The sequence below is a fragment of the Poecile atricapillus genome, chromosome W (assembly GCF_030490865.1).
Source record: "Poecile atricapillus isolate bPoeAtr1 chromosome W, bPoeAtr1.hap1, whole genome shotgun sequence".
Lineage (NCBI taxonomy): Eukaryota > Metazoa > Chordata > Aves > Passeriformes > Paridae > Poecile > Poecile atricapillus.
The window spans coordinates 31,281,460-31,353,548 of NC_081288.1; positions in this window are offsets into that span (position 1 = coordinate 31,281,460).

Below are 72,089 nucleotides of genomic sequence, written 5' to 3' on the forward strand. Positions count from 1 at the left end.
TATCTCCTTTCTTTTCAAATCAACAACCAGGAGTGCAAAATGAAGAACGAAAAACCTCAGGTGCCTGGGAAAGACAATGAAGACAGCTACACATAGCAGCTTTTCCTCATTTCCTATTCTGAGTCCATGTTTAAGAGTGGGCTCACACTGCAGTAAGCAGCATTGCAAACCAAAGGAGCAAATGCAGCAATGAACACATCTTAGAAAGAAAAATAGGAGTTAGGGAGGGAATGGGAGCTCTCCTGGAGAAAAAGTGAAAACTGCACCAACTTTATTGCTCTTTTTATGGTCTGAAAAGGGGACAATCCAGAATAGTTAGGTGGGCAATGGTAGGGTGATTCATTGCATTGGAAAAAAAATCTACTTCAGACTTCACAAAGATGATACTTTAATCCAAAAATGTTTTGCATCTAGGCTTGTGCTGCTTACACTATCTTTAGAAAACAGAAAAATCATACTATTCTTTTCATTACCTAGAAAGGAGCAGTCAAGGAAATAAAGCCCTGGCTAATATGCATGGCTTAAAAAAAAAAAAAAAGAAGAGGAAGTAATATACAGGAGAAACACGGCTAAACTTAAAAAGTATTCAGCTTCTTCTCTAACCTACAGACCAATTGTCTTTTCAGGCCATAAACTGTGAGAATGAGAACAACTAGAATCTGAGAGTGCTTTTACAATTGCTACTTTGTGGAGCAGGTGCATTTTCAAAGGTATCACCATTACATGTCAAACTCTGGTTAAAAAGATGAAACATAAGACAATCCACAGCATTATCAGATCACAGAATCATAGAATCACCAAATCACAGAATCACCAAATCATAGAACATGCTGGGTTTGAAGGACAATTAATTCAAACTCCTGATCCTGCACAGGACTCCCAAGAGTCACACCATGTGTCTGAGAGTACTGAGCAATTTCCTCTTGAACTCTGTCAGGCTTGCTGTTGTGAGACTCTTCCAGTGCTCTGAGTGAAAAATATTTTCCAGATGTCTAACCTAAACCTCCTCTGATTCAGCTTCATGGCATTTCCTCTAGACCTGTTAAAAGGGTCAAGGGATGGGTACTTTCCACTCCTATTCTGCTTTTGGGGTACCAGACAGTAAAAAAATCAGCTACTGAACTACAGCCAGCACTACACACCAGCTGCTAAAGATGTCACCTTGTTTTCTTTTGATAGTTCTCAGGGTACTTCCATATTGTTAATTCTTCTCAAATTGTGATCATGGTGTGGTATTTTTCTTCCATGGTATTAGTATGCCAGTGTATTTGCAATTCTTTAATAATTTAGGCCCCATCTGACCAATCATCTTCTGTGAAGGTCATCAATGCTTTTTTCATATTATGAATATACAAAAGATTTACCCTTGGGCTACCCTTTATTTTCTTGTACTTTTTGCTTTGTCCTAAGTTCCTACTCTATTTTTCACCCCTGCCCACTTCCCAATGATCACATGCAATGTTCCCTTATAAATATAAGGATAATACCCACATATCTCAGAGCAGTGCGCTTTCATCTAATAGCAACTTAAAGCGGGGGGAGGTAAGGGCCTGTGTATGAAAAGAAAACTGCACAATGCTGCACCTAAACATCCTGTGACCTGGTGGTATCTTCCCCTAAAGAAGGAGAATAAGAAATAAGTAGCATATTTACATCACTGTATTTCAATGCCTCCAAAGACCCTCCTGTCTTTCATCAGGCAGTGAAAATTAAATGGTTGCTAGTCTAAAACAAGTGGTGAAAGTTACCACACACTTCACATTCATCATCATCATCATCAAGAACTGAAACTTTGTTATTTCAGATATTTATATTGCTTCTGTTGCTATTTCTCTTCCTCCTTCGTATTCTTTCTCATGTTTTCAACAGGACATCAAATTTCTTCTCCCTTCCTGTACCATCCAAACCCCTAGCAGAAACATTACCTGACACATGGAGACCACTGTTTCTCATGGGTGTTGCTGAAACAACTACCAGGCATTTGGTAATCAGAATATCTCTGCAGTGTCTACTGCTTAATAAACCCCAAAGAGTAGAAAACAGATCCATAATGTACCACCTCAGCTTGTAACATTCAGCATGGGAACAGGTGGAATTCAGGTCTATTTCCTCTACGTGACTGCAAATTTGTCACTGAGCACCCATCCAGAGTGGCTGTGAGCTGCAGGACAGCACTAGCTCTGCACTAGAGACAAGGCTGGGCAGAAACTACTTGCTGCTCTCTCTCCCTAATTCAGCTTACAAATAGATGTCAATGCATACAAATAGCTGGCTTGCAGTAAATCATCCACTGTTCTTCTGAAAGCATCACTGAAAGCAAAAGTACTGTGAATGCCTTCTGTGCATTATGTAAAAGCACAGCATATTGTTAGTATTCCCCTGCAGATGGCTTGTTACAGAAAAGTGTGGAGTGAGAAGGGGGAATGAAACGCCTCCCTTTCACACCTGTAAGGCCACAGACTTCACTGCAGCTTCTTGACCCAGTCAAAGGAGCAGTCACAGCACGTTCCCTGCCATGAGGGACAAGCCTAGTGTTTGCCAGAATGACAGTATCTGTGTGATTCCCAGGCATGAGGATCTACCTTCCCTCCTTTGTCAGTACCAGCGTGGAAGGAAACAGTTCTTGTTTTCAGCGAGTGGGCAACAAAACCTCATTTCTTAGGCCTGTATTAATACTACATATAAAAGTATTCATATACAGTACATATAAAAGTCCTGCCTTCAGTGGGCAGGACTTCTGGGGTTGTGTATCAGCAAGGTTGTGAAAATATTTTTAACTTCTCTGACAAACTTCTTTCTAGAATGAGAGCTACATAGAAGTAATTTTCTAACTGTAGTGATTTCCTGGATATCTTTTATTTATGTAGTGATATACATGAAATTACTGATATTTCTATGTAGCAATAGACACAGCTCACATATTTCTAACAAATGAGACTATGTTAGTGGGAGTATACTGTGAATTGCCTGGAGATACTACCACAGGACTGTGTGTTTTATCATGCAAGTTGGAAACTAAATTGTTTTGTTCCCTTGTTGACTTCAATACAAAAGAAACTCTGTAAACTCCGAATTACAGCTGCCACACTTTTGCACATTCCCCAGTCAATTCAAAGAAATAAAATGGATTTTTGAAATCATTGTAATCTGAAGCAACTGGAAAATATGTGGGAGGAGCTGGTGTAAAGGTGAAGGAAGAAAAATGCACCAGGATACATATAACAAAAACACATCTTCCTTGAAGTTTACTGCTTTCACCCCTTTTGATGGAGAGGGATGCAGCAGCTGAGACAAATGATACAGTGTAAATCTGAATCCCGTTATGCTTGGTGTGCCATGTAGTGCCAAGGTTTCAAATCTCCGCTAAGGGCTCCTGTACATCAGTTTTGACACTAGGTGTTCAAAAGCCATGGAATCACTTGTTTCCCAGATGTCAAAACACAGACAGTCAAAATTATAAATGATAATTGCAAGGCTGTCTTAAGAAATTAAAATAAAAGGCTGAGGAGCTCAGCAAAGTAGCCAGATTTTCCAGCCAACAAGACTTTTTCCAGTCAAGAGCCTCCAGTCTCTGCCTGTGCAAGAGAAGGTATTGAACCACCTTTTGTAACAGCTACCCAAAAGCAATATAAAATGAGACCAGCATGGAGAATTTAAGGGTCAGTATTTGCAGTTATCATATTTTTCTACATTCCATTTTGAAGGGCGAATTCTTTTTTCAGACGGCTGAATATATGAAGGAAGCTTTTACAGAAACTATGGACAATATCAGCTCCAAGCATTCTAAAAACACACACAAATCCATGACCTTCAGGAGTCATAAATTCACCTTAAACATGTGAGATGAAGACTTATTCTCAGAAAAGTAGATGGGAGATTTGATTTCAGCAGAGTATGGATTCCACTCTGCCAGATTTCCTAAAAAGCTTCAGGTTGATTTTATTTGCAGGTCAGGTTTCTAAGCCTGCAAGATGCATTCAGGTTACATTTTCCTTTTTTCCTCTCTGTAGAAAAGCTAAGAAAAAATTACTTAGATTTTTTTAAGAACTGAAATTCTCATTAAAACACACAAACTAAAAAACTCTAACAAAATCCACAAACAAACAAACAAAAAAAAATCCAAAGAGACTCAGACCTGGAACTTTAACATATGCCCCATTTGAAACACAAAATGAGGCAACACTTGTGTAGTTCAGGGTATTAAAATCTACCTAGTTAATAAACTTCAGCAGGAAAGAATGCAGTAGTATTGTCAACTCTGCTGAAACTTGGTCTGGGCTTTTTGCTTTTCAATAATGGGTTCTAAAATAACCTGGTAAAATAAAAAGCTGAAGTTTAATTTTAAACATCATTTTAGGATATGGTAAATGAGCTTTGCTCCTCACCTGGTATGCACCAAGGTCTGGAGTTTTAAAAGTCAGCAACACAACCTACTATTCATCTCACCAAGACAGGATTTCACATGGGGATAAAATCTCATCTACCCAGACAGGTAATTTTTTTTGCCAGCAACCACTATGAATAAAAGTGGTGCAGTGTTAAAAATAATAAAAACACATCTATTGCATTTAAAAATTATCAAAAAACCAAATGACCATGTACCCATTGCTATATAATTTTCAAATTTAGAGACTACAGGAGTACAGGAGTACAAGCTCTAATATATTTTGTTAGGAACGTAAATTCTCTTCAGAAACACAGAAGTTAAAGTCATTACAGCCTATCAAAATGGAGGTTTTGTAGGCTATTAAGAAACAAAAAAACAGCTTGTCTTCAAAAAACTTTGGGGGAAAAAAAAGAAAAGAAAAAGAAAGGAAAATAATTTTTTTGTTCCACCCAAAACATTACTTGACTCAACAATTTAAAATGACCCACAGGACTACATGAGGGTAAACAAGGCCCCCAAAATGTGCTCACATTGGTTGTGAGATGCACGAGTAACTTGTAACCATGCTGAATTGCTTCTCTTATCTGTTTCTCAATTTCTGCTTTCCTATCTCCCAATAAATCTGATTAAATTGTGCTTGCTTAGTCAAGGGCAAAGGAAAGAGGAGATAGAAACTGGCTAGGATTGAAAAACAAGGAAATGAAAAAGGCAAGAAATAGAAGTTAGGTTATTTTTTAAACCTTCCGTGCACTATAACACTTAACACCATGCAACTGAAAACAAAAAGGATTTTGGAAAAGCTTAGAACAAATGCTATAAAACAATGGAAAAAAATCCGCTTCAGATAAAATATTTTTCTAAGCCTTGTGGCCAGATTACATTGTAATAACATAAGAAGAGGCAGGGGTTGATTTTTAAATTACCCGTTATACTCCAGTCTAAGCAGCTGTATAGCTAGCTTAAAAACTTGGAAGCTTTTTTCACTTTGAAAAGTTACAGAGTTAGACACCAGTTCTCCATACTGCTGTGTAAGCCTTTATGTCATGGCCAGTGAAAAGAATTCTTCTGAATACACTTTAGACACAGGCATGGAAACAAAATAAAGTAGGGGGGTTTTTTGTTTGTTTGTTTTAATCCCTTGAACAAGAAATCACAGCCTGAGAGGAGAGGTCAAACTCCGTTTTCAAACCCTACATTCACTCAGGGTGCAGCATTACTGTCAACTGTGTTCATGGCTGCCCTGTAATGGAATTTATGAAGGATTTTTTAAGTTTTATATTTTAAAAAGCCAACAAAGAAACAAAAACAAGGCAAAACCCAAGACATTAATAAAGAAAAATCCATGCCACTTGATCAGGTTCACCACCACACTTTTTAGACGACTACTCCATATGATCTTTTGTCTGTCTCCACTCCTCCCCGTCTGTTCAAATGGAACAGTGCCCACTCGCAAATTGGACAGTCCCTGTTGCAGAGATGGCAGATGCAGAATGAATACTTGAAAACAGGGGAAAAAAAGTAGCTTACAGACTAATGCTGCTTGCCAGCGAGACACAGCTGCATTGCAGAAAGCACATTAAAAGAAAAAGCAACCTACACAAAACCCTCCAAGAAACAACTGCGACTAACTTTTAAAGAGATGTAGCTGAATTACAGCTGCAAAGCAAGCAATTGCCTCCTGAGCCATGCGTGTGTGTGCATTGACAGGACAGCAGGTACTGGCAGCACAAAGTTATTAAGAGTTAAGATTTGCTGGATGCATTAATCAAAGAAAAACTTTTTAGCAGGTCAGATAAGAGGGTGCATTATTTCCTGTGTGCATCTCAGTGCCCGAGGAAGTCCTGGCCAAGACTGCTTTATCCCTTCTAACATTCCTCCTGCCTCTGCTCATCTGGTACTTAGGTGATAGGCTGCAAACACAACTAGATCTGGGATGCAACATTTCCTACATTTTTTACTGCACCAAAGCCACAGGAAATGTCATTTGCCCGCACATGTACTCCCTCGAATATTGAGATCAATATTTTATTCAAGTCTCTTCCATTTGCTTGTCAATAACAGCAAAATAGTATATTCTATTGTACTATAGGAAAATGATGGAAAATAACAGGGACACGAGGGGAAAATTAAGGCACTGAAAAGTGCACCCAGCAAAATGCCAAACACAGTGATGCTACCCACTAACCCCATCCAAGAGTGTGCACCTGTGAAAAAGTACATTTTCAGATTTCTTCCAGATGCTGTGAAAAAGGACTCAGGGCAATACAAAAAGCAGCCATTCAGATATATAACCAGGGTCAATTCTTGACAGCAGTTCAGGGAAAGATGTCTAGAAGAAGAGAGCAACTTTTGCTGATGGCTGAGGAGGTGGCAATGACCTATGGAACTGCTGCTCTGCCAGGATGGGAGGTGAACCCAGAGGCAGCATTTGACTGTTTTATGACCATACTGTAACTTCATGTAAGTAGCTGAGACAGACAGTGCTTAAATTTTAGGCTAGGTGGTAAAACTTTTAGGCTCAATCTAATGACTGCACAGTCTCAAACAATTTCTGTGGCCTACTGGAAAACCCAGCAGCTGTCACTGCTTCCCTTTCATTGCAGCTTCAAATCCATGCCCTTTTGCCTTAAACTGCTGTAAAAACAACTGGATAGAGAATACAGTTTTAAACACGGAAGAGTAATTAAATGCTAAATTTCTACCAGTGTAAGTCATTTAGTATTAATAACTTCAGTTCATAATTTATTTTGCATGACAATAGTAGCCAGATACCCTCATTCTGTGATAAGCAACAGGCTTCTCTGCCCTGGAGATTATAAAATCAAAACTGACAGAAGAGGAAAAAAAGAATATTATATGGAGAGATTACTTGAATGTCCAAGGTCACAGAAACCATGTGCCAAAGAGGATGGAACTGAACCTAAAGATGTGCAGCCACACTGCAGCTGTGACTATTTTAGTATTCCTGAAGCAGACAGCCCTAAGGCAGCACAACAAAAGGAAGGTGTATTACGGATTTAACTTCCATTTGAGGATAAGCCAAATCAACCATCAGAGCAGGGTCTGATTCATCTGCAATCTAGAAGGTGGTCTGTCATCCATCACAGCTCCACAGTGAAGGGTGAAAGCAGTAGCTGACATTTTTTGTGGCATCATTTAATTTGATCTTTTAAACTGACTCTGTCATTAATGCTACTGAGACAATAGAAAAGTAGATGAATGTCACAGCCATATTAACCTGGAGTGATGTTAATGTTTATTAACCTAAAAAGGTTTGGGGAGCATTAAGAAATAAAAACAGCTGTGTGTCCTGCAAAGTTTTTTTTTTCCTGCCAAAGCCTTGTCTCACTTGATTGTTTGCCACCATGATTATCCTTAAATCATTGTTTTTCTTTTTGCCACTGAATGTTTAAGCATTTTAAATATCAGTGAAACGAGGACACCTCTTTACTTACTTGGTGACAAAGAAAAGACAGGAACAGGTGTTGCTGTTTATCTGCTTTTTTATTGTTGGAGTATTAGCAGGTTATCAGTATCTCTAAAACCTATAGCAATTTGATTTTGAAATTGGTTTCATTGATGCCCTTTTCACCTCATTTCTCAGGAGATTTGGAGTCCCATTCTCCTTTGATTCTCCTCCTCTGACCCTAGGGATATTGAAGAGATACTTAGGTTCAGATGTAATGTTCACTAAAAACTCAAGAAAATCTCCAACGCTTTCTTTGTCATGGCTTTGTTTTATCAGTCTCCTGGTTTGTTTATCATCTACTCAACAAGCTACATACCTAAATGAGATTGTGATCTTTACTATATTTACAGAACCATCTAAGAGCTGATTATTAAATTATGTGCTGCAATCATCTGCTACTGAGATTCAATCACAAATGTAAATAGAAGGTGTAGACAATAAATTCAGCCATATTCTTTCTCACATATTGCAAGCAATTGTATATTATTTTTCTCTTTTATTGACTAAGTCTTTAATATATAGATACATCCAACTTTGAGCACTGTCTTTTAGATCAGAATAATACTAATTTCTTACTAATACTGATTTTCTGTGTTTCCTTTCACATTTGATCAGGCAGAACAGAAGATGACATCAGATCATCCAGACATGAAAAAATTGCCTTAGAACACAAAGATACTAAAGTGCACACTGTGTGCTCCTTCTGCAAGGGACAAGGGCTCAACCCTGCACTATTCCAAGTAGCTGTGCCTGCACAGGAAAGCTTAAAATTGATCCAGTGTTGGTAAATCAGTCAAAAATCTTGGCTGATAAATCCGGGTTACCTACAGTGCAAAGGACAATAAAATCATGCCCACCATTTAAAGCACAGTTTCTAATCACATCCCTGGTTCTGGACAGGACTTTCAACAGTTTTCTTTGCTTGTGGAGGAGTTAATAGCTTGTAGAAAATGAGTCATCAGTTTTCTGCATCCACAGGAAATCATTAATTCTGCTGAGTTCCATGTCCTTGTATTGAAGCTGAATATTTCTTTATTTTTTTTCCCCAGAAACCCATATGCAAAGGAATCTCTGTATTACTGCAGAGAAACATCACTAGAATGCATATGTTTCATTTCGTCTTCATTACTTCACTACTTATTCACATCATCTCTCACTGGATTTCTACTATTGAAACATATGTTTGACTCAAAGGAGTAGGAAAAGGTTTTTCAGCCAGAGGGTGTCTGGGCTCTGGCACAGGCTACCCAGGGAAGTGGTCACAGCACCAAGCCTGACAGAGCTCAAGAAGTGTTTGGACAATCTCTGAGGCACAGGGTGTGACTCTTGGAGTGTCCTGTGCGGGGCCAGGAGTTGGACACAATGATCTTTGTGGCCTCCTTCCAACTCAGGGTACTCTATGATTCTATGATCCTATGAAAGCTTCTGCCACTAGCATCTTCACTTAACCAGAGTCTTCTGAAACCTGCCTTCAGACAGATTCCTACAAGTTACAGCCAATCCTATACTGATATTATTTTATATCACATAATTATGAATTGTCATAGGAAAAAAACCCCAAACTAAAAAATCCATTCTTCTTCAGCCCAGACAGATATTAATGGCAGAAAACATATTGACAAGTCCATTGCACCGACATATTCTTTTTCCTTGGTAATAGATTATATTTACATCTAAATCACTCACTCACATAAATACATTAATGAATAATAAATTAGGGAAGAATCTGATATTTTTCAAATGAAAACCCCTGCTACTGTTATCACCAAGTCAGTCAGGATCAGGATAAGAATTGTCTGATTTGAAGTGAGTTTCCTTTTTTAATGATACTTTAACAAAAATTCTGCATATATATAGAAAGTTAATTTACTTCCTGAGAGATCAGTCATGTTATCATCTCAATCTAATTAGAGAAAATTGTCCTTAAAACAATATTGATTTCATACTAAAGCTTTCTGTTGTATTACCAGTAGGCAGTGTTTCCCTTATTTAACCTTGGTGACAGATAATGTCAAATTCAACAAAAATAAAACAACTGTTAAAGAGCATAGTCAAAGCATTTTTGATTCTTAAAAGAGAAAATTAATTAAACTGTGCTAATTGCTCTATCAAATAAATACAACACATTCTCTTATAAAGGGGAAAGTTGCTTCATCTTTTTTCATTCATAAAGCCATTAGAAAACATTGCTGCTGCATAGACAAGATATATGCAGTCTTTACTATACCTTCAGATTATGGTTTGGCTCCCATGCTCTTTTTCACTGCTAAATTTCATGACTGTTCTCAAAAGTAGGTGAAAACTAGTATTTACCCATCTGGTGTTATGTCCAGTTAAAAACCTATTTCCTTTTTTCCTGAAGTGTACTTTTGTCAAACAAAATGAGTTCTTCTGGAAGAGACAGGTAAAACCAGATTACCTTCCAGAAAAGAAACCCTTTAGTCAACTGGGGAACATGAAATTTGTTTGGAACATTTATATACAGAAGCTCAAGTGCCTCTCCTGCATTAGTTCGAGGCAACGAGAGAAGGTGCTTCAGTGCCACAGCAGAAGGGGCTATTCCCCCTTCCAGCTTAAAAAGTGCAGCAGACATTTGTCAGTGGAAAAGTGAAGGCTGGCACTAAGCTGAGAGCAGTTATTAACTCCAGATTTCAGCCAAAACATTGCAGGTGTCAGCAGAGATAGCTGTCCACAGTCATAAATAAGCCTGGATTTGGAGCAATAGAGGGGGAAAAACGGTCTACTGGCCCACTAGCAAATTCTGTAGCCAATGGCCCAGGCTGTGAATCCACTTTAAATCTGTGTCTTCTTTCACTAGCCCCAAGACAAGCATGAGGAAGCCACAAAAACCCCCCCAAAAGTTTCCAAAAGATTTTTGGAAAAAGACATAAACAGTAAAGAGGGAGTAATAGTTGGCTTGACTCACACTGCATTGTTTTAGCATTACTACAGAAACTAAGACAGAAGCAGTTTTCAGAAATGTTTGCAAGATGTCCAGTCTTGAGGCATTTTTGTACATTCAAACCATGTCTGCACTTTCAACTACACTCATAATAGTAGATTGTAATAGCTGCACTTTTGCTGGTAATGGGAAAATTCCAGTTATTTTGGTAATGTTGTTTTCAGTTCATCATGGTTACAATCCATATTTTCTCGCCAAAGCCTGTATGAATGATGGAGAAAGTTGACAATTTTGCATTTACTATCATTGTGGTTGTTCTTTTCTTGGCAATATAGGAATTTACTGTAATAAAAGTAGCTAATCTATATTGGATATTTTTGTTCAGTACAGTTTAGTGGACTCCTGACTCCTCAGAGAGGATCTGGAAAGCTACACCTAGCTGAACAAGTATATGTTACCTCTGCTTGCTGATACTCTATGTTTTTAATGTATTAAAAAGTATGTTATGAAGAGGATGGCTTTATATCTTCCTATCCCTGATCACAACTAGAAGTTACACAAAATGCATCTCACCTGACCAGAGCACACACTATCACAGCACAAATAGGTTCCTGACCACAGCCACATTGCTGGAATCAGCGCTCAGGACTTAGATAGGGAATGGCACTGCCAGTTCAGTGATGCTGCTACTGGGGACAGGGACAAGACTTATAACTTACAAAGATCCTCCAGTAAACCAAGGGCTGATTATAGCTAGTACTCATCCTCAGTGGTCTCACTTCCTCCTCCATAGACACATAAGGACTTGGCTGGAACAAGACAATTTTGAACACCATTTATCCTCTGAAATTTGCTTTCTCGTCCATTAAAAGAAAATTAAAAATCCAGAGGTGTATTCCTCTTAATGAGATTCTTGTCCGGAAACAGCATCAGATTTTGGCCCTGCTATTTAATTAGGATGGTTCATTATATTTATATTTCAAGTAAAAAAAATATTTACATTTAAATTTAAAAATCCTGCAAAGTCCAAACACTCTGATTCATGTTATTAACATACTATGCAACAAATGGACAAAAGTAGAAGATCCTCTAAAGGCAGACTTGTTGCCTGGACCTCCATTTGTGTGTTTACCATCAATTGCACTTACCATCCAAGTTCTCCACTCTTGCAATATTAAGTAACAACTAAAATTTAAAAAGCAAGCCCCTAAATACTAAACCTATCGTAGGCAGTAATTTTTCCCACACCCAGTATATTTTGCAGAGTTTACATAACTTGTTGTCAGCCATTGACTATGAGCAACAGGCCTAATTAATTCCTATGAGGTTTTGCTAAATGGTAGCTGAGTCATCACAAAAAATCCAGAAAAGCACAATAAATGGTCTGGATCCTCAGTGAGCTCTATTTCTGCTTATCCTTTCCAAAAGATAACCAGGCAGGCTTTAACAGGCAATCCTTTCTTGAGGAAAGGATTGTAGGAGAAAAACACCATCTGCAACATGTTCAGTCCAACTTCTGTTCTATGCCAAGAGTGACCACTGGGACCACTGACCACTGCAGCCTCCAAGTCAAATTATCTTCCACTTTCCACTGTGCAGGCAGGCTGGGCAGGGATCTCTGCTGCACAGATCAGGCTGTGACAGGGCTGATGGCTGCTCGTGCCTGTTACTTATTCTGGTGACACTAAAGGCATTTAGTTCTGGGCTGGGTCCCCATCCCCACAAGAAGGTCTGTGAGATCTCACCCATGTGAGAAACCACCCATTGGTCCTAAAAATAAAGTGCATGTGTTTGGGAAATAAACTGGCCACTGGACATGGATTGGGATATCCATGAAAAGTGATATGAGGAAACATAAATGCCAAAATAATATGAAATGCATCAGTTTACAAACAACTAAAAATATTTTTTAAAGGACCTTCAACAGACTTCAGTGCAAACAAGTGAAGAGTCACCAGTGTCTCACTGAACAACATTGAATGGAGGAAGTAACATAGATTTCTAGGTGCTATTTTTCATAGCATTTAAAGTTTGAATATACTGTTCCACTTAGTTAGAAAAACAGTCTCATAGAGCCAATAACTTTCCCTGCTGATGGACAGCAGATCAGACATAACAGGATTACATTAATTCTTTCAAGTGTCCCCCTATCTACTCAGTCCTCACTCCAATTTCTCCACTGGAAATAACTGTAAATGTTCTAGTGCCAATATAGGTACCTTAAAATTGTCAAAAGAAAAAAAAATCATGCTGAAGTTCATTTAAAAAGAGATATTTTTAAGTTCTGTGACGTCATTCCCTTAGTACTTCACTTCTTTATTTCTTGCCAAATCTTCTAAAATGTTTTGCAACAAAATATGAGAAGAATCCCTCAGGTTCTAACATTTAAGATTATTTTCAAACATGTCTGTATTTCTAAGAAGGTTGTTAACTGATTAAACATGAAAAAATAAGAAACTTTTATTTCAGTTTTAGCATCAATCTTTTCCATTTCAGTAGCTGCTGTGGTTCTTTCTACCTTAAATATACTTCTGGGTGAACTTCTGGACCAGTGGTTACTGGATACTGTTTTCAAAACGACTGAAGTACACTAAATCTCATTGACTTTCAGTTTTGCCCAACATGGCATGCCCTCTGAACAGTAAGTGACAGACTTGTCTATTGTCCACAGTAGGACTTAAAAGGCATCAGTGCTTTTTTGACAGGATTCATTTTCCTACCTAAAATGTCCTGTCAGATAGAAGTTGGCTGAATTGCTATAAAAATTCCTTCTTCTTGGATCATAGCCATTAAAACAGAGCTTCTAGAAAGGCGTCTGGAGGGCTTCTGGACCTGGTATGCTCTTCCACGTTCAAGAAAGCTGATGCATCTCGCTTGATGATGGACTCGGGAAGAATCTAAAGCTTTGAACTCTTTCCTGTGAAAAAGAGAATTAACCTACTGCTAATTGTACTGTATTTTGGACATCCAAGTCCACTCTGCTTTTGGAATTTTTTGCAGGAAATGATTAAAATTCATTCTGAAATAATGGCTGATTCTAGAAAATCTCCCATGCCTATTGCTCACATAGCAAAGGCTTTGTCCCTTTTCACCAATCAAGAGCAAAAGGAACATGGTAAGTTATTTTTAAAATTTTCTTCAGATGAAAAACAACTAGCACCATTGTACAGGCACAGCAAAACGAGGCCAAAAGAAGCAGCCAGGTGTGGTAGCTCCCCTAAATGTCCCAGGCAGAGAGCAGCAGTGGGGCTGCTGCCATTTCTGATGCTGACAGCAGAACAAAGTGTACCTCATCAAAATTCCTGGTGCTCCTGGTGCAAGAAGTAACTTGTCATCATTGCCAGCTTTATGCTCATATTGAGATCTCCTATAAGGGTGGAAATCTGCTTAGGAAGTATCTGGCCAGTTTAATGCTCCTTAGCACATAGTAATCAATCCTAAACAGTGAAATTAATGAATTTAGGTTGAAGACATAAATTTGTGCAACCATGTAATTTTACATTGCAAGCAACTTGCCTCTGTTGCAACCCTCAAATCTCGTGCACTAACCTCTGTAAAAAAGCCAGATCTCCAAGGAAAACAGTCCATCCTGTGCAAAGATTTTAACAGCTGAGGCACAAAAGAAAATAATGGTACCCGGCAACTGCTCTCTATATAAACGTCTTCTTTGAAGTTGGATCTGCTAGTAAAGCTCCCTTTTAAGTTTGATGAGCAAATGCCGATTGCACCATGGAGACAGTTTCTACAAGTAACCACAAAGTAGTGAGAAAGTAGACAAAAGTCCGTAATATTCAGGAAACGCCTCCCTCTGCTAATCAGAGAAAGCTGAAAGATCAAATGCTTGCTCAGTGGGCAGCTGTTACTGGGTTTGCTTTTTAGTTCAGTTCAATAAATTGACTTGCTCACTTGTTACTAAAGCAGATTATTGTTAATGGGCTTCTTGGTCAACAGCACCTCTTGATAACATTTTAATTAAAATGAATATGTGTCTCATTTACTTTTTGGGGTCTAATATGTGACACTTCAGAACACTGACAGTGTCAGATGTCATTTTCTTCAATTAATTGGTGTGTAATTATTCTCAAATGGCTGGAAAGCATACAGCTTTTTACTTTTTCCACATTTCCCACTTTGATACTCAGTCCACCAGTAGTGCCCATTAAAACAGTAATGCCTTCCTTCTGAAAGGAGATACCAAGTTGAATTTGCAGATCAGACTTCTGTTGCTTACAATCATTCTCAACATCAACACTTTTTCAGCTGGCTCTGCCAGGTAGTCCTGTGTGGCCCTGGCTCAAGAAGGTGAAGGGAACCAAAGAACACATCCCTACTCTTCGCTTACCCCTGGAGACTCAGAGCTCCAGCAAGGCAGAGATACTTTTGGCCAAGGTTATGCTGGCAGGTTGGGAATACCATTGCCATGCTGGTATCAACAGGATCTTGTGAGAAAGAAATTAAATAAAAATATAGTGCAAAGCAAATGCAGCCAGACTCACTAATCTTTTCTATCCTACAATGTGTAACAGGAGGTCTGTCTGCCTAGCTGGCCATCCCTGTGAGGCACTTGTATATAAACCTGAATATACTTAACTCATGCTGCTGTATTTAGGAACAGGAGTGATATCATTCTCACTCTTCTACATTTAGGAAACTAAAGCACAGGAACACACACAAAAGGCTCTCAGGGCAAAATCAGCAAAAGGACATGGGACTCCTGTGTTTCCAGCTACCACAAGAAGCTCTGCACCAAGTGTTGCAGTCAGCAACCTCAGGATCTTGTCCAGAGAAGCTGCAGGATTCTGGGGACCAGCATGGAACACCAACGAGCCGGGCTCCCGTTCATGAAACCGTTTATTCAGCATGGGAACAAACTCAGATCCAGAACAGAGAGCCCCAAACAGAGGCCGAGCAGGGGTTTTTGAGGGACAGAACTCTTGAGGGTTTCCACCTTTGAGGGTGGAGTTCAGGGTCAGGGACCACTAGAAACACAGCAAGGGAGAACCCCCCAGGGACTCAAACCCAATCAGAACACCTGGGCCGCCTTTCACAAGGGGTTTGGGGTGGAACAATGCTTATCTGAAAAGTAACTCTTTGCCTCCCCGAGGCACGTCACAACAACCAAGTTTCCTCAGCATTATGGATAAATAATCAGAATCAGAGGTTTAGATCTTGTACCATGTATCCTTCTGGTAAATATAGATCTAATTCCAATCAACGAGAGATGTTCCCCTCTGATTTCATCTTCAGAAAGGGGACTATTTTTTCCCCTTTTGTACCAGTTCCACTATGCTAAGAAATAATGATTAAAAAAACATGGACACCATCCTGCTTCTTTAGTTCTGGATCATTATAAATGTTTTCCTACACTGTTACCATTACACGAGTTCTGTAATGAACTATTTGTTCATCAGGGAGCTAACTTGTAAGCTGTAAAGATCAGAGCTTTATTTCAAAGGGAGGGAAAACATTATAGCATTTCATCTTATTCGCATTTGTCGTGGTTTAACTGCAGACAGCAACGGAACACCACACAGTCGCTCACTTGCTCCCCACCCCCTCCATAGGATAGGGAAGAGAATCCGTTTAATTAGCATTTAATAGGTAAAGGAAAAGCTGTGCATGCAGGCAAAGCAAAACAAGGAATTCATTCACCACATCTCATGGACAGGCATGTGTTCTCAGCCATCCTCAGGACAGCAGAGTTCTACCATGCACAAGGATTACTTGAGAAGAAAGTCATATTTTCAATTCCAAGCACCCCCCCTCTTCTTTCTTCTTTCCCCAGCTGTATAGGCTAAGCATGATGCCATATGGCATAGAATATCTCTTTGGTCAGTGGGGCGCTGTCCTAGCTGTGTCTTCTCCAGCCTCTTGTACACCCCCAGCCCCCTCACTGGCAGGCTGGCATGAGAAGCAGGAAAGGCCTTTATACTGTGTGAGCACTGCTCAGAAGTAATCACAGAATCATGGAATTGTTTAGGTTGGAAAAACTTCTAAGATCATCAAGCCCAACCAGATGATGCAATGCAATGCTGGAGGCCCTACACCAAAAACTTTTGGCCTTATGCCACAACTCTGACCAGCCGCAACCAGCAACAATCTCCCAAAATTTCACATTCAGCTGTCTTGTCACCATACAGTCAAACCTGTAAAGTAAACTGCACTTGCCTGTCCAGGTCTCCAATTGCTTTGGAGTAGACATGGGTGTGACTAGGTAAGAAACAATTCCAAGAGTAAAAACATCTACTAACCCTGTTTTCAGCACAAATACAAAACATCTTCACATACTACTACTACTAAGAAGGAAATCATTGCAGCCAAAACCAGGACAGCATTTAGGCGAATTTATGACATAGAGTAGAATCACAGAATAGAAACATAAAATCATTAAGGTTAGAAAATAGCTCTAAGATCATTGAGTCCAACTGTTATTCCAGCAGTGCTGTGTTCAACCCTAAATGATTTCTCTAAGTGCCACATCCACTTTTTTTTTTAAACACTTCCAGGGATGGTGACCTTCCCTGGGGGACCTGTTCCAATGCCTCACCAACCCCTTGAGAGAAGAAATATTTCCTAATATCCAATCTAAACCTCCCCTGGCACAACCTGGGGCTATTTCCTCTTGTCTTGTCATTTTTTATTTGGGAGAAGAGATTAACCCTCACCCAGCTACAGCCTTTCTACAGGTAGTTGTAGAGAGCAACTGTGCATCGTTTGTTCCAGGTCAAGCAACATCAGCCTCTCCTTACCCGACTTGGGCTCTAGACCTTTCACCAGCTTCTTTGCCCTTCTCTAGACTTGCTCTAGCACCTCAATGTCCTTCCACCTAGTGAGGTGTCCAGAAGTGGATGCAGGAATCAAGGTGGGGTTGCACCAGTACCAAGTACAGAGGGACAATCCCTGCCCTGGTCCTGCTGACCACACTGTACTGTTCCAGGCCAGGATGCCATTGGCCTTCTTGGCCAGCTGGGCACAGATGGCTTGTGTTCAGCTGCTGTTGACCAGCACTTCATGAAAGACATTACAGGAGCTTACTCACAACCAAAGGGATACAGCAGGATTTACACATTTTAGGTATTTCCAGAAAGACTTATATGTGGACTTCATTGCAGAGCACTTTATCCAATGATTAGAGAAATTAGTCGGTTTCCAGTGCCCATAAACTCTCTTCTGCTGCAACTCTCTATTTGTGCAGGTGATTTCTTTTTTCTGTGGTGGACACCTGTCCACTTGGAAATAGCTAAGCCACAAAACAGCTGTCAGATAGTAGCAAGTTCTGGTTACTCAGAACCAAGGCTGAATTCAACCCAACAGTGACTGAGAAGTGGGAGATTTGGTATGATCTTATCAATTTTCTGAGCCGTCTGGTTCAAATTTGTGCAATTTAACTGTGAAACATTGCCACAAAGAATCTAGTAGCGTTTATGAAGTGTAAGACTAGAATTAACCTCTGAAAGGATAATCCTATCAACTTCAGCATATTACATGTTTAAAATATACCTACTATTCACAGTGAAGCAAAGATACATACCTCTTAATGAGTTTGGAAGCGTGGATGTCAGCCTGGGTGGACAGCTCTTGCAGCCATTCGGAAGCTTTATTGAAGTTAATACACGTCTAGGAAAAGGAGGGCTATGATCCCTACTACTGAAATAGTACTTCAATATTATTTAAGATTTTATTTGAACTTTCAGTTAAATATTAATTCCTATCCTGGTCCTAATATAAAATTCTTTATTATGTACTGGTAGCGATTTTCAGAATCTTGCAGTTTTAAAGTAGGCCAAATGTTAGGTTTAAATATCCTGAAAATGTATTTCTAGAAGATAATAATCAGTCAAATGCAAAATTGAGCTTGAAAGGTAACATGTCGATAAGGAGCATTGCAATTTTGAAGACTAAATCATGTCTAATTAACTAGGTTGAGATAGTAGCTTTTTCCCATCTCAAATTTAATTTAATTGTTAAAAGACATGATCTATACATTAACCAGCTCTCCACCTAAAATATGAGGGAGTTCTGCTTGCAGAAGTTTCTAAAACCTAAGATATCTAAAGATACCTAAGATATCTAAAACCTAAGATATAACCTAAGATTCTAAGATATCAGGCTGTGCAATTCCTTGCAGCTAAGAAGTATGTCAAACGCTGCTCTCTGTGTATCACATCCCTGACACTGGCTTTTAAGGAAGGATTCAGCCTGAAAACCCCTTTGAAGAGTAACAGAAACTTTGAAGGCATCATCAGAACAAAATCATGTTACACTCTTCACATCTGTCTGTGCACTTGGCAGATGCCACACACCAATAATTTAAATTAAGGCATTTTTCATTTTCAGGCATTGTGATAATTTCAGGGCATTTCCTCCATCATATTTGTAACCTATTCATTATACCATTTTACTGCATAATGAAGACAAATGCCAACACTTTAGCAACAGATTTGGGAAATGACAAGATGTACAATAACGCAGAGTAATGTGATCAGGCCTGCAAGTTCTAATTGAATATTTTTCTGATCCTGCTTCCATTAATCTTTCCTCCTGTTTCATTTTTCTAGCCATTTTACATGTCGCCTGCCCCTTTTCCCCTTTTCCCCTCAAACCACTCTCTGAAAGGTTTTTTGAGAAATAGATTCTGCCTCCATTGTGGGTTCAGGCTTTCTCCTTATCAATATACACGGCTCACTTGCCGATGAACCATTGAGCTTCTGCCGGAGGAAGCAGCGTGCATCCCAGGCATGGTACTTAATTGGTATGCTGGCCCATGCAAAGCTATCTGATTGCATTCAGTAACTGGCAGGGACAGAAAGCATTTCCAAGGGAAATAAAATCTAGCTGTGAATGTGGAATATGTGTGTAAGAACTGAACAGTAAACACCAGCCTTAATTTTAATATCTCACATTATGCAAAACTTAAAAAAGATGAGTGCTCCAATATTCAAGCAGACCCCTGCGGGATAGGAACGTTATCACAAGATTATTATAGAAACCAATGCAAAATATCCAGCTGCTATGAGAGTTTAAGGGGCATCAAACGATTTTGAATCACCATTTTCCTTCCACAAATGAAAGTATTTACCTATTAACAGCAGCAAAACTATATTATTTTGCTGGGCAGTTCGACCGCAAGCAACATTGCCTTTCAGTTTAAGCTCTGATATGTTAGCACTTAATGTCCCAAACAGCCCTTAAAAGCTCCAAGGTGAAAATGTAAAACCATAATCCAGTCCTAAATGGTCATTTAAAAAATGATCATCCAAAAGCTCAAGAGTGCCTTTATCTGTTTATGAGGCATTCCAGTTAAAATAGTTAGACTAGGAATACAGGGAGGATGATACCTATTTAATTTTATGGTGTTTTTCTCTCTCTCCAATGATAAAAGGTGTCTGGGACTGCAGCAAAAGCCAAATCCTGTTTGCTTTGTTCACACAACTAGTCACACTGACTACAGCGGGGCTGTGGAAGGGATTTGGCCTCACCCCTTACTGTCTAAATTATCTTTCCTTTATAAGCCACTTTCTGTTTGTGTCCTATTCTCTATCAAAACTGTTACTCATATTCTTCCACAAGAAATGTGGGACAGATAAGAGCTAAGATATGAAAGCAGAAAAAAAACAAACATCCATTAAGATCGGTGGGTTCAGATTAAAAACAAGACCTTGACAAAACAAACTGCTGACACAATATTAGGGAGTTGGTCAAGGAAGATTTGTATAGAACTGTTTAGACAATACCTGTATTGTTCATCCTTTAGGACTTACATCTCCTTTCCCAGAAATTAAAAGGCAGGAAAGAATTTGTGATATTCAGAAGAAATTTGTGTGCAAAATTATATCATGAATATGTACAAATGTTCTCAAGCTGATTCTTCTTTTTTTTTTTTCCTAAAGTAATATATGGCATAAAGAGAATTAATGATGATCTTGCTGGGCAATCATTTAAGCCAGGGTGATAAGTAAACAACCTGGCAGCACCACACAGCCCTGTGTTTGAATCCTGCCCTATGAGCAGCCTGATGAGCTCATGCTGATGTCTTTTCACACCTCAAAGCTAAATCTCAGCAGTCTGGGTCAGTTCCTGGGTCAGACACATCCAGAAGCGTGTCAGGAGCATGGTGCTGAGAGACAGTGGCTTCCCTGGTGTTGCTAGAACTGCTTGCTGCTATCCGGAAGGACCTTTGCCACGTCAGATGTGTGTCCCCAACTTCTCAGCCTGGTTCCAGCTCTGCTTGCCAATTTCTCCAGGGTTGCTCCTGAGGAAAAAAAAAAAAAAAAAAAAAAAAAAATCTGTGCTCTGATGATGTCCCCTCTGGGTGAGGAGGAAGAATTTAGTTGCCAACTTTCCAGGCTCCCCTTGAACTCTGTGCTCTGGAGGGATAGGGAGAGGGTTGTTCTGTAAGCTATTTTTTGTTCTGCAAACTATTTTTTGTTCTGCAAGTGGCAGAAGAAACCTCAGCAACTTGGGCAGGCTAGCTCCTTGTAAAGCTCCAGCCCTGTGAGAGGAGGAGATCTTCGAATCACTGTTCTGTGGGTGTGCCTCAGGAAGCAGGAAGAAATTTCTCTGCAAGAGCCCAGATATTCATCCTGAGAGAGTGAAAAGCATGCATGGTACTGCGCCCTTTCTGCAAGCCTGGAAGAAGCACAGAAAGGCCTAGGGAAACTAGCATACCTACTGAACAGAAAAAACTTGCTCTGCTTAAAATCAGGAACTTTAATATTGCAAACACACCCCAATGAAAAAATTCCTAGGAAAACACCACTATTAATTCCAGAGCATAAATGCAGTATTTTAAACACCTGCCATTACTTATTGTTCCAGAAAAGATGTGGATCGTGTATTTGTTTGAGACCAAGTCCAAATCATCCTCAGTCCTTGCAGATCCTTTTTTTCTTGTAAAATAATAGCAAGGAAAGGTGAAAACTTAAAAAAATATTTTAGCACTGTAGATAATAGCAACAAATCTCCACAATGGCATAAACCTACAGTTTCCCATACTTAGGCATTCAGGTTCTTTCAATTAATGGACATCAGGGACAAAGATTTGATAAACCATTCATTGTGCCCTATTCTGGGTGTGAGTGTGTCCTACCCTGCAGCGATTGGAGATGTCAAGTCTAGCAGTTAAGGCAGAAAAGAACAGAGAAAAATGGTCACCCTGCCTTACAGATGTACTTACCCCAAACTAAGCACAAACACCGTGTTTAGAGTACTAACATTTTAATAGGTTGCCTCCAATGCACCTCCAAATGAAAGTTTCCATAATTAAAAAAAAAAAAGGTGACAGAATTTTTTTGTCTACTTGTATAACAGTTTTCTAAAAGACAGAATTTGGGGTAGATTGGATTCACCTCAGCAAGGCATGCTGCACAGTGAATTGTCTGATGCTTCCTCAGTACATTTTGTCAGTTTGATCACCAGTAGTAAATTGGGTGAACTTTTGGATTTCAATGCATGAGACTCCTCATGCGTCAGGATGAGACAGTTCTGTGACTTGGATGATTACTTCTGAAGGCAAAAGGCCAAGGTTTCCTCCTTGAACTTTACATATGAATTGATCAGCTCAATGCCTTTACATAGTTTTAGGTACCTCCCAGCTTTGCCTAGCCACATCAAGGGAATACAGTAGTAAAAGCCATTTTCTTTCTACTTGCAGAACACATTAGCATTTGAGAGGGAAAAATCTATAAAAGACCCTATAAAAATATTCAGAAAATGCATTAATCCTAGATATTTTGTCCATAATTCCTTGCAGTGCTATTGGAGTGTCTAGGTTATTGACCTATAATCCATTAATAGGATTTTTAAGAGTTCTTTTATGGTTACTCTTCATGAGATGAGTGAACAGATGGATAGGATGGTCACCCCCTTGTTATAACCTTTGCCAAACAAAGCTGATTAATTCAGTCTTTCTAGTTGATAAGGCATCAACTGTGGCTTTGTCTACAGATAATTAACTAAGATACAAGCCAGAGGAGTCAGAGGAGGTGAACAGCAATGTGAACTCTCTGGGCTAAATCCAAGAGATTGGGGTCTAGAAGCAGAGGTGAGGTAAATGATGCTGTAAAGTATATGTCAGTAACCACCACTGTGTCAGCCCAAGAGTTTGTGAGCAGGGGCAAGATAGAACCAAGCAGATGAGCAGGTGGTGAGTGATGTCAGAGACCATGAGTGCTTGCTGGAGCTCTGATAGGGTACCATACCTGCAGCCCAGCACCTCATTCACTGCTTATTACACTTACCTGCCCAAAACCTTGAAGCCACCTGAAGATAGTCCACCTGCATTAGGCAGGACTGGAGATGGCACAGAGCAACACCCCTGCCCTGCACAGAGACATTTCCAGAGTGGGCAGAGGCAGAGGGAACAGTGCTATAGCTGCAGATGCCCTGCAAACCCGTCGAGACATGGTTCTCTCCCTTCCTGTTTGCTTTTGTTTGGCTCTTTGGAGCGTTTCCACAAGCCTGTGCTGGACCAGAGGCTAGCAGTTCTCTGCCTTGCCTCATTAGACAGGAGCGGTAGGGGTTGCAGCCATCTACCACACTTAAGGCATTCAAAAGCACCCAGACACATAATTGACTCTTCAGCTCCTTTCAAGCCCAGAGCAAGCTAGCTACAGTCAACAATGCCGAATAAAGAAAGAATTCAGGCCTGGTAAATAACCTGAAGTAGAGCAGCTGCAATGGGAAGGGAAGCGGCCAAGTGAATTAAGCCTCCCATATTCCTTGCTTAGCCTTTCTTTTCTCTCTCTGACCTATAGCTGAATACAGCCTTTTACCACTGCTCCTTGTGGCTTGCAGCTGCAGTACTCTGAGTCTGTCAGGAGCCTTGTAACACTCCTCTGGTCAGTAGTAGGGAATTTGCAATACTAAGGCAGGTACACCATGGTGCTGCCCCTTTCACTTGTTCCTCTAAAGGCACATCTGCCTTCCTTGGCATCCTCCCAGCTCAGCTCCGAGGCCACTCCAGCACACACCACTGACTTCCTCCTTGCAAAGCAGGTGTCCTAACTGAGTGCACTAGGAGTCAGCCTCAGCCATCAATTTGCAGCAAGGAGGTTGACATAGATACAGGTTAGTTGGTCCACTGCCTCACCCTGCAGTGGGGAGTAGAAGAAGCACCCGATCTGTACCTTGTTGGGAAAGTGGTGGACAAACTGTTTTTCACATCTTCAGTTTAGAACTAACACTTTCAAATGTTGCATCTTATGAGCAGCTCTGCAGAGGTTTTAATTCTGTCTCTGAATGGAAAAAAAATTAAATTCACTCTGCCAGAGCACCAGCTTTTTTTTTCCAAGAACACAGGCTGAAATGCCATCAACTGAAATAGAAGGTTGCAAAAGCTTTGTGAAATTTTCACACTTAGACACCAAATTCTGATTTACTAACTGTTGTTCCAGTTGTGAAATAGTACCATAACTTCCCAAACATCTGTTTTGGGATTGCAGAATTTTTCACGGTGTAACTCCCAGGAATATCTGAGTGCTGCTAAGATAATTCATCCCTAACCCCATATCATGCTCATGCCTCATCAGAGGGCACAAATAGGCAGCCCTCTTCTTACAGACTAATTACCAAATTGAAGGCTCTTCTGGGGTGGTGTCATGTTGGGGCTGACTCACTGAAAACAATTAATTTTGGTTCTGTTTCTGTCCCAAGATCTATTTAATATATTTTATTCTCTTCCTATTTAAGGTAAACTACACATGCACCCAAGCAGAGGACAGAAACCAAGACCAGATTTGTTTTGAGCCATGGTCAAACTGACACTTTGCTCCCCTAAGAAGCTATGATTTACCCTCTTTATTAGCTTTCCTTTTTAGATAATTTTTTTAGAATCTGGAAGACTTAACTTTAGTGCCATGCAGACAGAGAAGAAACTGAATTCAGGTTTATCTTGTCCTAGATGACCACTTTGAGCACCTAAACAATGTATTAAAAGGTGACAGTGACACTGGTACACGCACAATGCTTTAGAGTAAGGTACAGATAGGATCGGAATTCTGTCTTAGCCAAATTTTAAAATTCTATACACCTACATCCAAACTTATGCTCAGGATTGCATATAGACCGAATTTCAATAGATAGAATTGGAAGGAACATGCACAGTTAAGCATTTTAACCAGTCATTTATGAATGTTTAATGTGCTTCTGTCTAGCACGGGTGTATTTGCTCTCTTTTCTCAAATGAGCAGTGCCACCAGAGAGGCTATTCATGTGAGCAGAACAGCATGATTTAGCTCTGTCTGATTTCTAAAACTTGTAGTAATCAGGACACAAGCTTTAAAATCAGGGCTGACTTGGATATTTATTAGCACAATTATGTCTGCAACCCCTCCAAGACTGAACACAATTTTGGTAGTAATTTTCAAATCATTAGCACACTCTTTTAGTAACATCTTATCTCAGCTATTAGACAGGCTGTACTTAAATTGAAGTCATTAGCAAACACTCCATTACTGTATTGTTTTGCAGTATGCATTCAGTATATTGGATTATTTTGTAAAGTAAATATCCTCTGCATATGAAACAAATCAACATATATCTATACAATATAATTATAAAGCTACTTATTTTTGCAATGTATAAAAAGTATTTTCAACTTTTATATGAAGTAGCTTCTAAATAATAGAATTCATGGTTCATGATTAATTATAGCAATCATCTATCTGTGCTAAAATATGACAGTTTAATCTTCTAAATCGCATCAGGAATGAAACAATTCTGAATCCAAGATATCCCTTTATAGGTTCTAAGTACAGCTCATAAATTACTGTGGCTTTTAAATCTCATCTATATTTCTGCAGCAGGGAGGCAAGAAAATACTTCATTGAAGTGTGCAGTCTTCTTCAAGTAAAATTCTTGTTCATTAAAATATCTTAGAGGTGTTTTCATAACAACAGTGCTAACACAGCTAACAGTAGTTAACTTCCTCTGGAAGAACAACTTCAAATTCAGTGTTTGCTAAGGTAGGTAATTTTTACCTTTGGGGATTTTTGAGAAAGAGTCCCTTGTGTGGCAGCTTTGCTGCATGGCACAGGTGAAATCTCTTGAGAAACCCCTGTGAGGTAAACCTCAGGTGTTTAGTTCCTTCCTTTTTTTAGTAGCATTAAAAGCTTATATAAGAATCAAGAGTCTCTTGCCTCATAAAGGGCCTGAACTGTGACATTCTCTGGTTCTCAGCTGCTTATGGCTGCTCTGATCCAAACTGGGGGAGCTCACGCTGTGACCAAGGTAACTCTACTGCTAAATTCAGACACTGTGTCAGGACATGCTCTCTAAATCACTTGCTGGCCACTTTGGTCATCAGCAGCAATAGGGGAAGCAAAACAGAGAAGACTATAGCTCAGCAAGCACAAGACAAGAGAAACAAGCATAGAAATGTGGTACTTTCATTTGGAAAGAATACCACAAATCTACCCCCACTAGAATGTAGATTCCACATCTAGTTTTAACTTAACTTTTAAGATAGTGCTGAATAATGTCCAGATTAATTTAATCTGATGGCACAAGGCAGAGCAGCATCATAATGTAGCTGAGGTGCACAGAACCAGCCATGGTTCACTGGTAATAAAGACCTGGGGTTTCTCAGTAACTCACAGGCAAAAGAAGAGACAAGAATCTGTATCATTGACTGTACTACTACTGGGCTTTTCTGTTCTGGCGGCAGGGGAGCAAATTCAGCACAAGTGGTTTTCCTGGGCGTCAACGCTGCCATCTTCATTCACAAATCTTTGCCAATGCTAACTGTTCCTGAGAAAAAGACTGGCTTAAAGGCAAGGCTAGAAAAGGTCAAGCTATGGCAAATCTGCTTTCCTTTTATTAACCTTTTCCTAGTACTTGTCTGCAATAATCACCAAAACAGCCACGCTATTCCATGGTGGTGGGAGAAGGCAGAGTTTCAGTAAAAAGTCTCAGTAAAAAAGACAAGTGAAGATCCAAACAAATAGTACAAAGAGTAAAAATTATGGACAAGTTCTAACAAAATTTACAGAAGTTTTCCAAGTGAGCCACTGGCTTTTTTTCTTGACCCTTACTATAAATATATAACACCAGTGTGAAAAAAAAAACCAAAAACACTGCACAAGCATTTGGTTATAAAAATGATCAAAAATATGTTGTCATAGCAGAAATTTTTATCAGGATGATGCAAAGGATGTGCTCAGTAAAACCTTGTTTTATAGCTTCTGGGGCCCAAAGAGCATTACTGTGTCTCATGCAGTGAGAAAAGGAATAATTCTGTAACTGCCTTTCTGCAGAACATCTTCCTACCATCACACTGATCCTTTTCCAAAATATTTTAATGCACATGTCAAGCTCAGCAAGACACTTGACTGAAAGTTGTGATTGGATGTAAATTTTCACAATAAAAATAAAATTAAGTTTCCTTTCAACTTCTAAGCTGAAATGGTGTTTAGATGTCATACATGTATTTTCGGTTCTCTTCTCCAAGGTCAGAAGGATCAATAGCTTAGTGGGTAAATTGGCCAACAAGCAAATCCTCTCCTGAGTTTTCAGTAAAAGAATTCCTCTTCTGATTATCAAACTGCCTGAAGGTGATTTGCCAGACACAAGAGGGAAAGGGGATTTTTGTTTTGTTCAAAAATGTTTTTAAAGAAATCTGATTTTGCTTCCTGAGAGGCTTTCAATGAGAATAACATATTCAAAAACAACACTTACTTTAGAGTTTTCCTTTGGCTCTGTACTTCTACTTCTTTCACCAATCTCCTCCAAGTTGTCCCTGATTTGAAAGCAAATGCAGGGGAAGAGGAGACTGTAAAATGTGGGAGAGACAAAGTGAGGCCTTAAGATGAAAAATAGCTGCAAAAAGCTTTTCTTTTCTTTTCTTTTCTTTTCTTTTCTTTTCTTTTCTTTTCTTTTCTTTTCTTTTCTTTTCTTTTCTTTTCTTTTCTTTTCTTTTCTTTTCTTTTCTTTTCTTTTCTTTTCTTTTCTTTTCTTTTCTTTTCTTTTCTTTTCTTTTCTTTTCTTTTCTTCTTTTTTTAATCCAACTGCATTGTTATTGCCTAAGAACTTCATGAGAAAATAGCATAATTCAGTAATGCAATACACTATAAAGTTATATGCCCAAAACACAAAATCCATCATTGTAGCACATATAGATATCCTCCGAGAACATGTTGGTTATTATGTGTTCCAAGTTACTTTTAAGACTTTTTTTCTCTGTATTCCAATACATCAGCTCTTCAATTAGTTTCACCTTTCATGTTGTTGTGTGCTTTGATATAAGTTCACGGCAATCCTTATTATCCCTCATTTAAATGCTTTATTTCCATTTGGCCCTGTTGAGGGCACTTTCATGAACTCTCAAGAGCAGCAGGGGAAAAACTACTAGTGAAACCACAGGGAAACATAATCTAGGTGCAGTTCATTCTCTGGACAACTTCTGCTGCTTGCTCCCATGTTGGCAGCTCCCAGCATGTTCCCAAAAGCAAGAGCTTGTACTGAAACACATTAAAAATTCTATTTTACTTCTTCACTCAGTTTTAGGAATAACCTTCTCAAAACAACTCAGTTGATTGGCTTGGTTCAGGAATTTGAACTTTGTGAATTAATACTAATACATTCCTGCCTTTTTTTTAACAGCTCTAGCCAATAGATTTGGGAAATCCCTGCAAGCAGGATCTGGAAACCTGTCACAACTTTTATCCCTTTGGGTATTTTCTGATTTTTCATTGCTGTTCCCATCTGTCATCATATTGAGAGATCAATATTGTTCTGCACATTATAATGTCTGAACACTTATGCATGGCTAGAGAGGCTTCCTTTATATATTGCCCTTAAGATAAAGTATCAGCTATCACAGCTTTTCCTAGCTTAATCAGATATACGTCTCTTTAATATATTAGATACAATAACAGCATGATAAATATCCACAATTTATATGGATATTTATATATGGATAAACCATATGACTGATTAAATCATTAATGAGCCATCACATAAAAACTTACTAAGGTTTTCTAATAACATCAGTACATTCTCAGTTTAGCACATTCTGAATATCAGTGAATGGTGACATACTCTATATTCCACATGCTGCTACTTCATGGGACTTGTTTTTTCTTGCTGCAGTTTTTGAAATATCTTCTAATGTCACAATTTCCTCTGCTGTACCTGGAATCCCTTCATCTTTGCTACATATGCTAAATATTGCTTATAATTGTGTAAAAATTCACAATTAGACATTTTAGAAGTTATGCAATATACATTGCTTTTAAGAACTGCATATTTTTTTTTTTAACCAGAGGATCTGGTACTTCTACCAAAGTGAAACCTGGGACCAGAAAATCCAGTATTATAACCTGGGAAAAAGCACATTTTCTCAAGTTGGTTGGATGCCTCTGGGCATTGTTGTCTTCTGGATGATAGGTCTAAACATAGTGAATGCAAAGAAAAATTTCTGTGCAATAGGAAGTAGATGCCCCCTCAAATGCACCTATTATCCTATCAATTTTAAGGTCAGGTTGGATTCCAGAGTAATCTAAACCATTTAAACAAGAAATTGTTACCTATAACTTGGTCTAAATAGGGTTCAATGGGAAAGGACTGAGGTGGCAAACTCACCAGCAGGATTTCTGGTGTGCATCCCTGCAGTTTCAATATCTATTGCTAATAAATGATTCCATTTTCCCTCCCTCTACTTCCATTCAAACTTTACACAGTTCACATGTGTGGAGTATGACACGGCAGAAGGTACTACTGTTGAAAAATTACTCCCCAGGAGAATTGTCTGAAGCACAGGTCGCACAGATGATCAATAGAACTGTCAGTGTTTTGGTGTTATTCAGTTTCCCATTTACATGGAGTGGAATCACCACTGAGAACCTTAATTCACACATGCTTCAAGACTTATCCCTGCTCAGTAACAACTCACCAGGAAGCCCCCAGTGATGCCCCTGTCACATCTGTGACAGTCAAGCCTGGGCAGCTCCTCTCCCAGCTGCACAGAAAAGATCTGGGGTTTCTGACATCGTGGGGCGACAAGGGGCTCCCAGCTGACTGGCATGAAGCTGGTACTCAAAACAAGGATCATAATAGCTCCAGCACACCCAAATCTTCTAACTGTGCCACCTCTTACCAGCCATTTTCACAAAGTTCTGCCCTGCAGTAATCAGAGATTTTTCAAAACAAACCCAAGAAAACAAAGAAAGAAACCATGAAAAACAATCAGCCAAAACAAAACCCCTAAAGAAATCAAAAAGTTAAAATCCCCCAACCTCTTCATTTACAAAAATGGAGGTTTTTGTAAGGCAGAAATAGTTCCAATGACATAGGGGCTGATGTTTCCACACCTGAGGATTAGATGCATATATTACTCACAGAGAACAAGTGCTTGCAAGGATTTTGTGTTCTGCATTTTCAAAAGACATCATTGAGGTACCAGTGGAAAAGATGCTATCACAGACTAAAGCAGAGGTACATATTAACATTATTGACTAACAGCACTGAGTGATCTGTTTTCTTTAATACCAGATTTATCTCCCTGGTGTTTACAGCCATAAGAACCTGAAGATTAGCAATTTACAGGAATTGTCACATGGAAAGACAGGATGAAATGATGTGGTGTGTTTTCATACAAAAATCAAATCCAAATTCAGAATCTACCAAGCAAAAAAAAAACCCCAAACCTGCCTCACAACGCAGGGTGGTTTTTGTTTTTAATTGCTAATGTTGCATATTGGCTTGATATTTGAATTGTTCTGTAGGTGCTATTCCAAAAAAGCAGCGTCCCTGGAGAATTAATAGCATACGATCACTGGAATAACTCTTCACAAGTCCCTTGAGTCTCTGTAATTAACGTGTTAAACTGCACTTAAAGGGAATAAAGTATCATTATACATAGAATAAATCATTTCAAATTACTGAATTATTTGTCTGTACAATTACCCAGATAATTATCTAAACTTTATTAATAAAAGGTTTCATTAACTACCACTTACTCTGGATAGAACTAACCCATCGAGCTTTTACTTTCAAATACATGCACAGTGTATACACTGTGTATACAACATTATAGACATTTAAATAAAAACAGAACTAAATTATATGCTGAGTTGAGCTCATTTTGAGACTGTATTTTTGTTACTTAGGGTGTTTTCCTAAACTGATCTAACTAGAGGCAGATAGTGCAATATAAAGTATAACAAAGGAACTGAATATTTACCAAAGCATAACCAGCCAAGGTGAACCGTAGGCTTAAGTTACAGGGTTGAAATTGAGGAAAATTCAAGCAAAATTTCATGCACCAGCTTGCCTATATTTAAAGGCAGAACCTTCCTTCAGCAGATTTAGAGCTTATCTAAGCTATTTGCATGGTGGTAGACAGTTTGAGTCTAATACAGGGGTAAGACAACGAAGTGAGAACTAAAATTGATGACGAAGTGACATTACTGAAAAGACTAAGACCAGTGCTTAAGCAAGGTCTTCCTAAGCAGCATGGCTGATCACACACATGCTGCTGCTCTGAGGGAAATGAAACCTGAAGGTCTTGCTCCTTCTAGAGCTGAGGCCCACCAGATGGAGATATGTGACCTAAAGGGGATGACTTTATCACTAGAGCCAGGGTTTTAACAGTCTTACACTAAATAAAACTGCAGTATGATCTCATTATCAGTAAGATGTAAAACCTTTGGGAATTTTGCTTTCTTTCATTTTAAATCAAGTCAGTAATGACTTTGTCACTGTTATAACCTGTTTCACATGCAGGATTCATGCATGCACTTGATATCATGCTGTGGCCCCAGGTTCAGCCCCACAATCCAGCCTCCACATACCAGCTGAACTCCAGTAACTGCTGCCAGCCCTGAGCAAATGCAAATTGAAATGACTGAGGTACAAAGTCATATTTCTTTTAATTTGCAGCAGACTAAAAGCATGTACATGGACAGCTATAATGCTATAAGCACCCATTCTGCAGCTACCTCAGCCATAATTCAAGCACGTGTCTAAAACCTTAACCATTGTGGTACGTGAAGAGACATGTAATGTTTTATACACAGACTCCCTTGCCATTTATAAGTTGCATAATCACATTTTTCCTCACATAAATCTCACTTTTGATTATATGGTTTTCCAGGAATTAGGCACAGAAATACCTTTATTTTCTGACTCTGGGAACCTACATATTCCTAAAATTCACATATTAACTGTTTCCTTCTGATACATCCCAACCTCAACTGCACAAGTCGTAAATGTACTCTAGAGCTGTACTCTAAACCCTTCAACTTCTAAAAACACCTCATTCCAGATGTGATACTGGTGGTGTTCATACTTATCCAGCTAATGAGTTATTAGGATGCTTAAGGCTTTACCTGAAAACTCTTGAACTCATACCGGATATCTGAGTTGGGATATCTGGAGTGCAAATTCCTCACCCTTTCCAACTAAAGTTGTTCCACTTCAGGTGAAACCCTACCTGTCTCTGTAGCCATGATGAAGGTTAGGTCCCAAGTGCCCTTTCCACTGAGTTTTCTATGCAACATGGGACCTACTATTAATATGTAACTGAAGACTTTGTCAAAATGCATGTAAAAGATTGCTTCTCCCTTCTTTTGAGACTTGTACGTGCTTACAATTCAAAACAGAGAACTAGACATCTTTTTGTTCTTTGATTTTGTGTATGTTGTTTCCTAAGTTTTTATGTCATTTCATAATTGTATCATATGAACATAGATACTATTGAGGAACTAATGCAGTAACATAGTTCATGAATAGTGTTGGAAAGCTTACATTCAGTGGATGGACTCTCACCTCAAACTATTACTGCAATTTTGAAACTTTTTTTTCCTAAAGTAGCTTGTGAATCCAAGGTTTTGGTTTGGATATTTTTGGTAATCTGTTTTATGAAGAAAACAACAGGCATAGAAAATTTCAGCCTGATCAAGGTATTTACAATTGAAAGCAACATATTATAACATAGCACTGAGCAAGTCTGATTTCAAGAATCACTACTTCAGAAGAATAAAGTTATATATAGAATTACACAGTGTCTTCCAACCCTAGTTTTGAAACTGCCTTATAGTAGAGAAATATCAGAAACACAAGTTTTCCCTTAGCTAGAAAAATTGAAAAAGTCTGGACAGACATGGCTACCATACAAATTCCAATTCAAATTATAACCTCAGAAAAAGATTGCTAATGACTGGGATCCTTCCCCCACTCTCAGGAAGGGAAGCATGGAAGGTATGAGCATCCCCTCTGAACCAGCTGTAATGACTGGAAACAAATGTGGATTCTTAGACACACAAGTAGAACTTCATACCTTGCAGACACATCTGTTAGTGCTTAACAGGAGACTAGCATTTCCTCTTCCCATGGTATGGGAGAAAGAAAGAATCACACCTTAATTTTTGTGAGTTTATAACCCCAGTTTTCCATATTCAAAGGTATTTCTCTATCTTGAAAAGCACAAGAGGTGAAGATGGATTATAGAAAGTTGTGCTTAACAAGAAGTTTTGTGAATAGCAGGCAGTGTGTACTGTTCATGAACCCATCACAGCTCAAAAAGCATGTCTGGAGCTCATAGAAGACCATGTAAATATTTGGCTGTATGTTAGAAAATCCATTATTAATTCCTGGAAGGAATTTTTTGGAACAGAAACTTTGCCATGGCAGTGGAATTGTTACAACTGTCCTCAGGAGTGTGTAGCTCCAGTCTGCTGTCCACAGCTGAGAGGGAGGACACACAGACCCCTCTGAGGAAAACTATCAAAGCAATCTGACTCAAGTGTACTCACAGTATTAGAAAGACACAGGTTTAAAACCAGGAGTCCCTCACTCAGCATGTCCAAGGATTTCTGCCATTAAAGTGCATGAGTAAAAGATGCTGAAGGTCTCACTTCACCTATGTGCTTGCTGTCCAGCTACACCAAACTTGTGGCTGAGAACATGCAACATGATGCAGAACAGCCTATAAGCTTGTACCCTCATGAGATGCCTTTCAGTAGAGAGAACTAAGCAGTTGAAAGTAAGCTTGTCTTGTCTGTCTGCTGCTCATTAATGACACAAAGTGCAATTAGGCAGTACATTTGCTCACTGGTATCAAGGCAGTGATGCCAATGGGCCTCCAATCTACCCAGTTGTCTCTGAACTGTCCCCCAGAGTTGCTGCATGACGTTTTCTTCTTGCCCTTAGGTCAGCAGAAAGCTGAACATTGTCACAAACTGAACAAAAATACACACCACTTTGCCCAGCTTCCCGCGCTCCAGAAAATGCTGGTGGTGGAAGGGTTAAGAGCCTCTCTGATAGCAGACTGGTCATGCTGAATTCTTCAGTACCACTGTTGTGAGGTATATAAAAGTGTTTTTCAAGATTACATATCTCCATAGGTTATACTGCCATTATAAGGAACTGCATTTACACAGCAGGGAATTTAAGTTGGAAATGTGACACTCCTAGCAAAAATGCGAACTGGAACAAAAATTACCCAGGGAAGAAGCACCTTAAACCTTTCATTTCAAAGAATCTGTGCTAAGCCTGAAGAGAGCAAATAATGAGCAATGAAAGGAGTCTTTGTTATGCCGTGATTTCAAAGCTCTGCCAAAATGTCAAATAATGCATTTAATCAATCAGAAAATTAAAGAATGTGGTAGATTCCCAAGGTATCTTGACGTTTTAGCTCTGCCAAGTAATTCAGCTACTGCATAAAGCTTATGTCACAATAGCAATTTCTTAATAAGGCATTTTTGTCTAACTGTGTCGATGTAAAAATAGAGTTAATTTTCAAATTATTTGCTGCTGTGTTCCTACTTGGATTAGGCATGCAGTAACTCAGATGTTTACATTTGTTGCTTCAAGCACTGATTTAATTCAATTATCACAATACATCCTTCAAAAGTTTGCTATTATCTCTACACAAAGATAAATTTATTTCTTAAGATAGGTGTTCATGAAGTCACATAAGAAAAAGGAGACGCTATCTGTTGTTTCACATACAAGACCTGTTACACACTTCAGACACCATTGGCAGAACTCCTATGATGTCAAAACCAGATTCTTTATGATGTTTACATTTCAAATTTGGTTATGTATTTCAGGACAAAGTTTAATAACCTTGGGAATCTTGTATTACTGTGAATTAAATACTGGGAATGTGAAACAGTCTACACTGAACAGTTTTCATGTTATAGGTCCCTTATTTTCTATTTCTCTCAAAGGACAAATTTGATAGAATTGTTAAAATATAGATTTTTTTTTTCTTCTAACAAGCCAAATTAAAGATCTATTCTGTTAATATGAAAATAAATACAAAAGTTTTATTAATGTAAAAAGTTCAATGACTGCTAAAATGCATTGTTTAGAAAACTTGAGTATACTAATACTATGTGCCAAAATAATACTTTTCAGTAAAAATTAAGTTCAGTTTAAATTTAATGTCTTAATTTTGAATCAAATTATTTGAGACATGGTTTTATTATCTACACTTTTTCATATTCCAGAAGTTTCTTATGAGCTCTACCTAGCGTCAGTGGCAAGAAATACATCCTATCTCTACCTGCAACTACATGGACAATATCTGTTTTTCTTTTTTATCTTTTAAAATTTGAAATTCTGACATGAAAGAATCATAAACTCTGCCAAATATATACCTACACTACCGTTTTTTAAAGGAAAAAAAAAAAGCATTCAGCTCAGCAAACAAAGCCTGACCTGCGCTCATGACAGCAGGTGGTGTGTGTCTTTGTGATCCTGGAGCCTATTAGTATGATCTCCTTCAGTGGCCAGATGAATAGGGACCTTCCTTTCAGAAGCCACAGTGATTTTCACAAAAGCTTCTCTGCAGAGGAGGGCTGGAATGAATCCAGTCATGCAGCTTTCACTAACCCCCTGATCCTTTCTCTGGCTCCCCATCTCCACTGCCTACTTACCTCTCCCTGTCCCCCTACATTTTGTTTCCTGGTCTGGTCTTATTGCCAGTGGAAAAAGACTACAATGAGGACAGAAAAAATATCCCACAGAAATGTATTGAAATGGATCATAAGTGGGGAGCTCCTCAGCATGACCAGACCTGCACTCACAGAAAATTCTGCAGAAAATGCAAGAACTCTGGCCAGAGATTAAGCACTAAATTTGTATCACCTCTGAGTAGTTAGTCTCCAGATTTTATCAGACCGGGGCATCTCTGCACACCTACTCTTAAAATTTTCAGATGACCAAATGCTTCCAGGGCTGAAGTACCAAGGAGACACTCTACCCATTTTATTGTCTTCTGGAGGTAGGAAAAAATGACAATTCCACTAGGAAGCATAAGTGAAACAACAATAAAAACTTGTTTGCCCCAAATAGGGGTCAAACTTTATTTTTTTCTGTAATGATTCCTAGAATTTTCCTACTTGCTGATGTTCTAAAAGTAATGAAGTTAACTCATTCAAAATGACACATAAGATTGATTAAATCTATTGAAAACTTAGGTCGAGCCAAAGTGTTTAATTTCAAAGCTGAAAAAAAATCCTCTCAAAACATTTAGCTGCCCAAAGTAGGTAATTAGGAACAAGGACTCTGAGTTCTACCCAGAAGTATGAGGAATAAAATAAAAAGAAGAAAATTTGTAAGGATGTGTTGTATCTTTGAGCAAATCATACTGAGCTGGCAAAAAATGGGCACAATTCTGGTCATAGGTGTCTTTTTCCATGGAAAGAAAGTGCTAGTTTTATTTTAGCAATAACTACCATAGGTTAGAAAACCAGAAACCAACTCATCTAATGTTTTCCAGAAGTTCTGGTGATAGCTTGTAATTAAAAAACTTGTAATTAAAAAGCATGTATGGGAGAGGAATGAAAAATAAAAAGTTGTGTATAACACTTTTTAAGAAATCAAGGAAAACTAATAAAATTAGAAGAGACAATGATTTAAAGGTGATAAAGCAGTAGGTTGACAAGGCACCTTTTAAACTACCTCTTAAGAATTCAAATAACACAGAAAATTTGATCAGAAAACCTTATTTTTTCCTCTCTCTCTGTATAAATCTTTCCACCCCCTAACTCCACAAAATGACATAGCTCCTCCAACTTTTGTCTTATAATGCCATACCCGATTTTTTCAAAGCCCCCCATGGGGTTGTGGATGAACAGTGAACTGATGCTGACATCAGCACAACAATGATAGTGCTGGGAGAATAGGTAAGTGCCAGCCTCCAGAAATAGCCTTTCCAATTTTATATTTGTAAAGACATTGCAAACCTCTCTTCTCCCTTCAGTGGCACAGCCTTCTCAACAATTAACAGACTTTCTTACATCCAGATCAAATTGCTGTAATTTATTCTCCATGATGCTGCCCTTGAAGACTGCTTTAAAGCATTAGCTCCAGCAGGAAACCATGGCTCTTGATTTTATAATCCAGGCCATGGAAAACACGTTGCACTTGCTTTCAGAGACTTGCCCCCTTTACAGGTGACACTCAAGGTGTTTGCAAAATTTTTCTTCTTTTTTTTGCAAAGAAAATTCCTGAAAGACATGAAATCCTGCTTGGATCTGAGATTACCAAGATGCTGCTTCTCCTGAGAGCTGATATGTCCACTACCTCAGACAGAATTTTGAAGGTATACGTAGAACATTGTCTTGCTCTTGACTAAGGCTGTTAATTTATTAAGAACACACATAATATAGACATTTACAATATATTTAACAAAGAGGTAACCTTAACATTTCATCTTTGTGACAAGACCTTGCTTTTTTCTGACAACTGACTACATTTTAAACATACACACTTTTTACTCAATTTGACACTGACAAGAAAAATACTCTCTTTGCCATCATGGCAAGGTGTCATTTAAAACCTGATTGTGAAGGTCTTACAATGCATAATTCAAAGAAGTATATCTGAAGCCATATTTCAGGAGTTATAAGAAAGCATATTTCGTGCTCAGGAAAAAAAAATCAGATCTACCCTGGAGGCAGAGGGAAAGGAAAATAATTAGGATATAAATACTAAATTTTTTTTCAGAAAATAATAGATTAAAGAAGGCTATCTTCAACATCTACAGGTGAACTACTATTAGAAAGAAAATATAATCCCAAAGTAACACTCTCTGCAGTAACACTTTAAGGTGTGACCACTCTAGGTCAGGTCATTGCTCATTAACTCCAGGGTTGAATGCCCATGGGCACTTGGAGTTGCTTTGGAAGTAGTGGAGTTAGATCTACAAACATGCTATGAAGAGAGTTATTGAAGCACATTTAGGCCATTCCAGAGCCTAGTTTCTGAGGATGAACTCACCCTATGGTGTTATTTCAGAGTACTGTAACTTTTGACTCTTGAAATAATTTGGAAACAAAATACAGTACAGAAAATATGCTCTACAGGTGGTATTGCAGACTACTTTTGAAAGTATAGTTTGCAGTAAAGATGAATTAAATTTATCAACAGAATAGTTTAATTGCAATTCATCATTAAACTGCTAGAAATGGAGAAAAAGAGTACAGGAGCCCATGTGTAAAAGACTTTGTCTCAGGTCTCTGAAAAGTTACCACCAAAGTAGGTTTTGAAAAGATGAAGACAATTTTTATCTTAGCCAAGTGCAAAGCTGAAAAATAAACATAGTTTATTGTCTTGGCTGTACACCCTAGATACTACTGGAAAAATTTTGTTAATACATAAGGAGGAAAATAGCTTTTCTTTTAATAGGAGTCTGAAGATAATGAGTTTTATAGGTTTTATACTTTTCTTTCACATGGCACCATTGAAGCAAACCTGTGTCTACCCTTTTAAAGCCCAAGTAAGACTGAAATAATTGCCACACAACATCTGTGGATTTAATCATGGTTAATTTCTCCATGTGCTGTTTGATTTAAAGAAGAAATTATAATAAAATGGGAAATATACATCCTGCCTAATTATTTCTGGAGCTTTTCACCAGAAGATGACCTTAGCTACAATAAAGTATTTTTAGCAGAGAGAAAAAAAATCATGCCTAAGAGAAATAATAAAGGAGTCAAAGGACCAAGAAATCAATAATGTTTTATTAACATATGCTTCAGAGAAATATTACAACAGAAAAAATTGGAAATAGTTGCATCAGAATAAAAAACATTCCCTCAAACAGTCCCAAAGGAAATTGGTACACAAAAGCAAAGGAGATGGAGCATTAAGGCAATATGTGGAATAGCAGCACTGTAAGGAATTTGTCAGAAGTTGTTTTCTGAGCCCAACACACTGTCAGCCTTCATCTCAGTTCCAGAGAGGAAAAGAACAAGCACTTTCAGAAAGACATGCAAGCAGAGAAAAGAATTAATTTTTAATCCCTGGATTACATCTCAGATTTGCTCTTAAACATGAAAATAAAGAATCTGGACCAGTTGCTAACAGGGTAGACCTTTCTTTGTTTCCTTACTTACTTCCAAGCATTTAAAAATTCATTGGCATTTCTCTGTATTCATTTTGGCATGTGTTTATTAGCTATATTAAATTCTTAGCTAAGGGTTTCATATACAGTGTTATCTTTGGCAGAAAATGAAAGATGCATGAACAATTTAAATACTGAACACTGATGTAAAGATGGATCGTCTCGTTACAAACTGATTTCCTCCCATCAAACTACGTGGGTGAAGGATGAAAAAACAAAATGCAAAAACATGGTAGTCAAAGTGATGACACACTAAACCATCTTCCAATAATTCTCAATAACTCTACAACTACAGCATGCTATCCTGATGGCCCCATCTGAGTTGATGATTTTTCACAATGTATTTCATGGCTTCCATCCCTACATGAGACTTTATTACTATCACATAGGAATAAAAAGCCATAAAACACTAGAGTGAATTTATCTTGATCAGATGCAATACTTATTTTCTTCACATGATTTCACCACCATTCCAAAACTAACCAATGATTTCATGCTACATTACTGAACATTTTAAACTACATTTCAATGACAAGAAAGACACTGAAATGGTTACATCACAAATTAACAGAGCTTTAGCCTTTAAACACATTCCTACCTACAAGAATCAAGAAACAATCACATGACACAACCATTTAGTTCACTGATAAAAGACAGGACACCACAGAAAAATATCACTTCCACATACATCTTTCAAGACATAAGGAAAGACAAGAGACACAAAAGAAACTGGTATAGATAAAGGCTATGAAAGCACCACTACCAGCATCTTTTTCCTAATTTTCCTGAGTAACTTCCTGGCACGCTTTTTAAAAAATCAGACTCCAACACTAAGACATCTTTAAGACATCTGAGCTTAATTGCAGCAACAGAACAAGATTCCCTACTTATGACACTCAAACAGCTACTGTCACAGAGCTCCATGACCCTCTCATCCCTGGACTTTTGCCCTCTTGGCTATGACAAATTTACTATAGCTCCAAAGTCCATATTTCTCCTGATGAAAAACCAAATGAGACAAATTATAAAATGGCCTTATTTTCTAACCCAGACTATAATACTGAGGTCCTGGTCTGAACACAGTTATTTATTATTGTAATTACTATTCATCTTCTTATTACTACTAATTGGCCAAGTAGAAACACAAGTCTCTAGGGTCATTGAAAAGTCAATACAATAATTTAACTGCCATTTGAAAATAATTTTGCTTGTGCACTTGCAAGCAAACTAGGCTGCATCAGAAATGTCTCAGGCTAAAAGTCTATGCTTTACCAAAAATATTTTACATCTTCCCAGCCATGTAAACCCACTGGCATAGGACCAATATTAATTCTGATCTAGTGTTGACACTAGAACTCAAAATTAACTCGGGTTTGATTTATATACTGCTATCCTTTCTCGCCTACCAAATCCTACTTCTTGCATAATATAATGTTGATAGCATAGAAAAGAGCGAGAAATTATTAAATGAAAGGAAGTGCATAAATAAATTCAATTATCATGCATAAAACATGCAAATGACTTAAAGACTGCATATGAAACTCTAGTTTATATTCATTAATCTCAGGTTGCACTTTTGAGGGAGAAGGAGACACTAATCGGATCCAGATTAATGCACTCCCAAACCTTCCCATTTGTTTTTAGGTGAGGGTTAAAATAGATGTATTAAAATAAACATAGCTGCTCACTCCCCTCAACCCTGCTTCATTTGTGGAAGAAAGTGGAAGAAAACTAAAAATTATATCATAGGCTTGGGAATCTGGGTTTTTCCTGAGCTACTCAGGACTTCCACTTATTCATGTCACTCTTTTTATTTTATTTTAATGGAAGACAACTTTGTAAACTAATCCAAAACCAAGCTAGTGGCTTGATAGAGAGCAGGGTGGGAAGTGTTTGGGCTTGCCTAAATCATCCCCACTCTTCTCCCTTCCCTGAATAATCCTGAATCCCTTCATCCTGAATAATGATGCAGATGGATCATTTTAAACTGCATGCAGTCATTCCCTAAAGGGGCTCCATCCAAAGCCGGCACATTGCTGCTTCATTGTGTGGGAAAAGGGAATTCACAAGTGGGCTTATGCAGCCTGGCTTTGCTCACCCAGCCAGTAGAAACTCAGTACAGAATAGGGCCAAACACCTTTAACCTGCCACCTGCTCCAGGTCTCGCTGCCCAGGGATTCTCCCCCAGCCTCTGCCCAATCATCCGGCTTTAAAAACAGCAAACCCACCCCCCTCCTCCCCTCCCCTCTCCTGCTGGAGCTGGATGCCAGTCCCTGCCACTTACCCCTGCCTAGGGAGCACCCAGGGACAAGCCACTGAGGATGAGACCAGTGCCCGCAACAATGAGCACAGGGGAAGTGGGATTCCTGGGGCTGATCTTGCCACAGGAGAAAGGTAAGCACATGGAAGTAAAATGCCCAGAAAGAAAAAAGAATGGAAGGTCCCATTCCTATCCACTGGGAGAGGAAGGTTATATAAAGCAAACAAAAAAGGTCACCAAACTAATTTCGTACTGAAACCAATGAATTTAGATTAGAGGCCCAAAGGGGAAAGGTTAGGATGTTATCAGTGACATAATTTCTCTTCCCTTTTGTTAAAATGATTGGATATTAAACCCCTCCAACACAATGGGACACACTTTCTGCAGGGTGGAGGGAAGCATTCAAAATCTTACATTTCTCTGATTATTTTTTACATATTATTCTCCTGAACTACAGACATTACACCATGAAAGCACAAAACACATACATGTAGACTCAAACATATATTCAGACATATGGTTTCAGACACAGACCAACTTCTGCTGACAGCCTGATTTGAGAGATTTTTATTAGAATTAATTTCTGCGTGTTTGCAGATGTTAAATTACTCACAATAAATAACAACAATAAGGCTGAAATCTGTCAACATTTTGACAAATATTCAGAGAGCTATTTAGTGTATGCTTATAATATTCATTGCTCCTAAAAAAGAAAATGATCATACAGTGACCAAACCCTAAGTAAGAGCTAAAGATATTCACCTCATGAAGCCATTTCTCAACTAGCCCCTTGGCATTTGCTGGAATTATTCGCAGCGTGAGCTCTACTTTTTCATTTTCTGCTGACTCCATGTGGGTAATTTCTCTCTTGTGATTAAAAGTGAGCTTGTCAATTCCTTCAAAGCACTTCCTTAGGTGTGGTTGGAGGTGGAGTGGATCCTTTGTCTCAAAAAGGATTCCTAAGAGATCATTGCTGCATCTAGGGAAAAAAAACCTGGAGAACGATAAAAAATGAACTTTAGTGGTATTTATATAAACATATTTTACACCAACACCAACAGCAGACAGATGAAATGGACTGTTTACCTTGGAAAGAATAGTCTTTTCTTCGCCAGATAATCATTCAAGGCCTTCCTGAATGTCATCCAAAAGCGATTCTGCCTCCTTCAACTTATCCAGCATCTGGGGCTGCGAGATAACCCTCGTGGCATTGGTCTCCTTCACTGACTCCTTCGTTATTAGCCTCCTGGTGGGTGAGATAGAATACAGTGAATGTAATAACCATACTTCACACAACAGGCTCTCTCTCTCTTTTAAATTGAAAATCCCCTTATTACAAAACAAGGGGTGTTCTTTTTCTTCTACCTTTAAGTAGGACTGCCACATTCATTGCTTTTTACAAAAACGCAGCTGCTTTTTAAGCTACAGATAAATAGAATCTGCTAGGCGGTAATTCTGCTCAGTCTGAATGTATTATTTTCTAAGTCACTTTGGTGAGGCACTTTTTATTATGAACTGGAATGAGCAGGGAAAGTCCTTTTCTCGACTAATTATGACTATGCTTTGTTCTATACTATTAACTTACAATGCCAGATTGGTCAGCTTTTTTTTTTCTTTCTTCAACCAGTTCAACAAATTACCATGCTTTTTCTGGGAAATTAGAGAGCTAATTATTAAGACTTTATAGACTAATGATGAAAATATAAATAACACTGAACAATAGTGTATCAATAACATTCACACAATCCCTTTGATATGCACAGTGCAATCTCCTATTTTAACACCACTGGACAGGAGTTACTTTGGCTCAATCTACAGCATTTTCTTCTCAAAAATATTTGTTAAACTAGATATTTTCTAAGTGAGGAAAAAGCAAACCTGAAACACCATTTTTTGTATACCTGGTATACTATTGTTGCACTCCCTATTTATGAAAATCAGGAAAGACAGAATAGAAAGGAAAGTAACAAAGACATTAAACCAGGAAAACATAAGGATATCTGTTGTTTCCCACTATAAGACATAATGTAGTATGTTTGATTTGATTTGAAAGACACTTGTGGTTTGCTAATTTTTTTTTTTAATTAGCTACTTTAAGGAATGGATTAGTTTGCAAAGAGGATTTGGATATTCCTCAGCAATAACAAAAACTGGAATGTTGTTCTGAGGTGTTGAGGCCTTCATTAACCCACAATGCCTGACTTTGACAAAGTAAAACATAGCTACATTCCAAGTGGGAAACAACACCTTTAGCTTAGTGGTTGTCCACACAGACACTCCAAGAAATGAAATGTAAGCATTTAGATATCACAGCATAGATCCTTTGATGTAATATATACTATGCTGAATGAAATTCATATAAATAAACAAACAAACAAATAAATAAAATACTTATTTTAAAAAAATACTTTCTCCTTGAAATTAGTTTTCAATACTTTTAAACAGAAAACCATCAATATGGTTTGACATCAGTATGACAGAAAAACCTGTCAGCAGAAATGCTGCTGCCCAGCATTCAAAATTGCAAATTAGAAAGAATTCTGGAAATAAGAACTCATTCAGTGAAAGAAAACTCACATATCCACCACCTTAATATCCCACTTGCATTCAAAATTATCCCATTCCTATGAATTTTTGCCTGAAATATTACATGTCATATTTATAGTATATTTTTCAAGTATCTACTGTAAAAAGATAGGTATATATAGCCAACAACAGTGACATTGCTTTGAAAAGCTAAAACCTGCTATTTCCATCAGGTATTTCTCATACCTCTGATACTTGGACTATCGACACTTTTGGGTTGCTTGTCTAGAGATCAATCTGAATACTAGAGTATCAGAAGAAGCCTGATTCATGTAGACTAAAAAACAGTTGTTTCTACTAAAAAAATAGCTCTATATGTATCAGTGGAGTTTCCAAGATGAGAAAGTAAATGAACACATCCACAGAAACATTTATTTAACTTTATTTGAATAGCAAGCTGGGTGTTTGTGTACACTTTAATATGTCCCTCCATATTATTTCTGAAATAAGGACAAGATCTAGCATATTGCAAATTTAGGTATGTTATCTTTTGCACTAAAATAAGGAAAGAATTTTGAAATGCTTTTGCCTGCTTGATTAAAAATAAAATTGGATCTTTCAATTTAGCAACATTTCTTTTCAGGAAGTGACAGTAAGAACACTAAAAAAATATCTGTGAATGTGAGAAACCTTGCCAATGTGGGATACTGTTTTTCTTAAATTAATTTCAGAATTAAAGATATCCTCAGTAATTTTGTTGAGAATGCCATTCTCTCAGGCATGGCAGGCTTCAGATTACTGATTATCCCACTTTCAACATGGCTAGTATCAATGGAGCACAACATATTTTGATTAAAATGGACCCTATTTCATTTTAGCTGAATCAATTAAACACAGTGAAATAGTCAGATTTCACCCTGTGCTCATCCTCTGCTGAGCACTCCCTGAGAGCTTTTGATAATAGCCAGGGTTATGGTACAAAGTGATTGAGTGACTTGACAAACATTGCAGCCCTAGCAGAGGTCCATTTACATACAGGGGCAAGATCCATAAACTCCCAGTTTTGTACTTTACCCATCTGACCATGTTTCCCTTCACTTCAGAAGAGAGAATCAAAATGAAGAATAATTCAGAAAAAAACCAACCAAAAACAAACAAAGCAAAACAAACCACAAAAAACCAAAAAAACCACCAAACAACCCAAACCTCCTATCTTTACCAAACCATTTTGTAGCTACTCCTTTCCCTCGCAACTCTATTAAAATAGCTACATATGTCTTCCAGTGTATTACTTGCATGATTAAAAGCAAGTGTTTTACAGCTGCTTTTAGATATGTATACATTTTGAATATTGTGCAGGTCACTCATTAGAGGATCAGATATAAATCTAAACACAGAGTTAATATTTCAGGGAAGAGACAGCAGTAAACTCCAGCTTTTACAAATTTCAAAATCCTTTAAGAAATATTTTGCTAAAAATGTTCTTTTATGGTTTCCAGTTTTACTTCATGGAGTACAAAGAGAAACAAGATGTGCAGAAATGGTTGCCTTTGTCACTTGAATCCTAACTTATTGGGAGGCCGTGTCTCTATTGTTTCTGAGCTCATATCATAAAAGCGACATAGAAATCAATTTAAGACAATGAACTTTAAACTTTACTTTCCCCTCAGTATTCTAAAGTGGCACAGCTAAGTTGGAAAAGTTTTAAATAATGGAAATCAGTGAAGCCTAAATGACACACAATGGTGAAAGCTGAGATGCGAGATGGAGATGAAATCTAAAAGCTAATTAAATTCAACAAGAGCCTCTCAAAGGCAACATACCAGCTTAGCCTCCCATGCTAACATTTCGTTTTGAAGGGTGCAGTAAATGGAGGGCCTTTCATGGCTGCAGATTTCACAATATGATCCACCAGCTAAACCTGAGAGCGGAGAGAAAAAAAGATTTAGATGCATGGATTACTGTACTGAATAGATGCCAAGGCCAAGATAAAAAGGAAAGATAAGTTAGGGCTTCTGAGGAGCTAAATTTGAAGCCAACCGGCAAAACGGATTGAACTTTATTACCTCTAGTCACTGAGAAATTCCCTAGACAGTTGGATGTAATTTGAAAAGGTCAGAAAAAAAAAATTTCCTTCACAGTATTATTGCTTCATGCTTTAAGGGTGTACGATTGTGAGATGCCAGCTCTAATCATTTTTATTGACTTGCTCTGGAGAGACAGACAGATGCACAGAGAGCCACGACAGACAGACAAGACGTATCCTACCTTTGTTTCCATTTTTAAAACATATCACACAGTATTAGGGATGTTTTAATGTTAATCACTTCATTTTATCCTTTGCCATATCTGAGAAGAATTTCCTCGTTTCTCTAAGACAGCACAGAAGGGGGGGAGGGAGGGAAACCCTGTGCATAACATCGGAAACTTGCTACAGTTTTTCATATTTGATCTGAGCACTCATTGAATTCTATGTGAATCTGAAATACATAACTGAAAATCAGTAAGTGTAATTTTCTAGACATTTTTAGGTACGCTCAGTTAATTTTTTTTTCACCTAGAGGGGAGCAGATCTTACAGAATAGATTATAGGAATGACCTTCAGCATACTGCCAGTACAAGCTTTATTACCAGTGTGGCTGTCTTGGGGAAAAAAACAACAACAATATACAAAAAAACCTCATGAAGAAACAGAAAACAAACCCACCCCAATTAAAGTAATTCAATTCTTTGACTTAGCATTCACAGATGTTTGCAATCAAATATGAACACTTGCTAACATTACACTTACAGACAATTTTTTGTTATGCAATTAAAATCAAAAGAGATTTAAGAACACAAAAGAAGAATTATCCATCCCAACCCCTGGAAAATTTTAATTAACATTAGATTTCATTTTGCTCAGAAGATATTTTTCCTTCCATTCATAATGCAAGCATATGTATTCCATGTATCCTGACCCTGAATGCACAGCAGAGGCAATTAATGGCCATTAAAGTACAGCTCTGTGAGTTCCTCTAGTGTATAATGTTTATGGACCCCTCCTGCAAGCTGACTCAGCCTGTTTCCACTTGGATAAGAAAGCCATTTCCATATGGTCATATTCCCTCCCTTCAAGCCCTGTACATCACAGGGTAACATGAAATTGCAGCAGAAGAGTTACACAAATATATATATATATATATATATAGTCACTCCTCCAGAACTTTATGACTCTGAAGGGAAGTCAGAAACAAACTGCTTAGCTACAGCAAATAACAAAAAGCATCAGGAATTGTTCTGCTAATGGCAGCAGATACTTTCAATTGAAATGGACTTTCCAACAGAAAAGATGCACAGATAATTTAAATATAACACTTTCTTCTACAATTTAGGAAGGTCTTGAAAGAAGTATTTGTGGAGTGGACAAGTGCATATATGGAAAAGGGGCTGGGGAAAAGTAATCACTAGATTTACAACAGTTGATTTAGACTACTACTCTTACTTTTTAAAATCAGATTTCCACTGTCAGCTTCAGGATGATGCTGAAACTGAAATAGGAATTTAGTTTTCTCAGATCACAGATGTGTAACTACGGAGGAACACTCCAGCTTCTGAGGCACCATGACAACATTGTGATTTTTATTCCTGTTGTTTCCCAACAGAAAGAGTGAGAACAGAGAAATTAAGTTCTGTTGTCCTCCTGACCTAAGCTCAAAGAGGAACTCATGTACCCTATCAATCTTTTTGCCAAAAAAAACATTATTCATCATGAAAAGATATTTGTTCAAGACACAAACATTTAATGTCAGAACTCAGTTTTCCAAAATGATTTCCTCATCAACATACTTTAATGTCATTTCAACACAATAACATGATGCCACATCATTCCATGTTTACAAGACCTCACTACCTTTGCTGCTATTCCTTTTTTTCCTGTCTCCTCAAGGGCAGCAGATGTTAACAGACAAGCAACTTAAACTCTAATTCATTGTATCACATATGGAAGGGGTAGATCTTTAAAATATTCCATATGACGTCCTTCTCACTCTAGCACAAAAAACATGTGAGAGGCTGATCCTATTTAAGCCTCACACACAGGTGACAACACTCTACACCTTTTTGTAATAATTTTTATGATACTGTTTGCCTTCCATATTATTATTAGCCATGCTGATGGTAAAATTGCACAAAATTAAAATTATTGCTAACTTGCACATAAAAGTAGGTTTAGTTAACCACCAAAACAGTTTTCTCAGAAAGGTGAGAAATTTTCAGTTACTTCTAACCAGGATTTCATTTTAAACAATATTCTCACAGTTGAACAAGTTTTTTGGTTAGGTGCAGGGATCACACTTCTTTCATTTCCAGCTTTTAAGTCTAAAGTGCTGTGATCCAAGTGGAACACCACTTAGTGTGACAGGATCCCACAAGTAAGATGTCTTACTTTCTGTATTTCTGTGTGTGACCAGGAGACTGCAACATTTATATATATTTAATTTGAAAATGAAGACCTTGCAATTCTGTGTCCCAATAATGAAAGGAATTGTAGGTGCCTTTGTCTTGTGAACACTAAATTATTAAAACCCATCCAGCATGTGATTTTAGCCAATTGAAAAAACATGAATCCACTCAATATTTTTTTTTCTGTTGGAAGCACATTACCATGAGAGCTACAAGACAGGTATTCCCTGTAAGGCCTTTCACTCAAATGAATCCTGCCCTTCATTTCTGATACAAGGCTCCTCCTCCCCAAACAGCTGATAACAAAGGAAAATGCCATTTGTCTGTCCTGACTCACAGCCAGAGTCCTCGCAGGACTTGCAGGAGGGCTGCATTCTCATATTTGTTTTACCAAGATTAGATGTCGCTCATGTATTCTTCAGTTTTGTTCTGTCCAGCTGACATGCTGTACCCTTCTTCTCAAGAGGAAAAAAATCAAATCTAACAAAAAACCCCACAAAAACTAAAACAACAAAAAGCTGGCTTCAGAGCATGGCCCTGACACAATCCTAGTTTTAGGTGAGCTCCGGCATCACTTCAACCTGCAGCAGGCCATGTTGCTTATGCACAAATTTATATTATTATTATTTATTATTATTATAATATTTATATTGAGCTCATGCAAAGGAATTAGGTAACTATTTTACAGATGAGGAAGAAATTATTGAGAGATAGATATAACTACTAAGATTAATGCCAGCAAGCAGTGTTAGGTGGTGGCTTCCAGTTTTACTACTTCCAAGTACTCCAAGAGGTCTTCTTTCTGAAAGGACTAGCTACTGGAAAAGGCTGGTGATCTTGTTTATTTGTGTGCTTTTGGTTTTGCCTTTCTTTTTGTTGTGCTCAATATAAAAAGTTTCTCAGTGAAGACATAAGAAACATTTCAGCATCTTCCATCATACTGGGGCAGCTAAACCTGTTTTGCATCCTTCAGAATGGGTCCCAGATATGGATGGTCTTTAACGTCTTTTCTAATTTGATAACTCTATGATTCTTTGTCAGTTAATCACTTAGTAAACATTTGCTTTCCCTTAAAAGCCACTCTATGATGTGTGTAATTTGAACCTGTCATTTTTTTTGCTATACAAAAGAAATACAGCACTCTCAAAAAAGGCTGCAATACACTTACTAGGTGTAATGTTTATGTCTTGAGTGGCAACTCATTCTTAAAATAAATTAGACCTTTTTCAAGGCATAGGGAAAAAGAACACTTTTGGATTTACTATGGATAATACTACATTTTCTCAAATCCTCTCATGTGCACAGTGATACAGCTCCCAGCTCTAATGCCATTAGACTTAACATGCACCAAATTAGGTCTGAGAACAATTAAATGCAATTAAAATACCGTATGTACTGTAGCAGAGATAACATTTTATGTATGTTTAGTGGGAAGAAACAGAAACTCCTTTCTTAAATTAAAGTTATAATGAAGTGATCCCAAAAAATATACATAGGTGCAGGAAGAATTTATAACTGAGTTTTCCTCCCAGCGTTTGAGCCAGAGATTCAGTGTTGGTTGATCACATGACTGAGAATCTAAACATTTGAATAAATAACAGTTTCCATCACTTGAATTCTTCTGTATTTCTAAGAAGAAAAGTGAATATATATTTCAAATCAACAGTTGTTTTAAAGGATTCTCTGCTACACAGTCATTAATGATTTGGGCCTTGGACATTGAACTTTAAACCTTTAACCATTTTTCTAGAGTAAAATTTAAATCATCTGTCAAAAAACATCTTTATTCAGTATTCAACAGTGTATTGTTGAATCCTCTCCAAGTTGTACTCACTATAAACAATTATTTAATAAAACTGAATGTCAATTTTTGTACTTTTTTTGTTTGGTATTAGAACAGGTTTTGGAACTCAGAACATACAGGTGATCAGACTGTTTAGCTGTCCTACAAAAGTATAATGGAGATACAGCCAAGGTTCTTCTCATGCTGTTTGTCATATCACCCAGCAAATTACAGTTTATATAATGCAATACAGACACCACAGGTTTCTTTTTCACATTTTGTATTCCTAGGACATGAATGTCTTTTTTTTTTAAGCCTCAGAAATCACTCTGATTAAAGTTGACTCTCTGTGGGTTCTACTCCAAAAGTTCAGCTCTGAAATCATTTAAACCTAATAGCTGTGGTAAGAAAAGCTCTTTTAAGGGCAGAATTTCTTTAACATCTACCATTAATTTAGGCATTCAATAATTTCTTTTAAAGAGTTTTCAAGGACTGTTTATGGCTTTCTGTCCTGACACAGCACTGAACCAGCCACACAAAAGCTAGAAAGCAGTAATATGCACTTAATTTTTGCTGAATTCCCTTGTTTGTCAAGTGAAATCAACCTTTTAGTTACTTAATACATACATATAAATATGTATATATAATACACCTATAAATGCATAATATATTAAAAATAAAGCCATTGGTGAATGGTCAGACCCAAGCTGTTGTTTTACTTGGTACTGTACAAACTAGAATGGATGCACCTGCTGCCCTGAAGAGTCTTCCATTGAGTTAAAAAATAGTGGTTTTATTGTTTTGTAGCTGTCCACTATATCCTTGTAACATTTCAGTATTTGATCACTTACAGCGTATTTGTCTTTGACAAACAAACACAAGAGTTAAAATGACACTATTCATATTTATGCCTCTCTTCTGTGTCATGCTATTTATACTAATTTTTTTTTCCTTTACTTGTATCAAAATAGTACCTGGAGTCCCCAGCTCCTTCCAGCACAGACTATAACCCAACAAATTCTGTACTTTCCTCCCTCAGAGGCCTTATAACTGAAGTTGAAAATGAAAGAGAAACAAAGGGACTTGCCTAAAATCTTTCTTTTATCTCTCCTTCACATATGCATGGCCTTACAGGGTCATTTTTTTCACTAAAGAGATGAAAGAGACCATATAGAGAAATACATAGTACCAGTAAGGAATCAAAGTTCATACTTTAATGAAGAACTGGGGAAAGAGTTAATACTGAGCATATTTTAGAGCACACTGGCATTGTTGAAGGCAGACTCAAATTGTATAGGTACAAAAGGAAAAGGACAATCAAAGCAATAACATATAAAGCTACACCATCTAACCAAAAAAAAAAAAAAAAAAAAAGGCTGGGTAAAATAATATCAAGATTTGATTTTACACATCTGAGAGCTCATGTGCTTAGAAAGAAGTATTTTGTTCCACTGGGAATTTGGCCAAGTTTTCTTCCTTCTTTCCAAAAGTAAAATTTCCATTCTCATATCCAGAGAGAAAATTAACATAAAAATAGTCTCTGATTTAAACATAGTCTAATACTACTCTGGAGACTAATAAGCATAGAGATAATTTTCATTTAAGAGAAAAAGGATTTTTTAGGCTGTTTAGAAAAAGACACTGGAAATTGTTGGAATATGCTCCAAATGCCCCAAAAACGGTCAACCAAAGAGGAACTGTCAAGAAAAAAGAAGAGAGTGATTGTGAGAGTTCTGATAAATTTTCTGTGTGATCTTTACAGTCATTTTGATGGTCTATGCATTTGTACATGCATACACATGAGTATGCCAATTACAGATTTTCACTTTTCACTACTTTAAATGCAGTTAGGTATATTTTTATCTGGTCTTGTAATTTTCCTTCTGAGAATCTATAGGCTTGGAAAAGCCACTATTCAAAAATCATGTCTCTTATAGTAGATACTCACCCAAATTAAGTGTTCTGTGTTTATGGCAACATAAAAATGCCACTCACAGATTGGTTCATAACTGCCGTGCAAGCGTCAGTCAGTGCATGCATACACACTCAGGAAAGAATCAAACTAAATCAAACACTCATAATGTTTGTTCTGCTTCTCACTTGGCACAGCTGACAGTTGAAACCTGAAATAGTCCATCAACAGATATTCTAACATAAGAAAACTTACTGTCTTATGTTGAGGCTTTATTCATTTCATGGCAGCTCTGTCTGAAACAGGAACTGGCCCAGAGTGTGAACCTCATAAGTTCCCACAAGTGCACCACCCTCACACAAACACACATAACAACATCTACCAGAAGAAAGGCTTGCAGCATCATTGTCATCGGTGATGAGGAATGTAGATGGGGGAAACACAATAAAAAATGAGTGACTATTGAGGAGAGGTAGTAAGAACAAAGCTATGTGAGGCTGAAAAGCAGACAAGAAATCTCTATTTAATGTCACCGACAAAGGAGCTAATGGAGTTATCTAAGGAAGGAATTCATCCACATAGCTTGAGTCTTCCTTTCTGACCATATTTCTGCACAGACATGGACAACAAAACAACAAGCAGAGTATCTCTAATGTGGCAGAATATTGATTGGTATTGACCTACTCTGCTTTTCCTTCTCTCACTATCTTGTGTAGTTTTAGGTAGTTGAAAGTAATTTTTTATAAAACGCAGATTGTTTCTAATTAGTGCAAAAAAAAGTACAAGAGGAACAATTTCATCTGTATTGAGGAACAGAGAAAATTAATGAAATTTAATTGAAAAGTAAAATTAAAAAGGACAAGTGATGTGAAAGAGAAATTTTTAGTTATCACCCTTGATTTGATGGAAGTTTGCAGGTAACATACAGTTATTACACTTGCCCTTTTAACATACATATGGTGGTTTGAAATATAGACATGAAGTAAATTAATGAATGAAAAAATGAGGTTGAAGCTGAATCTGAGCAGAAGAGGCATAAGAACATCTAGCAGAGAAAAGCATATGGAAAAGTTCACATGCAAAATAAGTGTGATTCTGTGATAGCACTGAAATAGTTGATCAAGTAGGAGTTTGCAAGACTTTTTGAAATGCATGCTGACACAAGACACTTAGAAAAAAATATTCACCATTGGTGGCAGCACTCCCAGATGTCTAGAGCAGCCTAGTAGAATTACACACTTTTACCTTTTACCTTTGAAAGGCAAAACCAAAGAACTCTTTCTTTTCTGGTGCATAGCATTACTATTATTTCACTATTAGAAAGGAAGAGCAATTGCATTGTAATAAAGACTAAACTGAAACTCATGGTCAGCCCAAAGATGTTTAAGTAGAAGAGAAATATGATCAACAAGAAAAATCAAAATTACCCAAATTGTGTACCAAGCACAAGGAGAAAGGGACAGACACAAAAGAGGATCAGGGTAAATGATGAGGTGAGATACAGCGATAGTATAGAAATGGAGTGAATGTAAAATAGCAACTGGACTATAAGAGAAAAGGGAGAAGGGGGACACGAATCTGGAATAGACTAGAGGACTTCACCTGTGGCAGGGTCCTGAAGGCATTTTTAAACAGGAGCCCTTCATACCAATGGATACTTTGAGATGGGATGTGAAAGAGAAAGGATATGTAATATGTGCTTCCCTTTCTCGAGGACAATGTTATACAAAGAACTTTAAAAATAGAGAACATTTAATTGTGCAATAGATTCAGACTAAAACTGACTTTAAAAAAGCTCAAGTGAGTAACTGAGGTGTATTTTCTGTAAGTGAACTGTAGGGTGTTTTAGTAAACTTGTAACAAAAAGACTACTTCAGAATGCATCAGATCTCAGAAATTCAATGCTGGAAATTGGAATAGATTTGAAAAATGTCAAAAATTATCTATAAAAGCAGAAGATACTTTTTGATTTAAAAAAGTACACTATAGAAAATTCCCTAATGCAGGAAGAGCAGTCTCCTTGTTTTGAGAGTTACCTTAACAAATCAAAGAGGTAGCCCACAGAGCCAAAACTGACACATTAATTGCTTGGAAGACCAGAAACATTGCTCTAATTTTGGAACCAAAAATCTCAGGAATCCACTAAAAATATCCAAAGAGAGAGGGTGAGTATACATAGTCACTCAATTCATTTACAGAGCAGAAACCAAGACAACACAGTGTCTCATCTTTCCTGTTGAGTTAACCCTGTATGACAAGAATTACTATAACGTGGACTGAAAAATAAAAGCCCAAAAGCATTTACGGAGGAGATGAAGAGAGAACTTCCCCATTAGCAACAGGTTGGTCTTTCTGTTGTAGGAAACAAAAGAAAGTGAAACTCAATGTGAATCGTTAAGAGGCAAGACATATGAGTTCAAATCAAAGATACATAGAAACAGTACTAGAAACCATTTCCATTCTTAGATGGGCTTGTCCCTGACCAGAGATGTAATGTCACAACATGAAGTGGGAATGCAAAACCTGTCAAGGTGGTGCTGAGTGAGGAGGAGGAATCTCCTTTTGTATTATTCCTCCTTGGTTCATGTCTGCTGTTCAGGTTAAGTACATTTCATAAGAACCATGTCTCCTGGATAATACAAATCTTTTTGCTTATATCCGTGGCTCTCACATGTGCTTTAAAACTTTCAGTTCCAGTAGACCAAAAGTGAGCATTTTCCACAGGAATTTGATGACCACTCACTTTTATTGATACAGAATTTTTTGAGACATAAAAGCAAAATAGGAAATTAGTCCTGACACTGTGTTATTTTTCCTGCATGATTTTTTGTGTCCATCTTATCTGAGGGTTGACTGCAGAGCTCAAAATTATTTATTTATTGTTATTTGGTTAATTTATGCCTAAACTAGCTAATTTCGGAACTAAAGAAAGATATAAACTTAAAAAGGTTATTGTATCTCTTTACTAAACAATTTTATAAAAATTCTGTAGGATGCATGGTTTGGGCACAGCAGGTGTCAGAAGATAACAAACACACCTTTACATTGTCAACTGGAAACAAGAACCTGTTGCAAGGCTAAATCAGATTTTGGCAGCTGTATCATATCGTTGCCCTGAGTAACAGCTGACTGCTGCCACCAAGATTCTGGCCTGAACTTCTGTTTTAAAGGCCAAAAGCAAATACTGCAGACTTCTTTTGCACTGATTTTGCTCTCAAACAATGGTTGAGTAAAGGTCAAAGTTTGAAGACATTTTCTGCATCAAGTGTTGCCTTTCTTTAAACATTTATGTGGAAGTTGCTGCTTTACTTTATATGGAAAAAAAGGCCTTGGTAGATTCTTTTAAGCTATGGGTTAAACCATTCTTTCTTTCATCTAGCAATTTATTTGAAGATCATCAACTGCCCAAAAGATCTTGTCTATGAATCATTTATTTCAGAAATTTGCTAGTGAGAGCAATGTCTGGACACAAGTTTTCATGATTTTTTCCAAACTCCATCTTAAAATTAGTTTGTATTTGTGTAGTTCCCTCTTTCCCTTTCTGTGTTCCAGGAGTTGATGCTTCTCTCTCTCTTTTTCTCTTTCAGCTACTCTTGCATAAAGAAGTCAAGCTCTATTGAGGGTGGTGAAGTACTTGACATTAAATGGTCTAGTATAACATTTTATGACTCAGAGCTCCTGATAAATGTGATTTATTAGGGATAAAAGCTTTTTCCTAGGTCAGATGTCTGGACTGAAGAGACAGTTCATTATAGAGGATCACTCATATTTAGCAATGTAATAGGAATGAAGCAATTTTTTTATCATAGTGGTCCAAATCTGACTTGTACCACTACTGTTCTCCTCTTCAGCCAGAGTTAATTGTCAGCTGAACAATGAAGGTACCTGGAACTAATTTATTTAGGAATATGTTCCATCTGTAAAGCCTCCGCTAATGGAGTACAAGAGGCCATGACTAAAGGACTCAGGTATAACATTTAAGACCTTAGATAATTACTCGCAGAAAATATCATCAGCTCTATGTGTCAACTTACACAAAAACAGAACTATTGAACCTTTTAAAAAGGAGTATTGTGTTCACAAAACTAAAGTAACCAGGACAATTTCTCTTCACCATAATGGTGGAATAAAAGAGTCAAAAGAGTTCTCTCTCTCTCATTGCACTGAAGAAAATAGATTCTGAGCAACTGAGATCAAAAGATCTGACTTTTTTTTTATAACTATAACCCTAGGTATCTATGCTGAACCAGGACCAATACAAATATCTTGAGAACATTTATGAAAGAACTGTCCAAATAAGAAAATTAGACCCTTACAAGTCTAATTATTATTTTGGTACAAATCAGTATAGTACTTACAACCCTGGCTTTTCATTTTGTCAAGACATGGTGTGTAAAGATTTTCATGGAATTACTGTATTTCACATGGGAGCTGACCCCTAAATATTTAAGCTCTGAAGCAAAAGAATAAATTAATTGAAAACTGGACATATGCAGGATGGTGGCTGATCTATATCAAGAACACTTATGCTCTAGATATTCTTTTGTACTTCTTTATGACTTATTTAGAGTTTTGCATCCCACTGAACTACAAAGAGGGATTTAGTGCAATAATGGAATACCTTAACCTGCGCTGCTCTAAATAAAATTAAGAAAATAAATTGCATTTGTATCTTCCTGCACAGATTAATGCAGTTAAAAGCCTTTCCATGACAATCTGAAACATGTAGCCCAATTGTCCTATTACATAAAAAACTGTATTATTTTTTTTTAGTTCTTGCCAAAGGAGAAGCCTCTGTTGTTGCAAAAGTTCTTTTAATGAAATCTGCTTAATCTTTCTGTGATTTGGTTTTATTCCATTTACTATCTAGCTTTATTAAATTTGCAAAATAGCTTGTTTATCTATCTTCATTCCGAGAAAGAAGGTGCCTATAATTTGCAAATATGTCAGTCAAAAATAGACCAGCTCCTGGCTGGCACATTGTCAAGGCACACAATGAGGGAGGCTCCCTCCTCTCTCTCTCACACACACTCCTTTCACATACACACACTCAAAAATGTATCCAGTAGAGTAAAATATTCACATTAATACTGGAAGCGATGGAGAAGAACCCCAGTCGACATCCCATCTGTTCCCTTGAATTAAATTTAGAATTCATATGTAATATAGACATTTCTGTCTGAATATCATAAAGCCCTGACACATTTAGGCTTTCATTAAAAAGCTCTGAGATGTGACTTGAATAATAATCTGTCTTAGCTAATTAGTATTTTCAGTTTAGCATATTCACTTTCAAACGTATTGCTGTTTGCACATGGTAATTTAGGTAAACAGAGCCCATCCACAGCTGCATCAATTAACACTGCTAATCAAAACTGAATTCAGGTAATTAGGCACATTTATGCAAAAAATGTGTAATTTGTGGGGAAAGCTAGATTCTTCAGTAATATTTCAATAAGTAGGAGTCTCTTTTTGCAAATAAGGCAAGAATATAATGGTAAATCAGCTGTAACGTATACATGATACATAGTCAGTCACAAATATCTAAATTAAATCTCACTAATTGGTCTGTATTTTCAGAAATTTGACAATATTTTTTTCATATAAATGTTTTCTTCAGTGTTTCTACATGAAAGGATGGATTAGTTTTAGACAGAAGTTTTAGTGATTTTAAAAGTTCATGTTTTCTCAAGCAGTTTTTGAACTGTTGGACATGATGGTCCGACTTGTTCTCATTTTCAGACAGGAAAATCTTAATGAAAAAGCCCCCAACTAAATTAAGTTTAATTTCTTCAAAGAAGGTACATTTTGGTTTACTTTTAAAAAAGCTAGAAATTTCTACCACCATCCATTTCAAGAATGTAAAGTAGTAAATGACTCAAAAATATCCTGCCTTGACCTACAAAGTTTCACATCCTTTTCTTCCCTTTCTCTCACTTAATCCAAAATTTTAAACCTTCAAAAAACTACAAAAAAACCACCCCAAACCCAAATATTTAAGCAATGTAAGAAACTGCATATTTATAAGATAATTTTAATTTCTATTCAAATGGAATGAAGGAATGTTCATTGAAACATTATCCTCCAAGAGTTTTCATATGCAGCTATTCAAGTTATTCAAATTCAATTCTCTGTTATGCACACTTTCAGAAAGCTACACAGGTCTGATGAACAAGGAATGCAATTATCAACTTGCAGCTAATTTTCCATGATGAAAAGAAATACCTCGGCAATTGCTGATTTTTAACAGAAGCCTAAAATTAATCTACAGTTTTTGTATCTTCTCTCTGATTTAAGGCTAGCTCTGGGGGAAAATATGCAATACATTTTGTGATGATTTGCAATGTGGAATATATAGCTGCTAAAAACATCATTGTGAAGAAAAAGAATTTGTTACAACTTGAAGGTCTAAGCCAATGTAGCTATTGAAATTGCAGTGTTTTCCAATCATATGTAATGCAATGCATATCTCACTACTCAGAAACTTTTCTCTATATGGAAAATTGCAGTTTGTCCTATTGTAAAAATATTTTTTAAATGCTGTATTTAAAATGGCCTTAAATTTTCATTTAGCTATTGGCTGAGTAACATATTGAAAGAATATTGAAATGAGGGGAAAAATAAAAAGCTTTTGGCAGAAGTAAAATTTTGAGGTATTTTCTTTAAAAATAATCATGATGACTACTGCTAATGTTAGAAATGCTGAATAAGATAATTTCTTAACAAATATCAGACCAACATAAAAGTATATGCAGTTCCCTATGCCATTCTCACTGGGAGCAATAGTGGGAGCAAACAAAAAATTTTAACTGCACCCTTTTTTCTGGGTTTTTTTTTAAGAGGGTAACTGTCACCTATATGACATATCACACACTAAGCACCTCACCGATCCCTCACGTGATTTGTTAACATGGACGTACAGAGAAGATCATCAAAACAACCTTATGTGACCTGCCTCTGAGGGAACCTGCTTGATAAATGCTTTTGCAAAAGAGCAAAGCAAAAGGCTCAATGACAAACAGTGTTTATTTTAGATATTTTAGTCTGTAGGAAGTGAGGACAGTGACAACATCCTTGCCTCCTCCCTCCTCCACCAGCCACATTCTTAGCACTTTTTTTGCCTAAAGGAGTCAGATACAGTATTCCAACAAACTTCCCAGAAATGCTTTACTGCATTGCCCTGTCTCTTCAGCCTGAGTGCCTCAGTGAATATAAGTAGACACAGTTAGGAGAATCTCTTCACTGAACAAATACATATTTAGCCTGCGTTATTACTTCATCATGAGTTTCCCTGATGCACCACCCATCTGAAAATTTTGTGTCATACTAGAGTATCATTATTTAATGTGATTTGGAGGGGTTTTCTTCTGCAGAGGTTTAATAAATGCATCGTAGTATTAGCTGATAACAGACAAGGAAATAATGCCTGTCTCAAAAGAGAAAATGCTATATATGAAAGTTGGATGGTAAAGGTATTTCTGGCACATGTAGCTCCATGTTTTTTCTCTCCTGTATTGCTCTACTGTAAAATATGGTAAATAATTGAGGGACCTCTCTACTAAAAAAAAATTTAAACACTGGATTTTACATTCCAGTTACTGGTAATTAAAATATGATAGATTTGTATGACTACAAAGAATCTATAAATACTGTTTTCCTCAATTTAAAGAAAAGTTTCATGCTATTACAAGCACTCAAGAGCATTCCAGAATTATAAGCAAAACAATAAATATTTGAAGTTATATATTTTCTCCACAGAGCATGCAACTCAGTATTCATAATATAAAAACTGTTGAAATGCGTCATGTTCCAGGTATTGATACGGTTAATTCAAGAACATGCAAAAATTTTTAGTTTGAGAAAAGCAAAAGCAAGAGCCAAAAACCAACAATTAGTACTCTACACTTTACATGAGGAAAAAAAGCTCAATAATTTGCTAATGTTGAAGGAAGCGTTAGTTCCGTAATTAAAAATCAGGCAGAGATCCTTTTGGCAAATGGATCTCTTTGTTAAACATCCCACTAATCCAAGCCTGAAGGTATAATTCAGTACCCTGGAGGATCCCCTCTATACTTTTGCCAGCTGTTCCATTTAGGTCACTCCACCACAAGTTTAGCTTTTATCTATTCCTCACTTTCTTCGCTGGGTCCCAGAAGTAGCAACCCATCTCTCTGAAGGCTGTTTAAAGTGTAAATGAAAAGACGAGACAGAAGTGAGCTGCTACCTCAGGGTCCTTAATTTCTGAACTGCAATTCCTTGGACTTCCCTACCTTGACAGATGCAATATGAAATCTTCCTTGATGAAAAGTGAGGAGATAAACTGAATATGGAATGCAGATGGCACATTCATTATAATTTTAATGTCTTACAGATGCAGGAAAAAATAGGAAATTTTACTAGGCATAAAGTCCACTCAAGACCAAACAGTTGCAGCAGCCCTTCCGCCCTTCAGCCCAATTCCCAGCACTACTGCTGTTGGCATGCAAGCAAAAGCCTTCAAAGAGCTATTTTATCTCTTCTCAGGGTCAGGGAGAGGTGGATTCAAGGTGAGGAAATAAAAAGAAAGCAAAAAAAAAGGAAAAGAAAAAAATCCGTCTCAGTCTGATCCAGTACTGTGTATGCCGAAGACCAAGAGTCCTGGGTGCAGACCTAACTCTCTTGCCTCCCTCTTCTGGACTGGCAGGTGAAGGAAGGAAGGAAACAGTAATCCTTGAAGGACTCGTTCATGTTAAGCCAACCTCAAATAACAATACTTCTAATTTACCATTATTTTGGTGCTTTTAACAAAAACATAATTTTCTAACGAAATCCGCAAAAATATGTGAACTGTATCCATTTATAACAGCTCTAGTCAGTGCAAATTTAATCTCTCAGAGAGTCATTACAGTCCTTCAGAATGACTTTTAGACAGTATTCTTCTTTATAACAACACCCTGATATCTTACTCTGCGAAAGTTAAGTGTAATTCATAATAAAACAAATCACTGCCTTGACATTTGTCTGCTAAATAAAAATAGAGTCAGGCAGATACTGTAGGAAGAATTCCTAAGTGTCCAACTTTTAATGAAAGATATATAAAAAATGCAGCAAGCATATTACTGAGGTCTTTCCAATTTAATATTAAGTAATAAAGTTTGCACGCACAGATACACACCGTAATGTGAAGCAGAGTTATAAGCTCTATTGGAAATTAACTTTCTAGATTTTTTAAATACTGTCCAGTAGCATAGCCACAGCAACTCCGACAAGACTTTACACATGCAAGTAATCCCACAGGCTTTAGACAACAACTAAGATCATGTCCTGATCCTACCCATCCAGCATGACGTCCTGGCTACAGCCTAAGAAGCCGCTTGTTCACCCTTGTCGGAAGAATGGGAATCACAACCCTGAAGCAGCACAGCAATTCAAACACCTGCACTCAGCCTGCGCTGGAGGAAGCGCTCTGTCACTCAAAAAGTACAGTTCCGCAAGCTCGTACACCTGACTTTTCAGGACTGGGGAGAAGGAAAAAGCAGCTCAGAGGACAGCACAGATGCAACTTAATTCCTAATTCTGCGCTGGCCTGCACAGGTGAGCAGCCCATCTCTGAGGAGCTGCCCTGCGAGGCTGGCCAGGGACCCTCAGCTGTGTCACGCTGGCCCTGCACGCATCAGCTGGCTCGAGGTCCCCGCTAGCAGATAAAGCATAACCACAGTGATTTGCAGGGCTTACCTCGCGGACGCTTCCACGCTCTCCTGCCGGCATTCCTGCACGTGGAGGTTCATCGCAGGCAGCTGCTCCCAAGTTCAGCATCCCTGTGGCACGGCTGCTCCGGTGGGAGCCAGCAGAGCAAGGGCAGGTCGCCACTGGCCGGTTCTACCACAGCCCAGCCGCGCGCCGTCTGCAATCACATCTCACTGAGTGCAAAATGAAAATGGAAACGTTTTTTTTTCTCTTACACTTAGAACAGTATGCTATATCATTTGTGTTTGCATTTAAATTGGACAGAATAATTTACTACTGGCTTTTAATTTCAGAAGGGTTAATCACCTCAGCAAAGGTCAGTCAAACTTTAATCTCCAATAAAATTGCGGTAGCTTCAGTCACCTGCAGGACATTTATTATATTCTTATTTCCATGCAAAAGGATGCATCACTAATCTTCTAATTCTTTACATTAGCACATTTGCCATTAACATTTTACTAAAATTATTAATTCCTCCAAAACTATTACAAGAGCTCATTTCTACACATCTCAGAAGATAATCCTGTTAAAAACCAGCCACATCTACTGTGACATTGCTTTAGTTGTCTGCTCTAATCCTCACAACCATTTGATACTCCAGCCGAGTTCTAACAATGCACGAAGTCTCAATTACAGAAAATATTACAGGCTTTAGTTTAGAACAACAATATACTGTTTTAGTAACTTAATCTTCCCTATTGTCTGCAATCACAATACTAATCTATTTTGTCACTGCTCACAGCATTTTCTATTCAAAACAAAATATAGATTTTTAATTTTGCTTAGCAGCTCTTGAAAAGCAATAGATTTACAAGGATAAGTTAAAACCTAAAATCCATTACCGAGGATAGGAATAATAATGATGATAGGAATATGTTTCTGGCCTGCAGAGAAGTATTTCCTCACAAAACAGAAGTCTCTTTTGGGGTATAACCCATTAAGAAAATAAAGAAATAATAAAAAAGAGTAGCTTGTTCTTTCAATTAAGAACAATTTATCTGCTATTAAATTGACTGAGAACTGCAAAGTCTCTCAGAAAAATTCACATCAGCATTAGTTTTAAACTGGCACTGCAATAATATCAGCTCAAAATGAGAAAACTATTCAACTCGAAACAGATAATTGTCAAATATAAAAGAGCACATCCCCTCAAAAATGTTGGTTTTAGATGAACATCAGCTATGCTAGCTACTAAACAATACATTCCTTCAAAAGTCTACTCTAACAATTCCATCTGAATGCTCAGAACTATTTTACCTGTAAAGACACACAGACAGAAAAGCAACAGAAAACTCAGGGAGAGCTTGTTACAGAACCGAAACAAAACGCAAACAATTCATTTCCCAAATTTTAGAAGCTGGTACCAAAAAGTCAGAATTTATTGGGCAGAAAAATACTAATACCACCAAAAAACATGGGTCTCCCTTATCCTCCTACCATAGCCATATTAGCTCCTGTGAGAAAGAAATCTTGTGTCTATTTAAAATGGATTTTTTAGCCATAATAACATTTTGACATACCGTAATGTAAATAAACTGTTCTTTCCCATCCCAATATTTCCTTCTCTGTCTCTCTGTCTCTCTCTGTCTCCGTCTCTCTCCTCTTTTTGTTTTAATATATGGCACACAGACAGACACACGCCCCCGTCACTGTCAATATGCACACTCATTAGCAATATGTCAGGCTGGCATTTTCAACACACTCCAGAGCATAACTGAACCACCACACAGTGCGCACACACACACACACACACACACACACACACACGTTAAAATACAATTGCAGAGGAAAAGAGCCCAGCGGAACAACGTTTGACTTGGAAAACTAGGTAAACATACAAAAGGAGTAAGTGAGATTCTCAGGCAGTATTTTGCAAAGGTGCTGTGAATTCCCAGCTAACATCATCGATGCTCCTCTCTTTTCAAACACACAGACACAAATACACATATACAAAAGAAAGCATTCTAGCAACACATTCTAATGGTGGATTACGGATGCAAAAACACAGGTTTTTCCCTTTTTTAAAAAAAAAATTTATGCCTTTAAGTTACAGTCCAACTTGAAGTAATGTATGAAAATAAATACTGCAAAAGATAAACCCAAGCTGGACTACGAGTTCCTAAAACAGCGACTGTCAACAGCATTTCTCAGCTTCCAGCTGAGAAAATTAGCTATGAAACAACTGCATCCACATTTTTTTGCAAAAAAGCCTGCGGCAAGACACCGAAGACCACTTATAAAGGGTGAGTGTCACTGAACTACAGTTTTGATTATTCACCTCTCGACGCATTGATAAAACATATTCTAGATTGCTATTGCAACTGCTTTAAAATACGACAGAATAGCTTCACATGCCACCCTGAAATGAAAGGTATCATCAAAGGGCCATGTACTTTATTTTTCAAAAGAATGAACAGTGGAGAAATGTGTAGGGAAAGAAACATACCTTTAGTTATCCCAGCGAACGACTTTTCAGCACATCTACATAGTCCTGCGGCTCCACCAGTACAAAAGTCAACACTGCTGCGCTTGTGATCTCTGTGACAATGGCATCATACTGCCGGCAATTTTTTCGATTAAACTTCTCAGACATGGTAGCAACTTTGTTAATTATGATATTAGCCAGCTGGCGGGTACAATCAATCACCCACTGTAAGAAAGCCAGACAAAGAGACATCTAATCATTGCAACCAGAGCAGATAAATTTTGTTCCTTTCTTATACGTGTCACAGATTCTATCCCTCCTGACCCTCTACACAGTCATCGACTGTCAAATTTAGATTCAGCAAGCTCCCAGCTTTTCTTTATCCCTGCCTTAGATCTGAAACTCCTGGTTATCAGGAAGACAAGCGTCACCAGCTGTCTCAGAACAGGAAGGCAATCAGGTGAATAGTACTTATTATCTCTCATTGCCTTCTGAGGAGCAACAAGATTGATTTTGGATCAACAACGCATCCAGATCTCAGGCACAGCTACTACAGTGTCAAGTCTAGAATGCAGTGCATACATAAAGCTGACCTCAACCTTTATTAATACTGCATACCAAAAGTTTGAGGGCTGCTCTTCTTTCAGTTTTGTTTTGTGTTGAGTTTGTTGGGGTTTTTGGTGGGGGGTTTTTTTCCCCCCCTAAGAAAACCCTTAAAATTTTTTTTCTCCAATGCTGCATTGAATATTCTCTTATTCCAGGACTCCTTCCCCCCACCTCAAAAAACCCGTGAAAGCAGACCACACCGTTACTCCAGGGACTCTGTTTCACAGTTGGATAGTCTTAATTGGGCCCACAGAAGCAGTTAGCTACCATTAAAGGCTTCTCTGTATACATCTTCCTTCCAACTAGTCTGATTGTACATAAAACCCCACAAGTGAAGCCTATGCTTTGAGAAGGTTAAACACGCAAATGTGTTATAAACCCAGAATATAAAAGCATCCAAACAGACTCTGAGCTGGTGGTGAATTGCAGCACTGGTCTAGAAACATGAATATATTTTGGTTTTTCTTTTAGAGCAGCATTAAACAATCATACGCCCTCACTGTAAGACTTTTTATTACCAACCAAATGCACTGCAAACTAGTGGAAAGTGGTTCATATGAAGTAGAAACAAAGGTTACGATAGAACAGAAGCTATCAGAATAATGAATTCTAGTACAAAAAAACCCACCAACTAACTTGATAAATTTCAAAATGCCTGCTGACAGCTCCATTTAACTAAACAGAGTATAATAATAAATGAACACAAATTTATAAGGACGTGCAAAAATTTTCAGGATCAGTTTTGTATTCTTGGTACATTGGCTGCCCTGGAAATAAGACCAAAGACTGCTTTTCCAAAACCGTATCTTTTCAGAAAGAGTGATCTTATGTTTATTTCACCTTAAAGTAAAGGTGAAAGCTAGTTTAATATTTAAGGTGGTATCCAACAATACTGTCTCAATCATGAAGAAGATTTTTTGAACTTTACAGCATAAAATTATCTCTGTAATAAATCTACTAAAAACAATATATTTTTAATTGAAAGTTTTCACATGTAGTTCAGCTGAAGTTTTCACGCTTTCTTGAAATGCAAACAGAAAATATCAACAGTTAGAAAACAGCAGCTAGTGGGAGTAACAATTACATCCTGACCTTGCTCCCTTGAAATTAAAGTGCTGCAGAACCTTCTTTGCCTTTGGAGAAGTCAAATTTGTCCCCTGTGTGACTTCTTCATTTGGAAAGTTTAGGAGGCTGAATACAAGAATAGAAATGGTGTTCATAATTCTTTATTAAACACAGCTAATTGCTTTCTGATATTTGTTGAAAGGATGAGGACAAGAAAATAAATTACATTCTCAATGTGATGTCATTGTTTCATTCATTTTGGATGACTGAAGTATTCAACCAGCTTCTCAGGTGGATACTGAAGGCTAAACCAGTTCTGCTTTGCATCCTATATAGAAATTGTTAACAAATTGAGATCTGGCTCAAGTACCTCCACAGCACATTGTCACCTATGCAACGGCAGACACTCTTATAAACTCCTGACTAATTCACTTTATCAAAATATCTACCACCAAGAGGATTTTACTCAGAGGGAAGACCTTAATGAATAATTTGCTTTCATTTCCATTGCTCTACTCAAACCAGATCTTGATTTATTTAGGCAGAAACTAAATATGAAGAAATACTCTTGATTTTAGCACACAGATTTAAGGCAAGAAGAAATAACTGAGAGTAGCAAGTGAACAAGGCACATGAGAAAGACACAAAAACAGGGGGCTGCCGTAACTACCAATTCATTTTTCTGGAAGGGGAACCAAAATCATCAGATACTTTACCCTATCCGTAGCAGTATCTCCAGTCAGCCACCTGCATAGACCTGACTAGGTTTCTAAGCTGTCAGAACAGATCTGAGCTGACAAAACTGGAAAACAAACTGGATGGTCTCTGACAGATACAGATTGACCTGACCAATTATTTTAAAGAATTGGGAATGAAGGATATAAGTTGGGACCCTAGAAGAACATGCTTTTGTCTGTTTTCAACAATTACATCAGGTTTTTCTCTTATTCACAATTTTTTCCCCTTTTTATTACTTCAAAGTTCACTGTGGAAAAATATGGAATTAACTTCATGTACCCTCAGCTATAATAAATAAGGCAACTGGGCTTTTCACTATGCTCTCCTCTGCCATCACTAGGATGGACAGCATGACAGGAATCTGTTGAACATGAATTATTATACCCATTTTCATACTTGGATACTGGTGGAACAACTTATACACTGGATAAATGTACTAGCTCTCTCTATTAGCTCTCATGGAGATTGCAAAACTGGTCTGTTTTAACCCTACTTGAAGCAGGAGACTGGACTAGTTGACCTCTGGATGTCTTTTCCAAATTGACTTATTCTATTTATCTATGAACTGTCTAAGGCAAAGGCAACATAAATAGTAAAAATTATGAGATGATCCAAATTAAAGGAATTAGAAATGCAATTTTTGCAGGAGGGCAGGGCACCTCCTCTGAGTACTCTGGTCCTCAATTTCTTAAGCCTTTTGAAAAACCAGCCATATTTGGTTGGGTTTTTTTTTCTCCTGTCCATTGAGACAAAAATATTAGAATTACCAAATCCTCCATACAATAGGAAGTTCAGAGAAAAGGAAACGTATCAAGGGGAATAGACAAAGGAAGTGCACAAAGACCTCCATGGAAGCAACTACACATACTTGATATAGGAGGAGAAAAGGAAAGTGAGTGGTAAAGGAGGAGTAAAATCAGGGTCAGGGTCAGGTAAAAGAAAAATTTCATTAGAATGGAGAGAGATAAAGCCATGGTCAACTAAAAGCGTATCAGCTTAAACAAAGAAAATGTGAGCCATGGCCATAATAATGATGGTACAGGCTCAAAAGAGAGGTTTATTTTGGTAAAGACAGTATTACTCCACGATTTCCACAGTATCTGTTACATTCTTAGAACACAGAGTATTGGGGGGGATAAAACCCCAAAACACCAAAAGAATAAAAAAACAAAAACCAAAACCTAAAATCCCAAAGATTCAATGCAGAAAGAAGTATAGAAAAGGGCAGGATCCATTATCTAAAGAAAATAAACAAAATAAACAAACCCATTTGTAAGCTTAACTTTAAAAATGTCCATCTAATAAACCTTCCATTGTACTCTCATAAATCCTGTAAATCTTCCATTCAGTACCTCATTACAAAAAATTAAGTGAAATTAAGCAATAATATATGTAAATTATACATTTAAAATAATGAACAATGTAATGAAAGGAGCACACTTCACACTGCAATCCAGTGGGGTTTTAAATTAACTTTTAATGCTCAGCGACTGCCAATTAATAAGGAGCCTACATGCTTGATTCTGCTAGGAAACACAAACTAGGAGAAGGAAAAGTGTAACACAAGGGCACAAAGCCAGTGCAGGAGGGAACACTAATACCAGTGTATACCAGTGCAGAGCTTTAAGGGAACACATGTAGCAGAGCCTGGGTCCAAGGATCAAAACCCATCTGCAGTGAAGCTCTTCTTAAAAACAGGAGCTCTGAAGGCTTGGTGACACACTGACTCTCACTCACTGATTCCCCCCTCACTCCAAGGAGAAGCATACACAACTACCAACAGAGACATTATGGGATGGTTTCTCATTTTTGCATGTCATATGCACCTGAAATAGCCATGGATATCTTTTCTTTTAAATTTTGTTTTAAGCAGTTGCCTGCAGTATAACCTGCACATATATTCCACTGAAAAGAATAAAATAATAAAGTTTCACAGTGCAGAACAATGTCTGCAAAGGTCACACGTAGCTTCTCGAGGGGGAAGCGCCATGAGGCAGATGTGAAGAGGCCACATGTTGTGTCAATCCCTAGCACAGAATGAACAGAGGTGAAATATTAATGCATTGCAAGGAAAACAGCCTTGCCTGTATTCTAAGAACTGACAAAGAAAGAAAAAGGGGAAAAAGACCATTTCTCCACCTGCAGCATGATGAACAGGTCCGGTTTTCTCCCACTTAATATTGGCAGGACATGTGAACATAAGGACTTTTATTCTGTCCTGCTGTGGCCAGATGCCAACAAGACTGAAAGATGCAAATGTTTTTTCCTTTCCGCTCCCATTCACCAGTGCTCTACTGCTTTATTACCTGCACTAGTAGTCAGACATACCTCTTCTTAAACTGACCATTAAGAATATAGACACTGCATATATGCACACCAGCACCCTGCCTTTGGCAATATCCAGTTGGAGATGTCTAAGAAAAAATGTAAGGAGCAATTTTCATTCCTGATGTACGCTCCCAGCTTCTACCCACTCACGGCATGGAAGTTAACTTAGCACAAAGCCAGGATGGCTTAATGCAACACATTTGACAAGAATTTCGATTCTCTTACCTACATAGCAGAATGACCCAAAAAATCAGTGCCAAGGGTTTACAGTTAAATAACTGACAATATACCTGTAAAAAAGAAATGCTTGTGGGAATAAGAAAGACTGAGCTGAAATCTACAAAAAATTAATCTGTCCTAAATTATTTATTTTCATATTTTTTAAAAAGAAAAAGCCGCTCATTAACATTCAGACTAAAAACTCCAGATTTGAAGTACGGTTTGGGGGTGTATCATTCTGTAAAGATGAGGCAATAAAAAACTTGCATTGTCCTAATGGAATGACAATATATAAAAGCTTCTTCCCAGAGAGTCTCTCGCTAGGTCAAGTGAGACGTCTGAGCACCACAACTCCAGGAGCCAGTAATAGTTCTCCCCTAAAGGCAGTGTTTGCACAGTTTTACAGGAAACTCATTCCCAATGTTGTGGTTAAAAAGCCTTTTCTACAGCCTGAAGGCATCTCCTTATGCAAAAGTTCTCACCTGCAGTAAGCTGGAACTGGGGTAGCAGACACACACACAGAGGGAACAAAATAACAACTGAATAAAACAAATGCTTATTCTGGAGACAACGAACACAAAATACATTGGAGAAAACATATTGCCATGCTACAGCAACACAATCTCTTTAGATTATATGGTACTTATGTTTAATGTGTCATTTTATATTTTTCCCCAAAATAAAAAATGCACTTACAGCTGAAGTAGTCTCATAAAATTATCCATTTTGTCTGAATAAAATTGAAACACGTAAAACACTAATAATGTGGCAGAAACAAACTCTGGTACATGACCCATTAGAAAGGTTGTAACTTCAATGATCCAATCAAAGTGACATAAGCCAAACACCCAACCGATAGGAAAAAAAAAATCCAGCAACATAAACCACTAGAATAGTCTGATTATAATTCATTAAAATTAGAATTAAAATATAGAGTTAATGTAGTTTCATTTTGAGTCTGCAAATATAGGTCTCAAATTGTGAAACTGTCCAACACAGGCATCCAGGATATTAATAATTTTCTAAATTCACTTAATGAGCATTTTCAATACAAATAGTTAATTTCCTGACAGATAATACTCTACAACCGATTCATTTCAGAGTGGTAAAAAGGCAACAGCTCCGAAGGCAAATAAATAAAAAAACCAAAAAACCAAAAAAACAAGGAGGCCGAGTCAGTCATCATTATTTTTCCAAATTCAAAATTTGGATCAGAAAGAGAAGCATAGTTTAGGGATGGAGAGAGGGGGGCATGGGGATTTAGTTTACTTGTTTGGGAAAAAAATATTTATTATATCAGGGAAAAATTATCAAATTACCTTTTCTGCAGCTACAGCAGATGTCATTGTATTTTATCAGATTCAGGTCTCTTTTTACTCCTTCATTAGAGAAATTATCGCTAATAACAGTATTATCCACCTATGTCGCAGTGAAATCAAGCCTAAAATAAGTAATTTTGTGAGGCTATGGTTCCTTTTAAATAAAGCCTAACAAGCTCAAAGTAAAAATGTTGTTCTTTCCCAAAAGTCACTGTTTTATACTTTCTTTCCTCTCACTTATAAAGATGGTATTTGCACAAGGATACTAAAAGATTCTCCTGTAATGTGACCAAACAGGTCACACATCATTAACCAAAGAAGCACCACTGGAGGACCCATCTCAATTTTTAAATGTAGGTTTCCCCATCACATAACAATCAACTGCCCCATGTTTTACCACACCAAACATGGAAGTGGAAGTTCGGCAAAAGCAGCACTCTCCAGAGAAAGAGCATTAAAAAAATCCCACAAATCTTTATTGTCCAAATGCTGCTGTGGACAAAATATGATGTGTATATTCAGCAAAATGGGGAATAGTTGTGAGTAAGCCATACATGTGAGATGCTAGACTGCAGTGAAATACATCAAAACCTCTTAGCAAAAGACTCAAGAGTTGTGCTGCCATAGACCTCTTTGTTCATTTGAAAATGTTCTTTCCACTCTAGCATTATTGATCATGAGAAAAATTAAATTTCTACTCTCACTTAAAGCTGAACACTGATTTAAATCTTTTTAAGAACAGAAGTTAAATTCTATTGTATGAGTAGAGGAATCAATCATACCATTAGAAAATGCTCTTTTGGCGGTGCTAATTTCAACTGAAAAGTATAATGAAAATTGCTAATTTGCTGACTTGATTTGATTTGAAAAAGAGTAATCCCTTGCTAGTTGTCATACTTAGGACTGGGGCGTGGGGGGGAGGGGGTGGGAAAGGCAACCTAAAATGTAACTGTAGCTCAGCATTTAACTGAGTTACGACAGAATTTTGAATGTCCTTAAATCAAAACTGCTATTTAAGAAAATAAATATAACTACTTTTAAGAAAAAGTATAAACTTCTGAGCAGTTCTTAAGGAGCTGGTTTAACTAACAGGAGTTTAGAAGGGATGAACTTTAATATATATGCCCATGTGTCAGGTTGTCAAGGTGATACACCTAAAGAAAGTTCTGCATTATACCAGCTCTGCCCACTACTGATCAATGCCACTGTAGTTCAGGTGTCGATACCCAGTAGCAGGCTGCTCCAAATGTGTGTATTGTCACAACCTCTTTCTTTGGCATGTCCACTACTTATCACCACTATGACCAGGTGCAGAAATCTGTAAGTGTGTAAAAAATTACACTAATCCCTTTTAAGGGTTCCAATCAAGGCTCTAAAATGCAAAATGCCAACCCTGAAAACAACATGGCTCTCCGAGTCTTTGCCTGTGTTTTAAATACCTGTACCAATTTAATCATCATAATGTTAAAGCTGTGCAATCAAGTTCACTGAAAATAAAAAGTCATGCTAAAAGAACAAAATAAAATTGATGCATTCAAGTGGAAAAAGGTAAAATAAACAAAATACAGCATTAGCTAGAAGTTAGGAAGATCATGCATTAAGATGAAAGATGAAACAGATGCAACAC